At 37.9% G+C, this 72089-nt stretch overlaps 1 protein-coding gene across 1 annotated transcript; it reads left to right on the top strand.

Moving 5' to 3' along the window:
• Nucleotides 1-10838: 10838 nt before the first annotated feature.
• NAF1 (nuclear assembly factor 1 ribonucleoprotein) lies at nucleotides 10839-33325 on the top strand. Its single transcript, XM_061475623.1, has 8 exons — nucleotides 10839-11082; nucleotides 15835-15973; nucleotides 18998-19091; nucleotides 21484-21566; nucleotides 22579-22739; nucleotides 26568-26619; nucleotides 29554-29659; nucleotides 32549-33325. Exons 1-8 carry the CDS (start codon nucleotides 10853-10855, stop codon nucleotides 32956-32958), a joined length of 1275 nt encoding a protein of 424 aa, XP_061331607.1. The 5' UTR covers nucleotides 10839-10852; the 3' UTR covers nucleotides 32959-33325.
• The last annotated feature ends 38764 nt before the right edge of the window (nucleotides 33326-72089 follow it).

Here is a 72089-nt window from a genome sequence, read left to right on the forward strand (position 1 = left end):
ACTATATCCTCTCTGATGTGAGGGCTTGCTCATAGTATTCAAGATGCAGAAGCAGTCGATTTATTCTGCAGTATTAGATTTTTCTGGTTTGTTCTCTGTTTATTTTTTTCTCTTTTTCTTTCTCCTTCTGTCTTTGTCTGTTTTCTTTTTCCTTTTTTGGATTCTTACCAAGTCTTCAGTTAATAGACCTATTTGTTATAATCCTAAAGTGTCTTTCAAGATTTGTAGTGAATATGTCAATCTATTACAGTATTTATTATATCTATTATAGTCTAATATCTAATCTATTATAGTAAAATTTGGCTGGTTTGTCTAATACGTATGATTTTACAAATTTTGATTCTGAAATTTTCTTGCATTTTTATCACCCAGCCACTCAGTCTTTCAATGTTTTTCTGCAATTCTTCACAATCACCCGTATTTTTACTATCCTAATTAATGCAATAGCCAGCAAATTTTGCCACCTGGTAATTTACCAGATCACTTGTGATAATAGGTGAACTAAGGTTTTCACATATTGTCCATCTAAATGCTTCAGACTGTGAAGTGCCACAATCAGGTTAAGTTCAGTTCTTCCACATATTCAAAATTCACTTTTAAAAATGAATCAGCAAAAAGACGACAGATCAGAATTCAGAAGCTCTCACAAAGTTTCAGGACACATGGCTCAGGATGAAAATAATAATATGGGTTACACTATAGCTTTTACTAGCTTAAATAAGGGGAGACTCCATATTAGCACTGTTGATCCTATTTGCACAGAACCTCTCCCTTTGGTCAAAAGTGAGGCAATTTACATAACAAATGACCACTCAGTGCTATAGGAAGAGAGGTTTTGATAATTTCATAAAGTCTGCTTTACTTTCTTTCTGAGGCACTGTAGCAGCATTGTTTTTCATCTTACTGTACAGTTCATCATTTTCCATTTTGTGATATGGAGATTGGGTGTTTTTCTAGTCTCTCTGGACCAAACATGAATCACATGATTGTCTGAGATTGCAGGAGACTGGATATGAGGAGCCATGTGTCTTCCACACCTCTGTTCCTTGGTCCTCAAAGACCCTTGTATCTACAATAACAAATTACTACTTAAAAAATAAAAATAGATAGGATTAAGTTGAAAAAACAAGAAAGAAAAGGAAAGGAGCATGGCATGATAAAAGAAGAGAGGGCATATAAAACTACAATACTCCAAGTATAAAACTGCGAGTTAGAGAAAGCAGAGGCAAGGAATTTTAGGAATTCCTGTGTAATATACTCATACTAGTTTCTCTTTCCACTTTCTTTAGATCAAATTGGAACATGGGGTACAACTCATGTATGTCACATGAAATGTACTTGCTTTTTCTCTTTGTGATGAGAAATTATTTCAGAATAATCATTGACTAAGCAATCTCAACTGTGTTTGTTTCCATGTATGTCTTACTGGTGATGTTATGAGAAGACTACAAGATTTTCCATTTTGTCTGAAGACACTGAGCTCATAAGCACTGTAAATTCTCACACGAATTAATGCCATATTTCATCAAGTGGGTTTCCAAAAAGACTACTTTCTATAAACATAAGTTTAACTTGCAAAGATTGCAATTCACTTGCAGCTCTCACGAGGGGCAGTGTGATGCAGATCTTGCCTATCAATCAGTGAGAAATCAACAAGAGTTGAGCACTAAAACTATGTGCTTTCAATAGCCATTTTTGCTAGGCAGAAAAACTTCTGTTTCCTGAGATATTTTCATTTTTTGTAATGTTTTGGTGTTGGATTTTTTTTTGTTGTTGTTTATTTGTTTGGTTGATTTGTTGGTTTAGGTATGGACAATTATAATTGAGCCAAACATCAAATGTACATTGATTCCTCCTGGTTAAGTCTGAATGCAATGGAAAGATCATCATGTTCCAGCCAAACAAAGCAACAAAAAAAAATAGTGTATTTTGTAGAAGAAACTCCCCGAGTAATAAAAGAAATATGAAGTCCAAGTGAGCACACACAGAATTCTTGAGTACATAATGATTTCCCAAAAGTTGTTCAACCATGAGTCTAAGTTTGCAACTTTCTCACCTGCAGATCACCTGAACCTTCCTGTTATCTTAGGTTAGACTGCTTTCTTCAAAGACTACTTTTTATGGTTTTCCACAGAAGCCAGGTGTTTTTTTCAAAGGGACTTTTCAGAATTTTTCAGTCCTTTTGTTATTCTGTTTCTTAACATTGGTCTTTTGGAAAAAAAAAAACACCAAAACCCCACAAACAAACAACTAGTTCTTTCCCATCACTGGGAGGAGGTAAAACTTTTAGTGTAAGGAGCTTTATATTGTCCCTTAACTCTGAAATACCTTAGCTCTTGGGTCTTGTCATTTCATATCCCAAAGCTGATGCTAACGTTTGTACGGCTACACAGGAAAAAGTGGGATATGGGACTGATCTGGGTAAAAACTAACCAGGGGGAGGGTGGTAGTGGTTTAATTTTCAGTGAATTTCCCTGCCCTTACTCACTCATGCCTGCATGGACACTAGTCCTGGCACAAGGAATGGGACAGAAAATGAGAACTGGGGGAAGGTGAAAGATGGCTGTTTTGCTGGTAGTGTCAGTTTATGCTGGCACTGTTATGTTATGGAACTATGATGTAAGAAAGACAATCTGAGATGTCAGGTGTGAAGAAATCTACAGCAAAACATCTGAATACAGGGAGAAGTATCTTTTAGATTCAATTATTGCATAAGTGGATTAAAAATTACATTCTTTAATTTCTGCACGGATTTCATGCCTAATGCCTATTGTATATTGACATTTTAATGGGTTCCTGTCTAGCCAAAACATTATTGCAAGCACAGAAAGCAAGCTAGGCTGCACAGCAAAAATGAGACACATAGCCTGAGAGCATGTCTGAACCTTTCATTTTCCAGGTTCTGGAGACAGTTGGTAAAGTGTTCTGATAGCCACAGACACTTCAGAGAAGGTTGTGGGAGATATGTCTAATCCACAAGAATTTATGTTAAAGAGATAAACAACCAGTTTGCTAAAACCTTCTTCTTATATCAAGGTCATTATAGGGAAGCCACACTTGATTTTACAGAGCATATTAATCTCTCCAAATGTGACTCCTTACAAACTCCAACATGCTGATTTCAGCTATGCTGACATTTGAAATTTCTGAGGTATTTATACATACTGGAAAAAATCACATTTATAGATGCAGCCTGGATGCAGTTGGTTTGGCAACTAACCAAATTATGCTTATATTGATATAATTTAAAATATTGGACTGAAATAATAACTAGGAAAAGAATGTAACAGATGCCAATAAAAGAGTTGATAAATGAATTGTACAAATTCTTAGAATAACAGGAGGTGAACCAGTCCATCCATCAGTGAAGGGATTTGGATTGCTATTGATGCAATTGGCTATGGGCAGCTCAATCATCAGAAAATTATTGGCTACATTTGGAAGAATAAAGTAAGGGAAGAATACAGGACTATAACATAAGGTTTTGTATTCTTCCATATTTAAAAATACATTTTTTGGAAAAAGTCTTCTAGCCACAGAAGTCATATTGTTTCTTATCATCGATATATAAACTGCCCAACCCTTTATGCAAAGAAATAATAAGGAATTTGTGTGATTTAACTCTGTACAATAATTTGGAGCTTTGAAATGAGTAAAACAATCTGTACTGTAGATATTTTAATCTTGTTTCAGAACTAGATACCTCAGCTGTGCAAGCTACAGTATGGATTCATCCGGGTGGAATGAAGCATGACTAGCAATAGTGATACAGAAAATTCTGTTGATCTGATTTCCTCTCCCCCCACCACTGCTCCTGACCATGAATACCTTAGCCTCCAACAGTTCAGCTGATGAGTGAAAGAAAAGGCTCTGAGATAGGAGCAGTAGTTTCAAAACTGCTGCAAATTTAAGACCATGGCTACCCCTTAAAACCAGACTAAATATAAGGAACAAAATGAATGTATAATGGTATAGGGAAACCACAGTCCTTACCACCAAACACAATGGGTAGCCCACCTACCACAGAAGCATCCAAGCACCCTTGATCAGATTCTTCAGTACAAACTGGCACACAGCTATATTTATATGGACGTGTCACCAAGGATTGTCTAATGCAAGAGAAGTGCTGGTGATTGTAATATTTTCCTGACCTTGTTTAGTGAGAGATGTAGAAAGTCAGTGTCTTTCTGTTCTATTTCTATTCAATGGGTGGCATCGACATGTAGCTTAAGGTTACTTCACGTAACAGCAAAAAAAACTGGCTTTTCGGAGGGATTTTTTTGAGTCTGCAAAAGGAACAAACCATTCAAAAAAAGTTTTAAATTGTTTGTTCAATTCTCTGGAGTAATTATTCTCCAGTGTTAGAGTGACAATTCAGATGTCAGCACTATAACATCGCTGGTCATTTTAGAAGACATATTCAGCTCATGTACTTATCTATTTTTGTAGGTCAAAATGAAACCAATTTGGGGGACTGTAACAGAAGTTTTCTTTCCTTCATCAATTTAAAAAGTGAAGTATTGTGAGGAGTGATGTGAAGTGCCTTTTGCTCTGGGTCACTTGAGGCAGTTATATACTTGAAACCTGAAGCACAGCAAAGGCACATAGGGATTTGATTTTTTTTTGTATTGCTATGCTGGCAAAAAGACCTATTGTAATTGCAATTTATGGGTTTAAAATTATTTTTCTAGTGCCATTATTCCAGTACTCATAAATCCATACATTCTCTCTTTTTTGGTCTGTATTTATAGGAAAAAGGCTAGTGCAGACCTGAGCTGAAGAGTTGACCTGTATAACTACACCACATCATATGAAAGAGTAGTAAATGCTGTTCTGATCAGTGGTAATGAAAAGACTAAATGAACACTAACAGAACTCCCACCACTTCTTGGCCCAAAATAGGGACGAGTGTCATCAGAGGAAGAAATGATCTTCTGAAGACTTTCTCTGACCCCAGCACAGATATTAGACAAGAATAAAAAAAAAGCTTTTTTGTTAATCCATTCAGTACTGCACCTCTGAATGTGTAAACAGATTTCCCAGAAGTTTTATCAGTTCATGGTGCATGGAGACCACACTGAGAACTGTGAGGAGCAATTTGTCACCATGGACTGTCTGTAGCCTCAGTCAGCAATGCTACCATTGGATGAAAGCTAAATTGCACAGTAACAAGCAAGGGAAGAGGATATGGCAATTGAAACCATTAGGATAGTGTAACAACTCATTTTCAGATTCTACTTTTATACACATTTTATACACATTCTATACAATATCCCAGGGTGTTCCTTTTTCTTGCTTATTATTTCAGATTAAAAAGTAATTATTAACTGACACAAGAATCTAAAGGAATTACTAAATTGCTGATTATACTGATGAAACACTGAAATTGGTTACACAAAAAATACTGCGAAATTACACAAATAAATCAACCCGAATATTCTTGGAAGTGTATTTTTCAAATTTACTGTATTCCTTCTATTAATTAAAGTGCACTGTTCTTATACTACCTGTAATCTCTGATATCACTGTGCATTGTCCCTAGAATATGAAAGCATAAAATGTAAAAAATCATAAATGTCACAACAGTATTTGTTTCCATATTTCAAATATATCAGGAAACATCACTTCCTTTCTTATTCACGCTTTTCCCTATTAAGACATAAAAAGCAACAAACTGAAATCTCAAAGTGATTTTCCACCTTCAAGTTCAGGAGAGATATCAGGATGAAACTATGGTTTTCAACAGATTCCTCTGTTGCATCCAAAGACATTCAATAAAACATTGTAATAATAGTTTGAATGGTGTCATTTTAGCTTTAAAAGTATGATGGGAACAATTACACACACCTGTCTTAACAGGAATAGAAAAAATAAAATGTAGAAACAACACCTCCAGAGAGCTTCATCGAAGAAACTGCAGGCTGAAAACAAGCCTACAATCACTTTTAGCCCTGCCTTGACAGGTGACGTCAGATTCCAGTCCCAGCAGTGACACTTCTTAACTGCTCAGACCTTGAAAACAAGCGTTAGAACTGCTGTGATTCAAGTGTTCATCTATGAAATTACTCTTCTAGAACATCATCGTGCTTGCGCTGCTGCTTTGCAGATTACTTAAAAATGACCTTGCTGAATGGAGGGTGATGTTTACTATGCATCACGACTTTCACTACCCTCATTCTGAGAGAAATGCTGTCTTACGTGTTAAAGGCTAAACTGCAGTTTTCAGATGAAATAAAATATCTTCTTGTTTGAAAGATGCTGCCAGCTCTGCACAAACACAGAGGAAACTGTCAAAACACAATCTAGGTGCCAGAGTACAGCTACAGAACACTTACTAAAATCCTTTAAAAAGCAGGAAAGACATGATTCATAAGACATTTGAAGAATTTTACTTACATAAGTGCAAGACAGAAATCTGAATATGCTTTTACATTTATTAAAGGTTTATATTTAGCAGATAAAATTAATTTTTCTTTCCTCATCGTTCAACTAATTCAGTCCTACACTATAACATCAGTTGTTTTACCTGCTTTTAGAAAAATGATTTGGCCAATATAAGAGCTTTGTCTGCTTTGGGTAAATTATTACTTCCCAGTCACACTGATCAACTCTCTCACACAAACTCACAGATCTTATATTATGGTCCATTTCAGGTACATTTTAGGCCCCCAGTTGTGAAAAACAAGCAAATAAATTAAACCCCCCTCAAACTATTCATAAACCTCTCCTTGCTTAGTTTTAAAATGAAACCTGTTTTTGTAGGATTTGTTTTTGCAGGATTTAGTAGGATTCTGCCGCTACTTACTACGTAATTGGATAAATATCTAATTTCTATCATTTTGTAGGGATTAAAACATATTTTCCAGTGAGATTCAATATAAGTAATTGCTATGACTGTTCAGTATTTAGTCTCTGTTCAATTGACAAATAATTGCTGTTGACATTTAATTGCAGGAAATTCTAAAGAATACTTTCGTTGCAAAGCTTGCAGTACAGGGTAGTAATATTTGGCAATATTCACACACCCCATGTACCCTCACTGCAGAATCCCTGTGTTGTCACTGAAAAGATGATTCCTAACAGGTGTTCTGAGTAATGGTGCAGTGAGAAAGCTTATGTCTGCTGTCTACACTCACAGCATATACAGGCTCCTCACTTAAGACAGAGTAAAAAACACAAAATGTCCATAATGTGCCCCCTGGAAGGCATGCTAAGGCACATGAAAAACAACAAAGTGCTTGGTGACAGCCAGAATGGTTTCACTAAGGGCAAATCCTGCCTGACCAATTTGGCGGCCTTCTAGATGGGGCTACGGAACTGATGGATGGGGTAGAGCAGTTGATGTCATCTACCTGGACTTGTGCAAAGCGTTTGACACTGTCCCACATGACATCCTTGTCTCTAAATTGGAGAGACATCAATTTGATAGGTGGACCACTCAGTGGATAAAGAACTGGCTGGATGGCCACACACAAAGAGTTGTAGTCAATGGCTCAGCATCCAGCTGGAGACCAGTAACGAGTGGTGTCCCTCAGAGATCAGTGTTGGGACCGGTCTTGTTCAACATCTTTGTCAGTGACATGGACAGTGGGATTGAGTGTGCCCTCAGCAAGTTTGCTGATGACACCAAGCTGTGTGCTTCGGTTGATGTGCTGGAGGGAAGGAATGCCATCCAGAGGGACCTTGACATGCTTGTGAGGTGGGCTGACGCCAGCCTTATGAAGTTTAACCATGACAAGTGCAAGGTCCTACACCTGCGTCGGAGAAATCCCAGGAACAGCTACAGGCTGGGCAGAGAAGAGATTCAGAGCAGCCCTGTGGAGAAGGATTTGGGGAGGGGTTTGGGGATTGATGAGAAAATGAATATGAGCCAGCAGTGTGTGCTCACAGCCCAGAAAGCCAACTATATCCTGGGCTGCATCAAAAGGAGCATGACCAGCAGGTCGAAGGAGGTGATCCTGCCCCTCTACTCTGCTCTTGTGAGACCTCACTTGGAGTATTGTGTGCAGTTCTGGTGTCTTCAACATAAAAAGGACATGGAACTGTTGGAACAAGTCCAGAGGAGGGCCACGAGGATGATCAGGGGACTGGAGCATCTCCCGTATGAAGACAGGCTGAGAAAGTTGGGGCTGTTCAGCCTGGAGAAGAGAAGGCTGTGTGGAGACCTCATAGCAGTCTTCCAGTACCTGAAGGGGGCCTATAGGGATGCTGGAGAGGGACTCTTCTTTAGGGACTGTAGTGATTGGGCAAGGGGTCACGGGTTAAAACTTAAACAGGGGAAATTCAGACTGCATATAAGGAATAAGTTCTTTACTGTGAGGGTGGTGAGGCACTGGAATGGGTTGCCCAGGGAAGTTGTGAATGCTCCATCCCTGGCGGTGTTCAAGTCCAGGTTGGACAGAGCCTTGGGTGACATGGTTTAGTGTGAGGTGTCCCTGCCCATAGCAGGGGGGGCTGGAACTAGATGATCTTAAGGTCCTTTCCAACCCTAACTATTCTATGATTCTATGAATATATTCTGCTTGACCTATACATAATTTTAGATAAATGTAAAAAAAAAAAAAAAAAATACTGATGTTATATACATAGAATCATCGTGTTGGAAGGGACCTTCATGATCATCTGGTCCAATCTTTCCAGGCAAAGCATGACCTAATCTACATGTCCTAGCATCCTCTCCATCCTCTCCCCCAACAGACCACCCAGTGTTGGGGAATCCACCACTTCATTGAGATTAATCCAATGGCTGATAAGTTTCTACTGTAAAAATTCCAGTTGGAATCTCCCCAGGAGTAACCTCTGCCCATTACTCTTCATCTTTTCCATGTGAGTCCTTGTAAAAAGGGAGACTCCGTCTTCCTTGTAGTCACCCTCTAAATCCTGTAACCTGGTGACAGGATCTCCCCTGAACAAACCCAGTTCTCTCAGCCTATTTGTATACATTTCGTTTTCCTACTGAACTAATTCTGCTGGTTGCATCTGCTGTGTTGTCTTGCAAATGAAGAGTGGAACTACCAGCAAATGACATCTTCTCCTGTCAGATGCTTCCTTCACCTTGTGTGGGGTACCTTGGGGTACACACAATAGTGTGAAGCACCGTTGTGATGTTTTTTTCAACACAGCCCAGACATTCTAGAGAAGAATTAAATGTTTTGGGTGCTCTTTGAGATGTGAGCATGCAGTTGTCTCAGAACTGGAGGGGAAGTTTATTACATGGAAAATGTATCATCACCTCCTCTGCTCCCATCAGATATTCAAGTCCCAGACCTCTTTGGCACTCTCAGCATTCCCACAAGTAACTTTTCATGTATTTATTTATGGTGTTTCCCCTCAGATCTGTATAGTATGCTGTGCTCTTGCACCCTCTTGCCTGGAAGGGAAGGTAGCCTTAGCTCATCATTTGGAAGGCAGTTCAAAGGACAGCATGATGAAGCTCTATGATGGTCAGGAACACACAGTGCTGGCACAGGAGCACAGCTGTCAGGTTACAGTTTGGAGTATGGGTTAAAGAGGCTTGTTCGTAGGCTCACAGCCACAGTGATCTCCTGATCTGCTTGTCTTTTGCAAGTCTTTTTTTTTGTTTTCCCATGGATAAATTATGTTCAAGAGAAAACTTGTGTTTTTTCTTTTAACCTACTACCATAGGGAAGAGCTTTAAGTCCTCAAACAAATAGAGACTGAGGGACTGCAGGAGAATTCATAGAGTCACAGAATGGTTTGGGTTGGAAGGCACTTTAAAGATCATCTAGGTCCAATCCCCTGCCATGGGCAGGGACACCTTCCACTAGACCAGGTTGCTCAAAGCCCCATCCAACCTGGCCTTGAACACACCCAGGGATGGGGCAGCCACAGATTCTCTGGGCAGCTTGTGTCAGTGTCTCACCACCTTCCCCATAAAGAATTTCTTCCTAATGCCTAAATTTCCCTCTTTCATTTTAAAGCCATTCCCTCTTGTCCTGTCACTACACACCCTTGTAAAATGTCCCTCTGTGGATTTCTTGTAGGCCCCCTTTAGGCACTGGCAGCTGCTCTAAGGTCTCCCCAGAGGCTTCTCTTCTTCAGGCTGAACAAGCTCAGCTCTCTCAGTCTGTCTTCATAGGAGAGGTGCTCCAGCCCTTTGAGCATTTTTGTGGCCCTCCTTTGGCCTTGATTCAACAGCTCCACATCCCTCTTGTGTTGGGGGCCCCAGAGCTGAGTGCAGTACTCCAGGTAGGGCCTCATGATATTGGTCTCATGGCCATTTATGTTGTGGTGAGTGGTTTGGTGATCCTAATGATGCCCGTAAGTTTTGCAGCCAGGTATTATTATAGGCTTACCATGGCAGGACTAGGAATTACTATAGCAATTTGATATTTGGTAGCTTTCCTTAACTTTTGTTTTGTTTGTGTTTTTATTTACATGAATCTTCTGTGTGTTGCGTATTTACAAAATACCAAAACTAATCTATCCATTAGGTCCTCAGCAGGAGTAGCCACAACCTCTACAAAGCCGCATAAAAACCAAAACTTGTGCTCAATGTAATTTATTCATCAAATTTACCTAACATAGAGACTGAAGTAAACAAGACTTGAAAAATGATGAGCTCATTACTGTCACCCTACGTACGTTTTTAATAGAATGGATTAGCTCAGCCAAGAGCGGAGACTAAAGAAACACGAAAGGAGAACTCCCCACATCCGTCCTACCACCGCACCTCAACAACTTTTCCGGCCGCAGGACGCCGAGCCATCCCGCTGCGTCAGAATCCGACCCACCCCCCGCATGCGCTCTTCACCGGGCCCGGAAGACCCCCCCTCCGCTGGGGCGGGGGTGCACGGAGAAGCCGGAAGTAGCGTGTGGCCGTGGAGGCGGCATGGAGGCGCCGCTGGAGGTGGTCTCGCAGTTGGAGAGCCTGGCGTTTGAGCCCAGCACCGCCGAGCCGCGGCCGGACAGCGCCGGGGACGCGCCGAGCCCTCCTAGCCCCCGGGAGGGCGGTGGGGAAGACCAGGCTCCGCCGCCTCCAGCCGAGGGAGCGCGCTGCTCGCTGCCGCCTGCGAGCCCCATCGGGCCTTCCGCCGCCGTCCCCTCCTCAGACTCGGACAGGTGGGTTTAGAACGGGGGCGAGGCGGACGTATCGTTCTCTGCGGGCCTCTTTCTTCTGAAGCGGCCGCGTGTGGAGGCCCGGGGTAAGCCCGGTTCTGTGGCTCCGCGCTCCGCTTGCGAGCGGCCTGTTCGAATCAGCCCCCTTCCCCCGCCCCAACGTTTCACCCTCTGTGGCTTTCTCTTTACTATTAAAGATGGCATTTCCATTGGGGTTTTGTTGTGTTGAATTAATAAGCCTCCAAAACCAGTGACTGGAAGTGTATAGGATTATACGCAAACATGAGTTTGACGGTGGTGGCCTGTAGAGCATCATGATTGGCTGGACCAGCATGGCCATTTGAGTGTTCTGTTTGGCATGGTCCTTATAGAGTGCTCTTGCATCACCTGTGGCAAGAAACCTGTAGTGTTACTGCTGAAAAAGGAAAAAAAAATAATGTAGGAGTTAAGGTAAAGAGTCTGAAGATCTTAACTTGTGCACAGATTTGGCATCTCTTTAGGAAAAGTTTTTCTTAACCTGTATGTTTCTGAAACCTGTAAGTTTCCATCTTCTGCTTGTATTTGTACTTTTGTGTTCTGTGTAGTTGGTTAGGCGTTGACTGTTGGGTTCGTGTGGATGGGCTTTGGTAGCAGGGCAGTCTAGAGAGGCGACTTCTGTGAGAAGCTGCTTGAAGCTTCCCCTGTGTCCAATAAAGCCAGTGCTAGCCAGCTCCAAGACAGAGCTGTTGCTGGTCAATACTAAGCACATCAGGAGCAATGGGAGCACCTCTGGGGTAACATATTTAAGAAGAGGTAAAAGTTACTGGGCAGGAGCAGTTGCAGCATGAGAGGGAAGTGAGAATACGTGAGAGAAACAGCTCTGCAGACACCAAGGTCAGTGAAGAAGGAGGGGTGTTGAGTTGCCAGAGCAGAAATTCTCCTGCAGCCTGTGGTGAAGACCATGGTGAGGCAGGCTGTGCTCCTGCAGCCCATGGAGGTCCACAGTGGAGCAAATGTCCACCTCAGCCCGTGGAGGACCCCATGCTAAAGCAGGGGGATGTGCCCCAAAGGAGGTTGTGGCATTGTGGGAAGCCTGCGCTGGAGCAGGGTCCTGGCAGAATCTGTGATCCCATGGAGAGACGAGCACATGCTGCAGCAGGTTTGGTGGTGGGATTTGTGACCTCGTGGGAGGTGACATGCGGGAGCAGTTTGTGAAGAGCTGCAGCCTGTAGTAAGGACTCATGTTGGAGAAATTTGTGGAGGACTACCTCCCCTAGGAGGGACCCCATGTTGGCGCAGGAGAAACATAGGAGGAGTCCTCCCTCTGACGAGAAAGAAGCAGCAGCCACAATGTGTGATGAAGGGACCAAAACCTCTGTTCCCTGTTGCTTTGTGCTGCTAATGGGTTGGAGGTGGAGAATTTGAGAGTGAAGTTGAGCCCGGGAAGAAGAGAATGGTCTGGGGAAGTGTTTTTAGGATTTGGTTTTATTTCTCACTGTTGTATTCTAATTTGATTGGTAATTACACTAATTTGTCAAATTGAATCTGTTTGTCCATGATGGTAATTAGTGATCTCTCCCTGTCCTTGTCTTGACCCACGAACCCTTCTTTATTCTCTTCCTTGTCCAGCTGAGGAGCGAGTGATAGGGAGGCTTTGGTGGGCACCTGGAATCCACCCAGGGTCAACCCACCACAGTAACTTTGGTTAGGTGTGGCCTCTGTTTTGGTCTTGTAAGACTGCACAGTTTGCCAGTTGCAGTAAGTTCTGTGTTTTCTTTTTGGGCCATTGCAGAAAGATAGGTATGTGCTCTTTCTAATTAGTGGAAGTTGAAATGAAGTGTGAGGATTTCCTCTTAAAAAGAAGAGTCTGAGCTTCATTAACAATTCATGGGTTAAATCTTTACTATGGGAATACTTTTTTTGCTCAGCTCAAAGCTTTCCTAGAACATCATGAAGTGATAGTGAAATTCGTGACCTGTGGCAGGGGCTTCACCTGTAGTCTTTCTCGCTATCAAAATCTGTTGTGCCTAATGTTCAATTAATATTAAAGATGAAATTTTGATAGCTTTGACTTGCTTTGCTGTCTGCATGCATCTCAAACCTTTTTTTGTCCTTTTTTGTTTCTCCCTTCACTGATTGATCTCTGTTTGTCTGACTGTTTTTGTTTTTCTGTTATGTTGATTTTTTTTTTTTTTTTTTTTCCAAGCAATCTGTATTGGGCTTTTTTAACAGGTTTATTTGGAGAGGTGCTCTTATTTGTTATCTTTCCCCTCAACATTTGCTGGGGTTGAAAAATCAGCAGGTAGCTGAAGGTCATTCATTTTCTTGTTAAGGAGACAATGTAATACCAAAATATCTAGAAGGGAATATTTTATGTATTTTGTTATCAGTTTGTTTCTAAATGTTGGTTTGTTAATGACTGGAGCAGGTAAGGAAGAAACAATACAATTTTACAAAAGTCTCCTTGTGTTATGGTTTAAACCCAGCCGGTAACTCAAAACCACACAGCCACTCACTCACTTCCCTCCCTTCTTTCCCCCTGCTCCGGAGGGATGGGGAAGAGAATCGAAAGAATGTTAAGTCCCACAGGTTGAGACAAGAACAGTCCAGTAACTAAGGTATAACACAAACCACTACTGCTACCACCAAAAATAATAATAAGGGAAATAACAAGGGGAGAGAATATAAAACTAAAAGTAAACAATAAATGCAAATGTTGCATGATACAACACAATCTTGTTTTCCTCCTCACTGGCAGAGCATGAGAGACTGAAAAGTCCTTGGTCAAGGTAAGCACTATCCAGTGTTGTGTTATCAGCATTGTTCTCAGACTGAAGTTGAAAACACAGCACTGCACCAGCAACTAAGAAGGACAAAAATAAGGTACAGTTGAACCCAGGATACCTTGTCTCAGTGGATTTTTATGTACGGTTTGTAATGTGTATTTTCATAGAATCATAGAATAGTTAGGGTTGGAAAGGACCTTAAGATCATCTAGTTCCAACCCCCCTGCTGTGGGCAGGGACACCTTATGCTAAATCATATCACCCAAGGCCTCGTCCAGCCTGGTCTTGAACACTGCCAGGGATGGAGCATTCACAACCTCCCTGGGCAACCTATTCCAGTGCCTCACCACCCTAACAGGAAAGAATTTCCTTCTTATATCCAATCTAAACTTCCCCTGTTTAAGTTTTAACCCATTACCCCATGTCCTGTCACTACAGTCTCTAATGAAGAGTCCCTCCCCAGCATCCCTATAGGCCCCCTTCAGATACTGGAAGGCTGCTATGAGGTCTCCACGCAGCCTTCTCTTCTCCAGGCTGAACAGACCCAAATTCCTCAGCCTGTCTTCATACGGGAGGTTCCCCAGTCCCGTGATCATCCTCGTGGCCCTTCTCTGGCCTTGTTCCAACAGTTCCATGTCCTTTTTATGCTGAGGACACCAGAACTGCACACAATACTCCAGGTGAGGTCTCACAAAAGCAGAGTAGAGGGGCAGGATCACCTCCTTTGACCTGCTGGTCATGCTCCTTTTGATGCAGCCCAGGAGATGGTTGGCTTTCTGGGCTGCGAACGCACGCTGCTGGCTCATATTCATTTTCTCATCAACCAACACCCCCAAGTCCTTCTCTACAGGGCTGCTCTGAATCTTTTCTCTGCCCAGCCTGTAGCTGTGCCTGGGATCACTCAAATGCAGGTGTAGGACCTTGCTCTTGTCATGGTTAAACTTCTTTAAGGTTGGCATCAGCCCACCTCATAAGCATGTCAAGGTCCCTCTGGATGGCATTCCTTCCCTCCAGTGTATCAACCAAACCACACAGCTTGGTGTCATCAGCAAACTAAATCGCTCACCATGATCAGTTACTCCATGTGTTAACTTTTTTCCCCAACTTTTGAAGAAAAGTCTTGAAGACTTACTAAAAGAAACATGTTGACATGAGTAAGGACTGAGTTCTTACTGTGTTCTTTACTTGAACAATAAATATCTCTTATGCAAGTGCCAGTGAAAAATACTAAATTACTAATCTGTGTGAATATGGCCATGGTTAATTCAGGCAGGCCATGAATTACTAGACTGGTCTTTATGTGCCAAAGTTAGATTTTATTTTGGTTTTTTTAACCTACATAGTGCTAGGTGCCGTGCTTGGAATAAATATTTTCTTGAGTTTCTCCTGGCTTTGTACTACTGTTGGGATTGTACAAGAAGAATGACTAAGCTATAGAAGGTAGTTTAATGTATTTGAGATATTTTTTAGTGCTCAGTTATGTCAAGTGATATTCAATCCTGGGAATTTTAAATGGTTCATAAAATTGGAAATTTTGACAGTGTTTACCTAGGTTACTGTACTGAAGTGATCATCTTGTGACTCTAATGTCTCATTTCATTTGCAAACCAGTAAAATATACGTCCCAAACTGTGACTCTCATGTATGTCCGGCAGAGGATGCTGGTGCTGGATTCTTGCATGGGGCAGTCAGTTGGAGAAACTAGATTACGTGAACTTGGAGGTGACTGCTCTCATGCCCCATGCACCATTCAACGCTGGAACAGCAGGAACCCAAACAAGCCATTGCAATTGTTAGCTTCAGCAGTTCAGAGCAAATGCTACTACTTGTCTGAAGGTTTTTTGTTGTTTTTTTTTTTACAATCTTGTGCAGTGGCTTGTAGGTTCAGGAAAGATTGTTAACCAAAGGTATTTGAGTAATGTATGATCTGGCCACTCTTTATCTGTAATGGAGAAGTCTATATTCAAACTCCTGTGTTTGTTTTATTCAGTGATACGGATTCAGATAGTTCATCAACTACATCTTCTTCTTCGTTTTCACCTTCATCAGTGTCTGATGAAGATGATCATTCAAATGAGAAGGATAACAGATCTTACTGTATTAAAACAAAAGATGAGTTGCCTATTGATGTAAGTACAATGTGTTATTCTGATAACCCAACTTAAAATATTTGCTATATTTTTAAGACACTGTGATATCTAGTGGTTGCATGGACATTTTCATGCTGCTTCAGGTATAGCACAGATAACTTAAAATGTCTTATTTTTTAGTATATTAAGACCACTCTGTGGTTCACTGTGCTTCATTTAAGGTTCATATGTGTATATGGATGTTTTAGGACATGATTTGTTGTTTGCATATTGCAGGCTTTTACCCTTTCTGTGTGTGAGAGACTTGAAGGTCTGATGTGTCTTACAGATGTATTTCAAATATGTATAGCCTAGAGGTAAACATTTCAATTGTTGTATTAAGACTCCCACGGGTAAAAGTTGCATTGCCTCTACGAAGTTAAGCAAAAATACTGAAGTGGTCATAGAAGTAGTTAGTATTTATTTTATTCTGCAGTTTTTGTTACAGGACTGTTTTATGTATTGCAGATCAGAGCCTTAATTTGCATCAATATACAGTCTTTTTGGTTTTGGTTCTCATAAATAACATGCTGATTAAATATTGCTGCTGTTATTCCTCATTATCTCAAAATTAAGAGGCTTAAAGGAATGAGTTTTAGTAATAATCTGCTAAAATTATTAGCTATGCATCATTTCTAATGGCTTACAAATAAAGGCCATATTACAATATAACACTGTAATATCAATTTACATTAACAGTATATGTTTATCTGTTAATCTGTAGATCTCTCCCCATCATTAAAAATGCTTACTGGCATGAGAAATGAGTCCAGCGAAGGGTACAGAAAATGATTAGAAAGGTAGAGAAAAAAACTGAAGAGCAGAATCATTTGCATACTTATACCTTAGCTTCAGTGCTCTGGAAGAGTTTATAATGAAATCCTAGATAACTGTCTGGAAAGGCTGGAGCAGTTACTTAGTAGTAGCAACAACAGGAGATGGGGGTATGTTAATTCTTAAACTGTTGCTCTAGAAACACTTGGAGTAGAAAAAAAAACTCATAGGATATTCTTTTATTCCTGAAATTAATAAAAAATTGATTAAAAATACTCCTTCAGAACATGTTCTTGAAGGAGTAAAACATCAGAGCAATTCCTGCTTACATGTACTTTGTTTTGAAGTATGGTTAATATTAGAAATGTTATAAGTCCTTCTATGACAACTTTTTTTTCCAGTACTGAACATTTAAAAAAAAATCCTTGCTCAAATAGATGTATTTTTCAGCTTTTATTTTCATTTTATCTCAAATATTTATTTAAATGAAACTAATCTTAGTCTGAAAGTGATCTATTGATCTGCTCTTTTGTCTGATTAGCTTACTAGCTTGAAGTCCAAATGTTTACAAAACATCTGTCTTTCAAGTTCTGGCCTGATTCATTTCAGTAAAGCTATGGCTTTTTGCAGTGATAGTTAATAACCAAATTTCCAGCAGCCACATTATTTACTGTATCCTGTACTAAGCTGTTCTACAGTAATAGAATTGGTCTGTTCAAAAAGTTGTAGATTCTTACGTAAATTGGAAGGAATAAAATACAAAAATTAAAATGTATCTGTTAAAAATGAAACATTATGTTAAGTCTTTTACCCCAAAGTCCCCAATAATAGGTAAATTGCTAAAGCATGGGTCAAAGATAAAATAAAAGATTAAGGTATATAACTGGAATATGTACTTGGAGGGGTGGGGAAAGCTGCATGTGTGAAGGAGAGTTAATGGAACTATTTTAGAAACCTGCCTTGAAGTGTAGGATTGGGAGGTACTGTATATAGTATGACAGATGGTACAGTTTATGAGTTTGAGATTTCTGATCAAAATGTTAGCTTTCTCCATTCTAGCCTTTGGCCTTTGAATTGCTCTGGCGTCCGTGACTTGGTTGTCTTAGCATTGAAGTTTGGTTTAATATTGAAAAACTTGCTGTCTTGCAGAAGTGTGGTGTTTCTGTCTGAATTTACATCTTGACTTTAATGCTTTTTGATCTGGGAAAGTCTTGTCCTCTGGTCTCTAAGTTGCTCTAGAAGCCTTTAACAAGCACTTTTGTTAAGGGTGAAGATTATCAGGTGATGTTTTGATAAAGCAGGATAAGATTCATCTATTGGAGAGGGATTTTTTTTTCTGGAGGTGGCCTTTAAAAGTGCAGTTCAGTCTTAAGATTTGGACAGTACCTCCAAATTCAGAAGACGTTGAATTTGAAGATAACTCTTACTCTAGTTGTCCTTACCTTTGTATTCTATTTTGAACTCACAGCAGTATATATACAGAGAAATTGTAGTTTATAGGTAAACCGGAGGTAGATGATGAGTTCAGTGTTAATCAGCCTTTGATAGCACATTTTGATGCTAAAATTTCAGGAAAAAGATTAAATTGATATTGTTTGTATACCAGGGTATTGTTTGGATATTTGAACTTTGGGGTTTTTTGTTTTGTTGTTCTCTGATTATCCTTTTATACCAAAATACAACTTTTAGCTAAAAGTAGGGTTTTTTCTTTGTGTGGGTTCATATGATCTTTACATCATAAGGTCTGAGTCATGGCATAAATGGACAGACACCATTTTGTCAAATCGTATGATACATTTGACGTGTCTTGTACTATTTTTATCTCTTGCTGTGTATGCTTTCCTTCTTTCATACGTTGAGTATGGTTACAAGTTGTCTGGTTTTTTTTAATTGCTGATTTACTATTGTGTTGTACATTGAAATTGATTTATCTATCTTGGAAGGTCAAAAAAAATGAACAGAATGTCTATCAGTTTTTGGTTTTCTCCAGTTGAAGTTGGCTTCTATCTTTAGTTGCAGTGGAGTTATGTAAAGTAGCATCTCAATAGAAAAGGTGTCGTCAAAAGTGACTTTCCCCCAAGATGAATTCATTTGGAATTATTCTGAAAGAGACAAATCAAAGTAGATGTTTTTATTAAATCTTCAAAGTGCTAGGAGATTTTTCTGATTGTCAAATTTATGCAGTGCCAAAGCGATGAATGTCTTAGCGTGATGAGATTATATTCTGAACATTGATTTAATATTTTTCAGGACCTGCCTCCTGTTGAAGACTTAACAATAATTCTGCCTGATGATGTTGAACTGAAGCTCTTTGGGACGGTTTCCAGCATCATTGAGCAGCTAGGTAGACGATATAAGTTAGCTCTGGTTTTAATTAAAAATATTTCTTTATATCTCTGCATGTGTTGTGTACTTAACTGTTCCCTCATAGTGTCATTCTGTTTTGGGGGGTAGCAGGTTGCTGAAGTGACAACTCACGCTACTAAATGACATTTGCATTGAATTCACTATTAGCTGGCTTACGTCTTCTAAAAATTAAAGATACTGTTATTATGCATGTGCTTGTATGTGATTTTGATGTTCTCTTTTTTTTCATAAAAAAGACTTTTTTGACCTATTATGATCTTTGTAATAATTCTGACAACAGTAAGATTGAACATTTGCTGTTACAAGAAAATCTTGCTGTGGCACATGTATATTTGAAGGAGGTGTATAACTGAATGCATGTGCCAAGTGTTTGCTTGTTAATATACGAGGACAGGAAAAAGACTTGTTTGTTTAGCAGTGCAGGTGGTTCTTTATTTATTTTATATATATATATTCAACCCACTATTGGCACCTTGACCAAATGCAAGCTGCCAGTGTCAGCAGTCATAGGACAGCATGACTAACATGATTGAGATTGAGAGATACAATGGATATAAGCTTAGCTGCAGGTGATATGCATTTAGGGATCTTTTCACATCTACCCAGGACCTCAGGTTTTGATATAGGGAATCAAAGTTTTGCTGAAGCTGAAAATCTTGCATAGTATGTTTGTATTTAAGCTTATTTCACGTGTTCTGTTTTGCTTGAACTGCTTTCAAAGTAACTGTCTAAAAAAAACCCTGCAAGATACCTGTGTTATTTTTCTATTTTTACTGTCTTGCTTTATGTCTTGCTCTTTCTATGTGTTTTCCTTTATTTTCAGTTATTCTGGAAACAGTTATCTGAATGTCCTCAATAGATTTGTGGCTGTATTGGGGACTCTGCCAGTTAACTGTGGGTTGTTTTTTCATTTTTGAACTAAATTGATACCTGTGTATACCATGTTTGTATTTAGTATGAGGGGAGTTGAGATCTCATTAGGAAACCACAGATACTGTTTTAGCACAGCGATCAGCATTCCGAACACTTTCCGTCCCTTTAACTTATTGGAAATCTCTGCTGTTCTCTGTAGCAAGCTTCCAAGTTCATCATACTGCAGCATGTGATACCTGTAAGTTGGGTATTGATACTATGAGGTGAATTTAAGGCTGGGACAGTGTAGGTTCATGTTTGCTTCCCACTAGTTAAAACCAAGATGATAACACTTTTCTGTGATCTTCTCAATGTATCAGAATTTGACAGAACTTTGCTATGTTTTGCTTCAGGGTACTTAGAGAAGTGGGGTAAAAAAAAAAATCACTGTGTGGGTTGTAGTCTAGACAGTAAGCAGCTTTGGTGTATATGAGAAACCTGCCCTGGGACTGAATTTTGTGCCCTGGAAGAGCAGAATCTGAGGATTTTGGATGAGTTGAGGTAGGAGAATTCAGATAGGCTGTAGGTGATAATGCTTCTCCTGAGTTTCATGTGACTGGCATGACATTTTTCGGAAGATTTTGGTTTGGAGTGTTGTGTTTTGGTTTGGTGGTAGTGGTGGTGTTTTTGTTGTTGTTGTGTTCTGGTTTGGGTCTTCTGTGGTTTCGGTTTTTATGTTTGCTTTTTTTTTGCCTTTTTTTTTTTTTCGAAGGTTTTTTCATGAAGGTTGAGCAGCGCATTGGGTTCTTTGACTACGTTTTATCTTATAGGTAGACACAAAATAAACTGATTTCCCTAATCTTTTAATATTCAGTGAGCTATTAAGCCTGTGGCATTGTCACAGGCTTGGTTGGCATGTCAAGTTCTTTGCAGACTTAAATAGTAGCAAAGTTTGAGTTTTAGCTTGAAGTGTTTGTTGCTTTAAATCCTGTTATGTAAGTTTAGCAATGATAATCTTGTTAGGTTTTTTGGTGTCTGAGTGACACTAAGTGCTTGGGTGACTTTATTTGCTGATGGAGAGGCACTGAGAATGCTTAATTGAGCATTCTGTTGTTTTTAGATGTAGAAAAGATTACCTTCGGAGTTGGAATTGTTGAGTGCAATGCTGCTAGGCCACTGTATTGACAGCTTTAAATATAATTCCTGTTGAATTTAAAGTTCCAGTATTTCTGTAGACTAAAGCAAGAAATGTGAACTACTACCAAAGAAGAGTAAAATACTCTAAAAATTTCAGTGAAGAATAAGCTCTTTTTGTGTCTGAATCTGGAAAACCTAAAACCGAAGTAGCCTGTATGTCAAATCATGTATTTAATGGAGGAGAAACATGGTTCTGTGTCCTTTTAGGATCTCTATGAACTTTAGTAGACAAATAATGGCATGATGTATGTTTCTTTGCAATTAACTACATGCTGCTGTTGAAACAAACTTCTAATTGGATTTTTTTTTTTCCATCTTAGTAATAATTGAATCGCTGAGAGGCCTACCTCCTGTAAATGAGGAAAGCATAATATTTAAAGAAGATCGGCAAGTAGCAGGAAAGGTGTGTGTAAAGCAAAAAATCTGTTATTCTAATATAAAATTAAAGGTATTTTTTAATGTTCCAACAAGTAGTGATGAAGTCAACTAAATTAAAGATGTTTTCTTGATATGTCATTTTTTCTTTGTGCTTTTGACTCTTGCTATAATCATCTGTTTTTTTTTTAATCTCAAGAAAAAATTCTATCCTTATGGATATCCATATGGATATATGTGATGAGTTTCAGCTCATGAGAGTGCTTTTGGAGGAGAGGTTGCTTTCAGCTGTATTATGGCTGAACTCTTTTATTGCCAGGACATGGGAGCAAAGATTGGAGAAATTAGAGTCAAGTTTCAGGAAAGATGGGGAATATTTATGTATCTAAGCTCTGCTGCTTCAGTTTAAGGCCACTGTTTTATGCAAGTATGATGAAGATGTTTGCTGAGAGGGATGTTTCATTGAGTTTTGTATGTTTATTGGGAGAGAAAGCTGTCATCAAAATGGTTACTATTATAATATCTTTGAATGCTAGATGTGAGTGAAACAGAAACTCAGCCTGAAATTACAGATATTCTGTACAAAATCTCAGAATTCTCTATTCTCTGCAGAATTGGGGAACAGAGAAGGAAACTGACATAAAGGCATCTTGTAAAGATGAACTTTGAAGAATAAATGATCAGGAGATTGTTCTCAGTGTAAGAGATTTGAAAGCACAATAGAGAAAAAGTTTTGACAAAAGGAAAGATTACTACAGTAGAGGAAGTAGACAGCGAAAGCAGTGCAATTGGGTGGGTAAAGGTAACGTCAGCATGTAAGAACTTTTCCGCATTATAACTTTAAACAACTGGGAAAATACACTGTCAAACAAAATATGATAATAAAACTAAAGCATGAAAGTAACTTCATTTGCTGCATTTTGCAAATATATTACACTTCTTAAAGCAAAGCATCTTAAAGCTTCATGGGTATCTACAGTGAAATTAACTATCTACTCTTGGTGGTTTATTTAAACACTTTACTTTTGTTTGTGTTTCAGATATTTGAGATATTTGGTCCTGTTTTACATCCTTTTTATGTGTTAAGATTTAACACCTCTGAGCATATCAAAGCAAAAGGTATTAATGTGCAAGATAGCATGTATTTTGCTCCATCAGTAGAGGACTTCACCCAGTATATATTTGCAGAGAAACTTAAACAGTGAGTATGACTTCTAATATGTAATGCATTTTGGATATAGTTAAAATACTGGATTAAAGTTTAGCCTTGAGTGAGGAACTGTAGGACTAGGCTTGACGCTAAAACTTTCTTTTAAATACTCAGTTGTGTTGTAATAACAACTTCGTACTGGTTTGTCTTTCAGAATAGTTCAGGGTAGCTGTAAATTACAAGCTTTTAAAGTGTTATAATTGCTAAATTTAGTAGATTCTTATTCAATTCAATATCTTAAGTGTTCTTTCTTTTCATGTTGCTGTGTTACCTAAAATATCATTGATAAATCCCTCCCCCATGGTCACACATACATAAAAACATGATGGTTTTGCAAGCTGTGTTGTGCTTCAGATTCTTGTTTAGTTTCATAACTTAAATAAACTTGTTTAAATTCTGAACAAGTTTGTATTTATTTACTATTTTTATTTCATGTTACAAGGCCAGAACTGAAATTTAATTATAAATAAATGTATTGTACAGTTGTAATATAACAATTCTATAGGAAAATTACCTGCTGTAAATGAGGGATGGGGGAAAGAAGATTGAAGTGGCAATGTAGTAAGATACTCAGGAACTTCCCAGCAGTGCGTCTCCCAGTCTGCCTGAGGAAGGTAGCATGTATGAATAGGACTTGTTGCTGTTTAAAAGGAAATGTATTCAAAGATACAGATTAAGAAATAAAGCATAATAAATGTTAGATGTTAGTATTCTAATTATTAATAAATAATGCTCTGAAATACCCATAGGTTAAAAAACTTCAGTCATACAAATGACTTATTCTGTTTTATTAGGATTAGTTCTCATTTGACTTGCAAATTTTTTTCTGACTATAGCAAATAATATTGGTGTTTGCATTAACTGCAACTCTGTCAGTACTCATACTGAGTAAGTTTTTCTTTAGTTATGCCTGTGTGGCCAAGCCTGCAGGAGTTTTTTGTTGCTTTGTTGTTTGGGGATTTTGTGTGTGGGTTTTTTTTTGTTTTGTTGTTTTTTTGTTTTTTTTTTTTTTGCTTTCTGCAGGGGGGAATGTTCCTTTCCAATTTCTGTGGAAGCAGAAGTCTTCCTTTCAGTCAAGACCAAAATAGATCGGTTTCTCACTCTGCTGCTTGTTTGTTTTTCTGTAGCATTTTGATGCCAGCTGGTCTTTGATTGGTGCCATTAAACTTTGTTGCTTAGCACAGTAACTGCAGAGACTAATCATCTGCTTGCTACAGCATAACTGTCATACTCAGCATCTGAGATGCCAGATTCATGTTTTAGTTCTTTTATGTGCTTTGCAAGTAGTTTTGGGAACTACTTGTCTTTTGGTAGTACTTCACTATCGTAAGTGGTACAAAATTAAACACTAGGTAAGACGTTGCAAACTTGGATGACTTAATCAGCACAGTTGAACAGTGCATCAGGCATTGTTTCTTGTCCTGAGTTAAAATGAGCAGTGTGAATACATGTGAAATCTGATGTAAACCATAATTTCTGAATAATTTGGCTTGTTACATTTCACAGAAACAGTATTTAATTTCTGAGTTTTGTCAGTAGAGTTTATTAAGGTTTTGTGAGGCAATGGTGCTATTTCTCGAAGATGCCTTTTCACAGAGTAGGTGTCACTGGAAAAGAGTAAAGAATTTTGATTTCTGACCTGTGCTGTAGTGTCAATATAAAGAAACCAAAATGCCATGGATAGTAGAAAAATCAAGCTTTGGTCAGCGCTTCACAAGAAGGCTTTTGGACCTAAGCATATTGCAAATTCGATGACCAGTGGTTTTTATTCTCTGCTTTTTATTAGTTTGGCTCTGTGCAGACCAGATTGTGATGGTACTTCAAAAAAGAAAGGAATCAGGATTAAGATCTGAAAGAAACCTTAACTTTGAAGCATTTTCTGAAATCTGGAATGCAGTCTGCTTGCATTGTACAAAGTTGCAGTGCTCTAAGTCTTACACTCTGTAACAAAATAAATGGTAATGTAGTGTAAAACTTGAATGCAAAATAATTTTTTGAAAAAAAATAGTTTTGTGTTGTATTGCCAGAAACACAAAGTAATTCTAAAGAAGCTGATCTGTTTTCATGATTCCTCTAAGGCACCTTTTGTTAGACTTCCGGATTTTATAGTATATAGTATATAGAAATCAAAAAATTACTATTTTGTGCTTTGCAAAAGATTATGAAGTATCTCGCAGCATGAAAGGTGTTTTGTATTTTGCTGAAGTGGGGAAGGCTGCCTTGGGAGAGTGAGATAAGCTGCCCGAAGAACTTACAAGGTTTAAATTTTTAGTCAGTAGTACTGTATATTGCCTAATGACCACAGGTCTCAAGAGTTCCTTACATGTTGTGGTATTTCTGGCAGGCGTGTATTGCACCAAAATAACAAGATGGGAGGGACAAACAAAGAATTTGGTTTAAAATAATGATGATAAAAAAAGGTGTTACAGTGTTATTTTCCATCTTTGCATAGGTAGAGGGTTTTCTGCAGCTGAGAAATTACTGGTACAGAGACCTTGTCTTCCTTGCCTCTCTGTAATGTTTTCCTCTAATTGAGCTTTAAAATGGCTTTCTTGCTAATATGATTTGCACATAATTGCAACGGTGGTGTGTCTTTATGGTTTTCTAGTGATATGTGGAGATAGAGCTTCAGTTTTTTGGCTGGATTGAGGCACTCCAGATCACTTGCCAGCATTCCCATGGGCAGCCTTTGGACCAGGCTACTTAAAGCTGATGGTTCTGTACTTTAGTGTAGCTATTGCTGCTTGATTGTTGCTGACTTGATGAATACATAAAAAAACCCTTGGTTGTTAGAGCACTGATTGATGACATTTCACACTGAACATGATGTCTTAAACTCTATGGTTCAATTGCAAGTAAGAATTTTTAGTATTGCTTTATTTTATATAGTTTGTTTGCATAGGTAAGGATTCTGTCTTAATGTTTCAGACCAAAACATATGAAATTTGCAAGTGGTGTGGAAAAACCTTCCACAAAACTTTAAAAGCATAATTTAAATTTGTTTGATGAATTCATGCTAAAAAATTTACTTGATTTTTAGCAAAATTCTTAGTGATGGGTCAAATAATAAAACTACTTTGAATTAATTTTGGTGCTTGTAAGGCAAGGTAATTGAGTTTTTTCTTCCTTATATGTCTTTTTACCTTTCTTTTTAATTTTATATTTGCAACAGAAGATGAAACCTATTTATCTAGCTAATACTGTCCTAATTGTAAGACAAGCTTAGAGATTTTTTGATTCTGAATTAATTTGCTATAGTTATACTTAATGCCTGTGTCCTGCTAGACTATTTCATTGTCCTTTTTAACTGAAGATGTGTTCTGAAACCAGAAGAATAAGAAAGCTTGTGACTGTAGTCAGCAGTTAGTGTAAGAAAGTTGCAGTGAACAACCTCAGTTCAGGTTCAAAGCAATTTATATTCGATAGGCTGTGTTGAGAGAATATTGACTTAAGCTTAATATAAGCTGTATGAAATGTTCAGTCTTCACTGAACATTTTTCATTGAATTTTTCCTTTCACTGACCATTGAAGTTTTTTCAAGTGACATACATAGTGAAGTCTTAAGTTGATACATACATTAGTACTCAGAAATGATGCTAAAAACAAAAGTCCCTTAGAAACAGGCAGGTCCTGGTGTAGGAGATCTGATACCTTGAAGGTGGCATTACCCTATTTGCTGCAGTACAGTTCTTGCAAGTTAGCAATACTCCAAGTTATTTCTACAACATGACTCAAAGACATGTTCTGTAGCCTCCTTACACCATGTCCATTCCTCTTGATTGTCTAATTTGTGGTTTGTTTTTTTTTTTTTTTCTTTAGGGAAAAAGGTTCAGATGCGTCCTGGAAGAATGACCAAGAGCCACCACCTGAGGTAACTATAGGATTGGGGGTTTTGTTGTTTATTATTTTTGATTACACAAGATATATGTAGAAAAATTCCTGTGCAGAGTAACTAATTAGTAAGGTTATTTTTCTTATGCAGGCAAGAGTTGAACGTACCTCTTAATTGAAAAGATGGTCATGCATTTCTTGGAGATCTCACAATCAGTAGAGAGAGTACTACCTGCCTTTTTCTACTTGCTTTTTGCAATTGGGAAAATGTATATCCTTATTGTCAGTTCCTCTGGTCCTTTGAGGACATGTTTGGCAACCTGAATGTTCAGCTTTGAAGGGCTTCTTTATCTTGCCTAATACTTTTGCTTCTGCTAGTGAAATTTTGTCCTTGATATTCTTTTGACTGCAGCTTTGTCTTTTATCTCGCACAAGCAATTGTTTGCCTTCAAAGGCCTGCTACTACTCTGCAGATGGTATTACTTGGGTGTTTAAGCTGTCTGCTCTGTTAGATTGACTTGACAACTTCTCTTGCATTCTTTGAATGGCTTCTGAGTATGGTTTCCTAGGGCAGCTTCTTCCATACAAAGGCAGTAATACAGGATCATGTAGAAGTGAGAGCTTCTGATGACCACTGAGATCATTTCTCTAGGATCTGTAAAGATTTCTTCAGTGAAATCCAGGCTTCCTGACCAGTGCTCTTCAACTCCACTCTTAACTATGCTTTTCATAACTATTCTTCAATAAAAATGACAAGGCTGGTAGTTGTATTGAAGTGTTTTCATGAGGTTTGTTTTCTGACTCAACAATTGAGCCACTTTTCCTTGCAGTTTCTACTTTAAGCCTATCTTACCCAAAATAGCTGAGGTTTCTGGAAGCCTTGTGTTTACCATAGTCTCCTAAAGAGATCTGTCTGTGTGGCTTTTTTTGGTGTTTGGTTTCTGTTTTATGTTTTGTGTGGGTTTTTTGGATTGGTTTGGGTTTTGTTGTTTTTTTTTTATGTGTGTTTGGGTTTTTTGGGGGGGTTTGGGGTGGTGTTTTTTTTTTGTGCTCTGAACAAATATTTAGGATAGACTAGACTATTTCAGTTGAAAGGTACCCACAGCAGTCATTTAGTCCAACTTTGCTGTAGGGCTGAAGGAAGCTTAAACAAAATTGGTGATGACAGGGATTGGTAAACCTGATTGCTGTTTGACACTTTTGTTTCTGTGTCTGCTGTTTGTGATACATCTGTACTCTGTTCTGGAAAAAACACGGCATTTAACAACTTGTGATCCTTAATTAGAATAATCTTTGGATAGTTCTAGCAGTTAAGGGTTTATGCTAAGATATCTAAACTGTGACAGCTGGTGAGCTGATACAAAGTAGCTTTTGCTGTGAAGGTAATAGTTGTTGACAAGGGTGCAGATGAAATTTTATGCTACTGATGCTTGAAATTGTCTCTTACAGCCAGGCTTTTTTTAATGCCCTCAGCTGGCAGCTGCTTCTATAACTTTTCTGGCCAGCTCGGATGATAAACTGCATGCAGTTGGAATCAGTTCTTTTTTGTGATATTGTGAAGCTTTATTAGTTTGTGAATGTTAAATCAATCTGTGCTAGGCCTTTTATTCTTATCCTTTAAGGTAGATGGCAAGTGTTTAATATCTGACAGGCTTGAAATTAGCCTAGTTTAACTGGAGACTCGGTGATATGATTTCTCCTGCCCTTGTCTTTGGAGTCACGGGATGTGATCTGTGTGTTGAAAGGCTACCAGGAGCAGATAACCGCAATTTCTCTGTGAAGTGGCTTTTATGGAAAGTTATGTAGAAATTAGCTAGCAACAGAATATACCTGTTGATTTTATTTCTGCTCTACTGGAGGATGGCTTATTGTGAAGTCCTTAGAAAAAGCAGGAGTTAGTGAAATGTTTTACTTTATGGCATGTATCATCTTGTATTCCTTGTGGATTTTTTTTTTTTTTAGTAAAATCATAATTCAGTTATATAGAAGAGGAAGTGTTTCAGAATTAACTGTGGCTGTTGTGGTTTAAGCCCAGCAGGCAACCCAGAACCACGCAGCCGCTCGCTCTTTTTTAGCGCTGCTTTAGTGCGGTGGTTTTGAGATTCTTGCTCTGTATATACTGTAGAGATACATCAGTAAGCAGAAAACCCCTTCCTTTCAGAATTGGGAAAGGTAGGGTGACCCCTTTAAGTCATATGAGCAAGCTATTTTTCAGGGGCCTAATTAATGCTGACAGATCTATTTCCTTTTACTAACAACTTTCCTCATTGTAAATGTAAGCTAGGACTCAAAAGGTAGCAAAACCTTGTGTAACAGTAACAAAATGTTGCAGTGACGTTAAATCTATTGTGAGTAACAACATTCTCCAAAGCTGAAAATACATTTGGTGTACCATTGCTATTGCTTGTTTAATAGGAACAGTGTTATTAAATATACTAGAGGAATTTCCAATGTAGTGACAATTTTAGACTAGAGATTTTTTTAATGCAGTTTCACCGTTCTAAGAATTGGTTAAAAAATTATTTTTAACTTATTCTAAACTCCATGTTTTAATTCATCTGCTCTGCAGTTCGGCCTTCAAAAGTTTTTTCTTGGCAATAACTAGCTAGCTCCCTCAGATGTCCAATTTTTTTCTTACTAACATATAGTCAATCAGAAATTTGTGTTTGGTACTTGAACATTGCAGTTTTTTTTTTAAATTAGAAGGAATAACTGAGTATTGTGTAATTATGAAAAATTTGCGGAGCGTTAATACATGTATTGTGTTGAGAAGTCAGCTGAATGCACTTTGGCTCTTTGAATGCAAAGTAGGAAAGTGCAGCTTTAATATTTCTTCCTGTAAGTTCACTGCAGCGTAGATTGTTTTCTAAATAATGATTTTTTGCTAGAGCTGAAGTCTCTGCAGTCTTTATATGGCTTTGTTTCACCACCCGTCCCTTTCTTCCCCTTTCTCCAATTTTTCTTTTTTAATCAGGCCTTGGATTTCAGTGATGATGAAAAAGAAAGAGAGGCAAAGCAGAAAAAAAAGAAGCCTCAGAGTCAAGGGAGGAAGAAACTCAGATCGGAAACAAATGCATCAAGTGAGTGAATACTATGTGAGAATTTTTATCTGTTAAACTGAGCTTGAAATACACTGTAATACTTATCTTAGTGATTGAGCTTTCATCAGTTAATCAGTATTTCTGTGTTTTTCAAACTAATATTCATAAATTTGTGACTACATTCCTTTTTTGTTACAGGAAAATGTTTGGGTTTGGGTTTTGGGGTGGTTCTTTTTTGTCTGTTTTTTGGTTTTTTTTTTTTGTTTGTTTTTTTGGGGGGTTGTTTTTTTCCATTAATCTGTGAAAGGGAAGTAGTATAGGAGCAGGATACTTAGAGATTCAGCATATTGGCTGACACAGGGGGGAAAACAGATGCCATATTTTGAAATTTAGAGTTTGCTTATTGCAGGGGTTATGGGGGCCCAAGTTCAGATTAATCCTTTGAGTGCAGGGAGATGATAGACGTAAGCCATGTGCAATATTTGGAAACCTTTTGATTTGTTTCAGTTAGGGAGAAGACACAAGTCTTACAGAATTCGTTCCTCTGAAAATGAAGTTCTTCCTCACCCATGGCATATAAATGCTTCTTTAAAATGACTGTTACTTGTGTAGCCTACTGAGAGCCTCTGTTCACCTAACACAATTGTTAGATAATCCTGCAGTAGTTTATTAAACTACATGTAGTTTTTCATAATATACATAGTTATCTTCACCTTCCTTTTTCCTGCTCTTGACAGATCTGTTCCAGGTATATGCTCGCAGCTATTCTGTTTGCAGTAATCAGTTTTCCTATCTGTCTCCTCTCTTGTATCTCTCTACTGACAAAATATTTTCTTTTCTTTTTGGTTGCTATTTTAATTTAAATCACATCCCTCTTTCTCTGTTCTCACTGGTCTGCTCCTGTTGGATGCTTTTCCTGCCACACCCTTTAAATACTGCTGACTCCCGTACCCTCTTCCTCTTCTTCTAATGGTCACATATCAGGTTTCTTCAACTGTCTGTAGTACAGTGCTTCCTCCCACTGAATTTCTTGGACGGACTCCTGTGAGTTTCCTGCTCTTCCGTTGTAAAGCTGCTAGACATGCCCTGCTAAACCCCTTTTCTCATCATCTGTTAAGTCAGTTAACCCTTTTACTCTGTCTACTGTACATTCCTCCCTTGTACCCTCTAAAGAAAGCTGTGATCTTTCTTGGGCTGGCTTTTGTACTGTAGTTTTGACAGTTTTTCTTTCAGGGAAAGATCTGAGTTGTGCCATACTTTACCTTCATTGTTGATGGTTATTTTCTCTCCTGGTTTCTGCTTACCTAGCATATGGCACATTTGCTACTGTATCCTCATTCTGCCGGCTTATTGTAGACTTGCCTTTGCCTGGGGCTTGGTGAGGCTGTTGCCAAGCTATGTTTCATAACTGAGAACACAGTGAGAAGAACTTTCTCAATCTGTCAGAGGAGTATGGATTATGATTTGCTGTAATTTTCTGAAATAACAAGGTATAAATTGACATTGTATTCAGTTTAGTTTGGCTATGCAATTCAACAACAAGGATGTCTGGCAAATTGAGGCACAAACAGCCTCAGATGGAGTTTTGCTTGCTTGCATCTTCATAAAACTCTTGAGTACATTAAAATCGACTTGTTAGTCTTTTTGATAGAAGAAGGAAGAAAAAAATATTCACTCAGAGGGCTCTTAAATCCTAACCCACCATAAAAATGAGTAGGAATTCCAGCATCCAGCCAACTTTCCAGCCTTAGCTTTTTAAAGGTGCAGATATTTCTGTGTTGTATAGTGCCAAGGTTTAGGTCCATGCAGATTCCAAAAATTTGTTGATTTTTAAGTGGTGTTATGTTCTTAAGTATCTTTTTACTTCTAGCCCTAAAATCCTTTAGAGAACATAGAATCATAGAACAGTTAGGGCTGGAAAGGACCTTAAGATCATCTATTTCCAACCCCCCTGCCACTGACAGGTATGCCTCACACTAGACCATGTCACCAAAGGAACTGTCCAACCTGGCCCTGGACACTGCCAGGGATGGAGCATTCACCACTTCTCTGGGCAACCCATTCCAGTGCCTCACCACCCTTATAGTAAAGAACTTCTTCCCTATATCTAACCTGAACTTCCTGTGTTTAAACCCATTACCCCTTGTCCTATTGCTACTCGTTTCAGTTTAAATTCTACAGCCTTTTGAATATCTTACCAGCTTTTTGGAATATTTTTAATACTTTGGTGCTCTTAGTTTTATAGCACTTATCCCATTAATATTCTTACAGTACTTGTGTAAAGTGCCAGTACATTTGTTACAAACCTTAAAATATATGCTTATAGTGAGTGACCTGTACAGGGAAAAATTCATGTTAGAAAGATAAATGCTGAAAGCTGATTGGCTAAAAGTACAGGCTGCCTTTTTTCTGATAGAGTAAGTTAATTTTATTAATTTGAATTTGAATAATTTCTTGTGTCCTGTGTCTGTGCTGTAATACCAACTCAGGTTTGAAAGCTATATACCACTTTAGTGCAATGCAGTGTTGATTTATCTTTGGTTTTAAAATGTCTTGCTTTTAAATCTTGCTTTAAACCAAAGCTTCCAAAATACTCAACAGTTTGGCTTCTAAAATACAGTTTGAGTGTTCCTGTAATTCATTAATATAAATAAAAATGCCTGGAGGGGAAGAAAGTGAAATTTCTTTTTTAGTGACTGAATTTGCAACCCTCAAGATCATCCTTTCTATAACTCAAATAAATAAAGATGAGTTCCTAAACAGTAGAGTTGCCATCATTATTTGGTTGTTTATGTATTATTTGCCACTATTATTTAAGATTACTTGGCAAATTTCCTGGACTTCAGCTTGAAAGATTTGTAAGGACTAAACCTTTACAAAGTAATACTAAATATGTGTGTGTGTGTTTTGTTTTGTTTTGTTTTTAAGGTGAGAATAAAGGACTTCATCAACCAATGCAACAGCCTGCTTCAAGTTATTCAAGGGGGTATCGTGGCAGAGGGTTCTCCAGGGATCCATTTCCTCCTCCATCAGGCCATCCAGGATTTTTGAGACCACAAGTGAGAGTGACACAGTCGTACTCTTCAGACAGCAGAATACCTCGGGCATCTCCAGTGTTTCCTCACGGAAAAGAAAATCCAACGATGCGACCGTATCCCTTTCCTCCTCCAGTTTTTGGTTCTGTTAATGATATGCATCAATTCCACCTTCCACCTTCAAATCCAAATATGATTTGGACAGGCCCAAATATGTATAACTCATCATACCCATTTTTACCACCTCCACCGCCACCACCTCCACCTCCACCAGATAGCCATCCTCAGTTCAGGCCTTACTAAGTTTCTGTAAATGTCCATACAGAGCACTGCAGCCTAAAGGGAGGAAGAGCAGGTTGCGAAAACTATATTCCCTTATGTTGGAGATGCTTCGTTTTTCTGCAACAGAGAAATGCAGCGTTTGATACTTTGTGAGACATCAATAGAAACTTACTTTTTTATATATATATATGTTTTCTGTTTCAAAAAAGAAAACTATGATAAAATTACTGAATATTAAATAATGGTTTATTTTTCTAAGATCTGCAAGTTTGAGATGATAAATAAAAATTTTTGGAGACTGGTATGTAGTGGTGGAAATCTTACTTTGTAAAAAAAATTAGGAGTTTATGTAGGTGAGGATATGTCACATGACTGGTACTTAAATATTTTGAGAGTGGTTGTATATTGCTATGCTGAAGTATTTTTCTGTTTTTGCAAATTTTGCAGTGTACTTGCATGGAAACTGAAAACTTGGGACCTAAATTTTAAGCTAGGTGTGCCACTATTTATATAAGCTATAAGTTCCTGTTACCCAACTTTGGTTTTTCATTAATTTCATATTAACTAAAACACTGGGGCTGGATAGTTTTGGTTTGTTTGTTGTTTTTATTTGTTTGGTTTAGGTTTTGTTTTGGTTTGTTTGTTGTTTGTTTGTTTTTTTTTTAAGTAGGTGGGGTAGCTAGATCAGAATTTGGTCCAGCAGCTGAATTACTCTATCAGATTTAGTGTCCTACAATAGCTCTAGAAGTTCAACTTATTGATTATATGTTTTGCAATTAATTTATGATATAAAGCTGTACGTTATGGGGAAATTGAAGCCAGTGTAACTTCTCTAGCTTGTCTTTGCTGCTGCTGCAGAAATGCCCATAGATATGTAAAGTATGCAGTCAGCCTTTCTAGGAAGAAGTTATCAGACGTGTTGGGGGAGAAGATCTGCCATTTCAGAACTCCCTTGGTTAAATTTACATCCTGAATGCAGGTAGGACTACATTGCTATTTGATTGTCTTTGCATTCAAAACTGTCCCTTGTGAAATTAGGAGGTTGTCAACCAAAGATGACCTGCTACAACCTCCACCTATCCAAAGGGGCAGTCCTGCAACTGCATTTCTCTAGCATTTGTGGAAGTGGCTCTGATTAACTACAATGGAAACCCTTACACTGCATGAAGATTTTAAAAAGGTGTGCAAGTGAGAGGGTTGTATAGATTTTTGTTTTTTATGGCAAACAAGTGCTGTACACAAGTTTCAAACTGGTGCTGTTCAGTGGTCCAAGATGAATCAGACTGGAGGAAAAATGGCAGGATTTACAAAGTAACGGGAGGTTAGAACTTTAGAGTAGTTTGCTTTCATTTAATGAGATGCAGTTTAGAAGCCTGTAAAAAGCTTCAAGAGAGCGTTTCTTATTTTGTTATCCTTTCCTCTTAAAGGTGAGTAAAGTAATGTCACCATCAGGAAAACTTTGAATCCAGGACAGAATCTTCAGAGGTGACTCCCACCAGGTCTGTGTTTGTGCCAAAAGTAGCAGGGATTGCTAGGCTCTGGACTGCGATGGGTCAGATGCGAGTCTTCAGTGTAGTATTTTCTTGTAGGCCAGTATTTCTCTGACTCGTATGATGTCTATTTTCAGATTCAGCCTGAAGAGCTGTAATAAAGTCCTGTCAGTTCTGTAACATTTTTAGTTATTCCCCCATGGGATTTAGCATTTCTTCATGGGCTGCTTTCCAGAGAAAGCTTAAGGCATAGAATGAGTGAAAAGACAGAGAGAGAGTAGAGACTCCAGGAAAAGCAGAGGCTTAGGGGAAAGGTTGGCTATAATTTCTCAAAAGGCTGAGGTTTATAAATAGAAGTATGGATGCAATAAACTATTGGACTGTATAAATGAGTGTAACTATGGTAACATGGGAAAATGAAAATTGTAATCACATACTTGATAACATTCCTGTTAAATTTATAAACAAATTTAAATACCAGCATTGGTACTTTTGCTGGCTTTAAGCTCCAGTTTGGGCAAGAGTCAGCAGTGAGAAGAGGCTGAACTTTTCCTGAAGATAACAGCAAAAGGGCTAACAAGTCGATTAAAGAAAAATTCTGACAAGTGCTGTGGGGAGAGGGGGGGAGCTTACACTGCCACAGGTTGCTCGGAGAAATGGTAGAATACAGTCCACAGAAGCTGGCTTTGGACAAGGGCTTGTGTGATGTAATATCCAATTTAGTCTTGTTTGAATAGAGGTGGACCAGGCAGTCTGAAAGCCATCCCAACCTTAATTATTCTTGGCATTGCTATTGTTCTTCTGGAGTTCTCTCTTCCTACCGGAGAGGTTTTGTCTCTAGATGCTAAAAAGTATGAATATCCTAGCCTGAATTACTGGTGTTCAGGAAGCCTAGCTTTTCTTTTGTGCTATTGTGGTTTTTCATTATCCTACAGATTTTTATATATAAGTTATCTATGCTGTGCTAAAAGTTGGACTTGCTGTGGAAGATAATGACTGCTTCCGTTTCACTGGGTGAAAGAAGATTTAAGAATTGTCCCTTTATTATTTGTTTGGGGACTAATGCCAGTGAAATTCTCAGTTACTGTCATTTTCCCTGGAGGAGTAAAACATTTTGTCTTGTAAAATTTTATTTTGAGAATAATGCCCCCCCCCCCCAAAAAAAAAAAAAGAAAAAAGCCCTGAGAATTATTTTTAACAAATGCTCTCTAAAGAAGGGATTTTTGCCTTTGTGGTGACCTTTTGAATCACTCTGGGCACTCATGCCAGGATGCAAATTAGTGCCACACAGAGGAAAACCAGAAATAAGCAGGGGGTTTGTAGGTTATATTTAGCTATTTCAAGGTTCAATTTTCTATTTCTTTGCAAGTTAAAGATACAGTTATTCTTCTATAGTGAACTGAGTGATACATGTACTCTGGACTTAAAGGACTGCTGAATCTGCACAGAATCCTTAGTAATAGAATTTGCTATGGTGATAAGTGAAAATATAGGATAGAATAGTTAGGGTTGGAAAGGACCTTAAGATCATCAAGTTCCAACCCCCCTGCCATGGGCAGGGACACCTCACACTAAACCATGTCACCCAAGGCTCTGTCCAACCTGGACTTGAACACAGCCAGGGATGAAGCATTCACAACCTCCCTGGGCAACCCATTCCAGTGCCTCACCACCCTAACAGGAAAGAATTTCCTTCTTATATCCAATCTAAACTTCCCCTGTTTAAGTTTTAACCCATTACCCCTTGTCCTATCACTACAGTCCCTAATGAAGAGTCCCTCCCCACCATCCCTATAGGCCCCCTTCAGATACTGGAAGGCTGCTATGAGGTCTCCACGCAGCCTTCTCTTCTCCAGGCTGAACAGCCCCAACTTTCTCAGCCTATCTTCATACGGGAGGTGCTCCAGTCCCCTGATCATCCTCATGGCCCTTCTCTGGACTTGTTCCAACAGTTCCATGTCCTTTTGATGTTGAGGACACCAGAACTGCACACAATACTCTGAGTGAGGTCTCACGAGAGCAGAGTAGAGGAGCAGGATCACCTCCTTCTACCTGCTGGTCATGCTCCTTTTGATGCAGCCCAGGATACGGTTGGCTTTCTGGGCTGCAAGCACACACTGGTGGCTCATGTTCATTTTCTCATCAACCAACACCCTCAAGTTCTTCTCCACAGGGCTGTTCTGAATATCTTTGCCCAACCTGTAGCCGTGCCTGGGATTGCTCCGACCCAGGTGTAGGATCTTGCACTTGTCATGGTTAAACCTCATGAGGTTGGCATCAGCCCACCTCACAAGCATGTCAAGGTCCCTCTGGATGGCATTCCTTCCCTCCAGCGTATCAACTGAACCACACAGCTTGGTGTCATCAGCAAACTTGCTGAGGGCGCACTCAATCCCACTGTCCATGTCAGCGACAAAGATGTTGAACAAGACCGGTCCCAACACCGATCCCTGAGGGACACCACTCGTTACTGGTCTCCAGCCGGACATTGAGCCATTGACCACAACTCTTTGTGTGTGCAGCCATCCAGCCAGTTCTTTATCCACCAAGTGGTCCATCCATCAAATTGATGTCTCTCCAATTTAGAGACAAGGATGTCGTGTGGGACAGTGTCGAATGCTTTGCACAAGTCCAGGTAGATGACATCAACTGCTCTACCCCTGTCCATCAGTTCTGTAGCCCCATCATAGAAGGCCACCAAATTGGTCAGGCAGGATTTGGCCTTAGTGAAGCCATGCTGGTTGTCACCAAGCACCTTGTTGATTTTCATGTGCCTTAGCATGCCTTCCAGGAGAATCTGCTCCAAGATCTTGCCAGACACAGAGGTGAGACTGACTGGTCTGTAATTCCCTGGGTCATCCATTTTCCCCTTCTTGAAAATGGGGGTTATATTTCCCTTTCTCCAGTCATCAGGAACTTCACCTGACTGCCATGATTTTTCAGATATGATGGGCAGTGTCTTAGCAACTTCATTCACCAGCTCCTTCAGGACCCATGGATGGATTTCATCAGGTCCCATGGACTTGTGTATGTTCAGGTTCTTAAGATGGTCTTGATCTGGACCGTCTCCTACAGTGGGCCCAAGGTCTTCATTCTTACAGTCCCTGCATCTGCCTTCCAAGACTTGGGTGGTTTGGTCAGAGCCTTTGCCAGTGAAGACCGAGGCGAAGTCATTCAGAACCTCAGCCTTCTCCAAATCCTGTGTAGTCAGTTCTGATAGCTTCGGAGGAGGGCCACGTTGTACCTAGTCTGTCTTTTATTTGCAATGCAATTACAGATTCCCTTCCTGTTATCCTTAATATCCCTAGCCAACTTTAATTTTAACTTGGCCTTAGCTTTCCTAACCTGGTCCCTAGCTTCCTGGACAACATCCCTGTATTCTTCCCAGGCTGCCTGTCCTTGCTTCCACCTTTTATAAGCCACCTTTTTTCTGTCGAATTTTCCTGAGCAGCTCCTTATCCATCCAAGGATGTCTCCTGGCTCTCCTGCTGCACTTCCTTCTAGCTCGGATGCAACACTCCTGAGCTTGTAGCAGGGTTTCCTTGAATATCAACTAAGAGTCTTGGGCCCCTTGCCCTCTAGGGCTATTTCCCACGGAACCTTACTAAGCAGGTTCCTGAAGAGGCCAAAGTCTGCTCTCTTGAAGTCCAGGGCAGTGAGCTTGCTGCACGCTCTTCTCACTGTCCTGAGGTTCTCAAATTCGACCGTCTCGTGATCGCTACAACCAAGGCTGCCCTGGAGCATCATGTTTCCAACCAGCCCTTCCCTGTTGGTGAGCACGATGTCAAGCATGGCACTTCTTGTCGGCTCCTCTATTCCTTGCAGAAGGAAGTTGTCTTCCACACAATTGAGGAGCCTCCTGCATTGCTTGTGCCGGGCCGTACCGTCCTTCCAATAAAATCAAGATGGTTGAAGCTCCCGGTGAGGACAAGGACCTGCGAGCATGAGGCTGTTTCTATGTCTACAGAGTGCTTCATCCACAGGTTTCTCTTGATCAGGGGTCTGTAACAGATCCCCACAATAATGTCTCCCATCGCTGTTTTCCCTTTAACCCTGACCCACAAGCTCGCTGTTGACCCCTCACCTGTCCCCAGACAGAGTTCCATACTCTCCAGCCTGTCCCGAACATAAAGGGCAACTCCCTCTCCCCGCCTGCTGGGCCTGTCTTTTCTAAAGAGCCTGTAACTTTCCATTCCAACACTCCAGTCTCAGGAGTCATCCGACCATGTTTCTGTGATGCCTATTATATCATACCCCCATAGACATGCACACATCTCTAATTCCTCTTGTTTGTTCTCCATGTTACGGGCGTTTGTATAGAGCCGTCTGACCCGAGCTCCGGGTGAAGCCCGTTCATTGGCTGGAGCAGCTGGAATATCTCTACATTGCTCCAACCATTTATTATAGGTGCTGGCACCTGACTGGGTGTGTTGGGATGGAATGATGCCCCCCTCCACCAACACAGCTAGTTTAAAGCTTCCTTGACCAGTCTGGCAAGCAGCCTCCCACTCCACCAGCCCCCAGTAGACCTGGCCTACCAAATTGAGTCCCATGTTCTAAACACCCAAACCCCTGACTATGGCACCGCTGTTCTAACCATTTATTAACCACCTGGCTAATCCTCCTAGCCTTTTTAAGGTCCTCGCGTTTAACCTGGAGAATTGACAAAAAGACTGACTGAGCTCCAGAGTCCCTAACCACCTCTCCCAGGGCTCTTGAAAACATTGTCAAGAATGAGAAGGGAAATAAAATGCATTATGATAGACATAGCACCAGGCTTTTACAGACCAGCTTACCTTTCAGGGCAAATACATAATTTTGGAAAGTATGAGGAATGTTCTTTCTTTCTCAATCACTTGAATTATTCAGTGTTATTGAATGTGGGGTAGTCTTCGATTCATAATGTGAATTCAGAATTATTCACACTTATTCAGCGTTATTGAATGTGGGGTAGTCTTCGATTGCTGTAGATAAAACCTGTGGTAGCTATGGAAGAATATTATTGTTGGTTTTCATGTGAATCTGGTGCTCTTAGTTTTTTAGGTAATGATTTGCAAAAACACTATATTAGAATTTTCTGTATGACTTCTGAGGCCTAAAATAGATAGAAATTGTGTATAATGCCTGCAATTTATTTGCATGAAGCCAGTAACCTATAGGCAGAGCTGAGCAACTGTTACATGCTCTACCTTTGAACTTGGAATATGAGATTTTCTCTGACACCTGAGTAGTGTGTGTATACATGTATAAAATAACTTGCTTCACCAAGTGCTGAAACTAATAGGGGAGTGTTGATGGTTGTGAAGCATCTAAATTTATTCGTATTGAGTCTCAAAGACTATTATTTGCATTATGTTCTAAACAGGAAAAATTCAGTCTGCAGTTTTCTTACTGTGAAAAGTAGGAAACGGTCATCAAGAATGAATCTTAGACTAATTTGTCATGGAGGTCTGTCTTGTGAAGAAGTGATACAGGTAAGATTTTCTTTAAAGAGAATAAAAAATGTCATTACCTATATTCACTTAATAACCTTTACTCAATTTTTAATATTAGGTGATCTTAAGCCTGCTTTGTGAGGTTTGCATGTGCATGAGGTCTGAAAAATGCATTTTCTTCAAAAAAGAACCAAAGAAAAGAGTGTATTTTGTGAGTTTTCAGTTGAATCCTTTATTTGCCTGTTTGATGAAAAGTAGACTTTCTACAGTATTCAGTTTACAAGTGAATAGTATACCTAGACTATGAAGACCTCTTTAACCTTTATATTGAATTTGCACACCCTTGATTCCACATTTCCTAAGTTGTCTTGTTTAACAGTATGCCCACTTATATCCGAGAAAACTTTACTAAAGTTTCAAAAATGAGGCATTTTTGTGACCATATTTCTCAGAAGTTCTGGCCAGCATTTAGATTCTTGGTTGCACTCTTCACCATGATGCATTCATTTCACAGATAGCTGTACATCTATTTATTGTACCTTGCAGACCTCAGTAACCACAGTTTTAATTTGCCACATAGCGATGTACTTGATCTTTAGTTTTGGTCAACACATCCTGCAAGTTAGAGAGCGCATGGATATGTTGCATTTTTCTCCTCTGTGCTGGCACTCCATAGTGCTCGTCTCTTCCTCTGTCAAAAAGTGGTGCAGTACTACTTGCACTGATATTCTGCTTTTGGTGATGGCTGTGTTTTCCCTTGCAGTGTATCTGGTCTATACCCATTGTGTTCTCTTCCTATTGACAGTATATATTTTTACTCTCACTAAAGTTCTGACCCTGAAAATGCTCAGGCATTAAAGATTTCCATCCCTCCACCATCAGGTAAGGAAGTGGTGATACTGGATTTAGAGGTAGAAACAATTACTGTACTGTAGAGGAAAATACAGCCTTGGGTAAGTTACATGGGTTACATGATGCTCTTTGTCTGTGAGTAGAGAATCCTATTTGCTATTTGTTTTACTATTCCAATATAGTGAAAAAAAGAAGGACTTTGTGACCTTAGCAGGAAAGGGATTATCATCCCTCAAAATTGAGATGTCTGTGTGTGACAGTAAGGACATTCAGATCATTATATTGTCACCCTCAATCACTTAAGCAAATCAACTGTTTTTTCAACTGGAGAAGCAGAGTTGGGGGGAAACAGCAGAAAGCTATGGCATTTATCAAGGTCTGGATTCCAAGGAAAAATATTTCTTATTAAGTTCAAACTCATTTTGGTGTAATATAATAACACATTGGAAGATGACTTTGTTATAACCAAGGGTAGAGAAAATGTCCTTTTATAGAAGAGATGGTTCTAGTTTGTCACAATTTAGGTCAATGTCTCTCGTACCCTGTAACCAGTTCAGAGATTCCACTGAAAAGGCAATTTCTGTCAGAATCAGGCTCACTAGTATGGACAACTGGAAAACATTAAACACTGGATCCTGAAGGGAATTCAGTTTGTATTTGAGAGAGAATTTGGGATTAAATACTAGATTTCTCTTGCCCTAAATGAGTTAGAAAATTTTAAGGATCGATCTTTATGTATTTGTGAGATATAAGGATAGTGTAGAAGCAAGTGTAAAGTTCTCTTACTTAGCCTTTTTCATTGTTGTTATTTCTGCACATCATTTGGATAGTAAAGTACAATTTTGAAAAATATTTACTTTTAATTTATAGCAATATAAATGTAAATGAAAACTATACAGTGTCAGTAAGAAAAAATATTTTTGTTCCATTTACAGTAGCTACAGACAAATAGGAAGAATCACAGAATTGTAGAATAGTTAGGGTTGGAAAGGACCATAAGATCACAGAGTTCCAATCCACTTGCAGTGGGCAGAGACACCTTGCCCTAGGCCACGTAGCCCAAGGCTCTGTCCAGCCTGGCTTTGATGCCCGGTTGGAGCCTGGCAAATGTCAGGGATGGAGCATTTACCACTTCTCTGGGCAGCCTGTTCCATTGCCTCACCACCCTCACAGTGAAGATCTTCTTCCTTATATTTAACCTGAACTTCCCCTGTTTAATTTAAACCCTTTTCCTATTGCTACAGTCCCTGATGAAGAGTCCCTCTCCAGCATTCTTGTAGATCCTCTCCAGATATTGTAAGGCTCCCATGATGCCTCCACGCAGCCTTCTCTTTTCCAAGCTGAACAGCCTGAACTTTCTTACCCTGTCTTCATACAGGTGAGGCAACGGACTACAAGGTAGAAATTGAAATACTGTTGATACCTTCTTGACACCTGCTATATCTCAGGCCTGAGAAAAGCAAATTAGCTCAGCATTTTTAAAGTATAAGGGATTTAGATTTATATCTTCTTGAAATGTTAATGGGAAATGTGTCCAAATTCCATGATTTTTTTTTTCCCTTTCATCTGTAGAAATATTAATCTAAAACTGCTTTGAGAAAGAAGATTGACCTAAAAATAATTTAAAATGCTAGAAAATCCAATGTTTTCCTACTTATTTTTGGGAGTAAAATAATTTTATTTGCATTGAAGGCTGTGGCAAATAAGACTTCAACATATAGGACTTGTTGACATGCAGAATATTGGTTTGACTTTTCAGGGGATTAATTCCTTTTTGAAACTTGCAGACTAAACTGATTTGCCTTTTTATCAAGATTCTGATACTGGATGTTTTGTTGATAACTCAATCTTTGCGTAGATCCTATATTGCTGCTCAACAGTACTGCCGTTTGAAGATCTTATGAGGAGGACTCTGGGTCTTTAATCCAAAAGCTGCTTAAAACCCATCTTATTTCTTATCTGCAGATGAAAAAGTGTATATCTAAAAATATTTTTAATCTTGACATTCCTGAATTTTGAATGTTTCACTGTCCAGTGATGATGATACTCTTTAAAGGTGATTTTTTTCATCATTTGTGATTAAAACCAAGTAAATCTAAAGATAAAAATATTGCAAATGCATCTAATAAGGCACAGAGGGATTTGAAAACAATAACTGTAACCTGTTTTTTGGAGGAAAAAGCCTAAGCAAACTCTTTTAACAGGCATCTAAGGATTTTGGGGTGGAATAATTGGAGTTTTAAACCTTGGGAAAAGGCAGTTTTGGAAACATCAGCATTAGATGTTTACTTGTGGATGTGCAGATGTCTTTTTCAAACTGTTACCCAACTTTGTAGCCATACCAGAAAGAATTATGTATTTCTCTGTCAAATTTCTGGCCTATCCAAACTCATTTTTTTTGTTTTTAGTCTCGAACTTTTTCCTTTAAAGCCCAAAACCTGCAAAAGTGGCTGAGTTCCTACAAGCAGTCAATTGCTAATCCATTTAAGTTGTGATGTTCTGTTGCAGTCTCAGAGTAGGGAACATAAGTGAGTAAACAATGAATAATCATGACTGACTCTAAACTAGCTTATAATGTAATGAAAAAGGAGACATAGAAAAATCATTGAAGCCATGTTTTACGTCTTGTTTAGACTCTAATTTTCAGAAGTAATCTTGGGAAATGAGTCTTTTTTTCAAGGAAGTTTGGGGTTTGTGGGTTTGTGGGTTTTTTTTGTTGTTTTTTTTTGTTTGTGTTGTTTTTTTTTTAATAGGATTGGTCTTAAGTATCAGCTAATGTTTTATTTCCAATAAATAGTTTTAGTATCGATATAAAGAAATGTGTGCATATATACATATAGTATGATAATCTATAATTAAATTATCATTAGTAATTATATATGTGAGTATATGTGTGTAAGTGGTTTTTAAGTATCCTGAACTAAATATAACATATCCTGTATCATGCTAAGCTTCCGCAGCAGACAGAAATTGCAAATTACTGAGTTACTACTTAACCATTTACTGCAAGACTCCTTATTCAAAGCAGCTGGGCAAGTTAATACTCTTATTCCATTGCATTGTATCAAGTAAAATGTAAATTGAAGTTATCCTTGAGACAAAGAAAGCACTTATTTTAGGGGAGAATCTATTGGCGTTTTCCTCATTTTACCCATTGTTGCTAGGATGGCTGTGCCCTCTTTTCCCTGTGCAAATGACTGAATGGAGGGATACACACTCCTCTCAAGTCACTGTCTGTGGTGGTTCACCATTCCACTCCACGTGGTACATTAGCAGTTCAGGGCTTTGCTGTCATGTAGCAGCTGTACGTGGCTGCCTCTAAATTATCTTTTAGTTTTGAGGGTGTAGTTTCATGACCAGTTCAGTGGATGTAAAAATGCACTGAAAAGGTGGACATGTCCTTTCCACTATGCTTCTGTCTCTTTCTGCTGAGAATAACAGTGGTCATTTTCCAGTGGGATTATTTTTCTGACTCAGTTGAAGAGCAAACCTAATAGTAAGACAGAAGATCTTGATGCGATCTGAATGATAATGTAGCTTAACGCACTGTCTTGAAAGACATGGACCTTTTGGAATGAGTCCAGAGGAGGGCCATGAAGATGATCCGAGGGCTGAAGCACTGTTCTTATGAAGACAGGCTGAGAGAGTTGTGGTTGTTCAGCCTTCCAGTACCTAAAAGGGGCTTATAAGAAAGATGGGGAGAGACTTTTTAGTAGGGCCTGTAGCAATAGGACAAGGGGTCAATGATTTTAAACTAAAAGGAGGTAGATTCAGACTAAACACAAAAATAAATCTTTTTTTTCTTTTCTTTTTTTTTTTTTCTTTTTTAATAAGGGGTGCAGTGAAATACTGGAACAGTGTTGCCCAGAGAAGTTGTGGAAACATTCAAGGTCATGCTGGATGGGGCTTTGAGCAACCTGGTCTAATGGAAGGTGGCCCTTCCCATGGGAGGGGGGTCGGACCTAGGTGATCTTAAAGGTCCCTTCTAACCGAAACCATTCTATGTTTCTATGAAAGAGGACGGTCTTCTGTATTGTTTCAGAAGTTTTCAACATCCATTTGTCTTTATGATGAAACTACAATTTCATTGTAGTAGTGTATTTTTTTCAGATTATTAGCACTGTCAAACAGTCAATGATTAAAATATTAATCTGGAGTTTTAACTTTAGTACTCTGCTTTTAAAGTGATTAATTTAATTTCCTTATCATAACTTGTTTCCTATACTTAATTCTGTTGGCATGTATTATTACATTTCAAATTCCATTAAAATTGTGATTATAAAAGAGGGTAGGTTTTTTATACTCAAGAGGCAATTTAATAACTTCCAGATGTAATTACAGTACCTCTTGATGATCAAGTAATCCTGATGATTAAAACCATGACTTGACAAGTATTTTCTTGTTCTCACTTACAACATCAGGCAGAAGCAAAAGACAGCAAGTAAAACATAAATTTTGTAACATGAAAGTAGATGCACTTAAAAATTTCAACATGGAAAGAGAACTATTTTTATTCGCAGACAAAGAAACGTTTTTCTCAATGTTGTTCATTACTTAGGATGAAAATTTGCATCTCTTAATATTTAATAGAATTTGCTTTGTATGCGGCAGAAACAGGATCAAACTTGATTATTTTTTTCTTTTAAAGAAGTCCTTCCCTTGCCCATGGCAGGGATTGGAACTGGGTGATCTTTGAGTTCCCTTCCAACCCAAACCATTCTGTGATTCTGTGTTTCCTCTGGCACAGAAATAATTTTCTAAAACAATAGTATATGAGGAACAAACACAAAAGAGAGGTCTCTATTTGCATCCTATCAAAAGAATTAACAGAATTTTGTATACAGGTTTTCTGAACAAGGCTTAAGGAATCTGGATATCAGTTATCAGATACTCATACTGTTTTGAATATAATAACGAAAAACAAGCAACAAAACTTACCTCTGAGTAGTACCTCCTGAATTCTTATTTGTATGGGCTAATAAATAGTGCTACACTTCAAATGTTTTGTGTGCAGATGTCTTCATGTTGAGTACAGAAGCCAAGAAAATGGAAATGGGCTTTGAATAGAGTACATAAGCGAGCTAGTTAGTCACAGTCAACACTGAGGTTTTAAAGTCTGTGTTTATACTTACAAATTGTCCAAGTATACAATGGGATCTAGGTTTTAAGACTCTAATCCTGAGCAATTTGGTATGTCTCTAAACAGAAAGCACTGTGGTATGTTAGAGCATAATGATGGACAAATACTTTTATAGCCTTTAAATAGTGGCTACAGATCAGTTCATCTCTCATGGGTGAAAGTTAGAACCATCGTTTTATGATCATTATGAATAAATGCTTCAGAATACACTTGAGCTGAAAAATGGTGCATAAAATATCAGTCACATGGTTTATTAAAAAAGATGCCCTTCCATTTTTCATATATTACAAGCTCTGTATTGCTAGAAAACCATCTCATTTATGTTTGCCTCATCTCCATTTGCTTTTAAGTAGGCAGAATAATTAGGATGACATGCCTTTCAGTACACAATTGTAAGTAATAACCCACTGGAAAGGGAAAAACCTGCATAGGCTCACCAGACTAATGCAGTGTGCTGAAAAAAATACTTGCAACTGCAGTCCAGTTTAAAAGTTGTGGCAGCTCAGTGTGGACCACTGTTTTCCTATAATCAAAATACTATCAAGTTGAAATAATATCTAAGCTGGGTTTTCAGTAAGTAGACACTACTAGGCAGGTGTTTGTTTTTAGATTGGTAAGCTCAGTAATCAGTTTTACTACTTAGTACTCATATGGATAAACAAACAGGTCAAGAGTACAGACCAGGACCATAGGGATGAGCAAGATCACCTCTTGATGGCAAAATGTCATAAGCTTCCTAGAAGATTTCACCCTTGTTCATATTTAGCAATATTGATGTCAATGCAGATTTCCCTGAATAAAGATTTGGACACGTAGTGTTAGAAAAATTTGTATCCTTAATTGTCTTTGTCTGAAGTCCAAATGGATTTGCCAATCTCCTTTCATTCCTGCCTTTCTAGTATCCTATTTTCTGCCTTCAAATTAGAGCATACCACCAGCACTGATATAATACTAGTACTGTCTGAGATAGGTAATTTAAAATGCCAGGATTTAAGTATGTTGTGCTCATTTTGGAGTATGAACGAGGTGAAACAGGATGTTATTAATGGGTCTTCTCAGTTAGTTGAATCATGGGTGGTTGTTAAAATACATTGAAGCTCTGGTGGTAGGTTTTTAAGAGGGCAGGAGATTTCTTGCTGCCCCTCTCTACCTTTTGCCAAATTTATTCCTTCATTTTCCTGCTCCCAAAATCTAGGTTATTGATTACTCATAACAAGTATGTAAGAACAAGTACATAAACAGAAACTGCTGAAAACTTGCAGTACATTACCAGTTTGTGAATATCAGAACACCAAGAAGTGCTCGTGTAGATCCAGCTGTTTTCAACGCTGTACTTTGAAAGAGCAGAGTGAAATTACTCTTTACAGACTATAATGAAGGAGCACAGTTTTTCCAGCGCAGTGAGTCATCAGTAGAGATTTAGCCTTTAGTGCAGATCCTCAAAAACTTATGCACAGGTGTAAGTCTGTAATCACATGAGAATTTGAAAGCATCCTTTAATATTTGCATAACTGTATCTCCTCAAAAATAGAAGTGGTTTAATGTCTTGGATATCACCATCTCAGACAAATTGTAAAGTGGGGGAGAGAAGATCATGGAAGGAAATGGGGTGCTGATGCATGGCTCCTAAGATCAGAGGAGATTGTACAACGATGTGATTTGTGGTTTCCAAGGAGGGATATGAAGTCCCTAGTGTATGCAGTAACCTTGGCTAGCAGAATTCAGTGTGTGCAGTCTTGCAGCTTCAAATGATTTATTCCTAGTAACATTTCACCATTCATCTCTCGTATACTTGAGATGTACTTTACCTTTATATTTGAAAATTGTGGCCTGGTTGTCACCCAAGAATGTTTGAAGGCCTGACTTCTGACTAGGAGATTTATGTTAGACAGTACTTAGTCATGTTCACATGCATATGTGTACACACACACATAACAAGGTGTGCAATAAGATTTGAAAGGATGCCAAAGTTTGGTTTTGGATAAAGGAAACATCTGTTGATCTTATTTAGATTTGGTTTTTTTAATATGTATAAAACCTTAAAGTGGAAATTAAAGCTGGAGATTACTGTTGTGCATCTGAAAATATCAGTCTGACAAAACGGAAACATCCCTTGAACAAGTATCAGTGGCAAAATTCCTGGGACGATATTCTGAAAGGGAGCTTGGAAGCTTTGGAAACAATATTTGCTCCTCTAAATCTATTGTGTGGCCAAAGACAGGGCAGGAGATGGCAGGCACTAAGGCAGCTGCATGACAAAGGTGTGTGGCTTCATTGGAGGTCCCCTGGAAGTTTATGCAAAGATTTTTAATATTGGTTATTTGGAAAATTCTTAAGGAAAGAAGACTGGAATCTTCCCTTAAGAAGGTTAAGGGAATCATTGGAATTTTTCTGAAATGTTCTGCCTATTAGTTTGATGTGCTTTGTGTGTGCTGGATTTGTACTCTGTTTCCCCTGTGTGGGGCTGCTATCCTCTTTCTCGCCTGCAGTTACATGGAAAGAAGAGTTCTTCCACACTGCAAAAGGCTTTAGCAGCACAGTCACTGAGGCCAGACTAATTTGGAGGTGGTATGCACTCCCTGCTTGTGTTGAGATTAAGTTAAATTGTATGCTGTCCTGGTTTTGGCTGGAATAGAGTTAATTTTCTTCCTAGTAGCTGGTGCACTGTTGTATTTTGGCTTTAGGGTGAGAACAATGCTGATAAAAAGCCCAATGTTTTTGTTGTTGCTCAGTAGCACTTGCCCTGATCAAGGACTTTTCAGTCTCTCATGCTCTGCCAGTGAGGAGGGGCACAAGAAGCTGGAAGCAGAGACAGGACACCTGACCCAAAGAAGCCAAAAGGGTATTCCATACCACAGCACATCATGCCCAGTATATAAACTGAGCAGAGTTAGCTGGAAGGCCCAGATTGTTTCTTGGGTCGGGTTGGGTATTGATCTGAAGGTAGTCAGCAATTGTGTTGCGCATCACTGGTGTTTATTTTTTTTTTTTTCTTTTCCCCTTTGGTTTTATATTCTTGACCCTTATTTCAATTATCATTGTTAGTAGTAGTATTGTATGTCAGTTATTAAACTGTTCTTACCTCAGCCTGCGGGTTTACATTCTTTTGATTTTCCTACCTATCCTGCCTGGGACAAGGCAGGATGGAGGAGTGAGCCTGTGACTGTGTGGTGCTGAGTTACTGTCTTGGTTTAAGACCATTCTCAGAAGTGGATGATAGTTACTTGGGTTAGCTTTGTAACAAATGCCCATTTCTTCCTAGGTGGAAGATGCAGAATGTGTAAATGTGAGATTACCTGAACAGCAGATACCCAAGCTCCTGCTGGAGCTCCACCAGTTTGTGGTTGAAGGTCTGGTTTGGTGCTGCAGAGCAATGTGATGCTTAGTTCTGTTCTGAAAATTATTAATATATGGTTTATTTTAATCCTGAAATAATTAAAGAGGAAGAACACTGATAAGAAAAGGTATTAAACTGTAAGAGAAAAAGCAGATAATTACAAGTGGATGACTTAGTAAGGTTGAGGATTATCCCATTCTGGTCATCACACCTGGGCATGTCTTATGTGTATTCACAAGTAAATAATTTCTATGTACTTCTGAACTTTGTATATCCTGCTTTTTGGAGTCTCTTGGCATCTGGTAGAAGTTGCTGAACAAGTGACCCAGAGAAAGAGTTACAGCGCTAGCAGTTGAAGCAGGCTCTGTGAAAGTAGAGGTAATCCATGTGCAGATGAGCACAGACAAGATTTTGGTCTAAATAGAAGCAAGTTAAAAACTAGTTAAAAGCAAACAAATGGTACCAAATAAAACCGTACCAAAAGAACCCAAAATCAAAAAACAACCCCCAAAACCCCCAACAGTCCCCAAACAAAATGTCTGAAAACCTAAGCAGAAAAACTACTCACCTTGAGCAATCTTCTAGGATGAAATTGGGCCCATTGCTTCTTAGGTCTTCTTAAATACCAGTTTAATCAAGCTAACTATTTTCTGCTTCTAGCTCTCTTACTCAACTTCTGGAGTGCCTCAGTTCAAGTCATGCATAAGTGTATGAATGTTTGTGCTGGCCTAGTGTGAAGTGAGGGGTAAAGCAAGAAAGCATTAATGCATGTGAACTTAGCCAAAGAATGGCCAAAGAAGCCACAAAGAACCATGAGAGTCAGGTACAGAGGTAAGAAGTAGTTGAAACAGGCCAGATTTTTTTGTTTTGATATATGGCTCTCTGGAGTGACAGCTTTGTGGATTTCTCAACACAGAAACTACATCTGATTGTAGATATTTCCCTTCTGGGAAATAAGATTTCATGCATTGTTATTATTATTATTCCTCAGTGTGGAAGAAATATTATGTTATTATTTTTATTATTATCTTGTTTAGAAATAAGATTATATTAAGTAATATGCCTGACTCAATATGTAATTTTGCTTTCTACTGCAAAGGAGCTGTGTTTGCATATTAGCTCCGTGCTTCAACTATGGGGAGTAATATAGAAGAAAATATACTAGGTGTACTACAGAAAGTGTTTACTGCTGTATATAGAAAAGAATAGGAACTATAACTTCAAATGGTAGGAAGAGGAGACAAACTGGATTAAAGAAAAATAAATTTTCCAAAATATGTATTGAAATGTAATGTTCATATTGTATTCAGCAATTAAATACAAAAGCAAGTAGCTTTGAGGGAGAACCTAACCATCAGACAGAGATGTGGATATTGATGTCTAGTGGAAAACAATGAAAATAAGCTACTTTTTCTAGCTATCTTAGATACATTTTGAGTTTTTGTGCAATATTGAAGACTTAGACTTGATATCTCACTATCTTATGATAATCCTCTAAGAAGCAGTATGCACTGTATGTCAGCATCCTTTCCTAAAAAAGCATTTCTGCTGCTTCTTTGTTTCTTCTACTGTTACTTACTCTTTGGGAAGGCAAATGGTAGTTAACTATGAGCGCAGTCAACACTTCTCTGGCATGACTGCAAGACATGCCAGTTTGGGGTTTGTTAAGAATGGTCGGTACTCTGATGCTTTGAAAAATGTATCAAGACTTTACTCAAAGTTTGTTAGACAAAATCAGCATATTTTGGATTTATTTACCTTTGTAAATGAAGTGAAAGTAAAGGAATAATATCTTGCTAAGTCAGTTTGCGCATGGTGTCATTTACAGCAGCAAGACTCATAGATTAATCTTTGTCAGGTGAAGCTAAATCAAAGTTGAGGAAAAACCCTCAACAATAAAGTGCTCCTGTCCACAGAAGGTATCTGTAGATGTAAAATGAGCAAAAGATCAAAGGGACAACGCACAGCAGAAAGAAAAGAAATAAAGGCCTTAAGTGAGAAGACAGGGATATATCTGAAAAGCAGAGATTGTTGTGCTGTAGTTAACAGAAGAACAGTAAAAAGGAAGTAAAATGATTTTGGCACCTTGCACAGCTGCAAAGAGATGCTAGAATAATCAAGAAAATAAAATAAGGAGAAGCTAGCAGACATTAAACAAGCCACTCCTGGCTAATAAGTGGAAGAGGAGCTGCACGCTATGCAAGCATATGATGGAGCTGTACAGCTAACATCTAAACATAATCCTATGTATAGTAATCTCAGTTACTTTCCAGAGGACAATGATGCCTTGAGAAGTTATTGGAGAAATAATTTTAAAGACTAACTGTAAATATTGTAGATTTCTATGGTTTAGGATACCTGTAAAATGGCTCTCATTGCACTGATAAAGTCTTGGGACTTTCTCAGAGCAGGTGGATTTCTGATTAAATGGTTTAAAAAACAAATTTTATGCTAATAAGACGTTTAAACCACAAAGAGTTTGAAAAAAATATACTTTTCCAAGAAAAGTTTTTAATCCTACTGAAGTAACTTCTCCCTCCCTCCTCTTAGCAGTCCCAATTCAATTATGTTAGCTTTTGTTCTCTCAGCTTCTTAATTCGTGGTTTCTGTGTCTTTTTTTTTTTAATCTTGTTTGCCATGCTAATAACACCTTGCTATGAAAGCTCATCTATAAGTTTAACTGAATCTTTGTGCATATCAGTTTTACTGTGCTGCCTTCAATAGCCTAAGTAGATGGTCATTGTGGTGTGTTTGGGTGTACTGTTGCAGAAAGATCAGCAGTTATTTGATGGTGCCCTGTTGCTGAAAAAAATCTCCTCTGTCTCTCCATTTATTCTGATGAATAATTTTAAGGAAGATATGAACCCTGATTTCCTTGGTTTAGTGTTAGGTATTAGTGTAGAAGTCTGTAATACTATCGCTAGGTACTAGCCTCACTTAAAAGTGAGTGAAATACTGCTTTTTTAACCCTGAAAACTATTTTATGCTGGCAAACTGGATAACTGAATGCAGTAACTCTTACTGTCGTGAATAAGAAATTTTAAGCATTGAGGTATGGGGGTCACGATGACTGCTTCACTGCTGTGAAAATGCAAGAGGGAGGAAATGAAATGAAATGAAATGACATGAAGTACTTGTGAAGAGCTGGGTGCAGACATCCACTTATGTGAATTATTCCAGAACCTTATTCTTTTTAATTTATTTAATTTATGCCAAATATACTGTTGCTTTTCTGCTCCTTTGGACTGTAACTGCCTTGTAGCATGTTGTGCTTATTTTCCAAAATAAGTAGTTCAGTTTTCTTTTCTCAGTGTCTTTACCATAGAGAAGACAAGATTTAGGCATGAGAAACAGTCCATTAATGACTGCCATGTAGGCCATGAAGAAGATCTAGCAAAAGAAGTATCCAGTACAAAATTAGTTTCTCATAGATGACTGTGAAGAAAATCTGTGGAATAATAGTGTGTTTTTTCTCTTCCTGAGCTAATTGTGGATTCACAAGGATGATAATGCAGGAATACAAGTCTGTCTAGTACCTGTTTGAGCTGAATTATGCTGCAGCCTTGCATGGCCTCAAGACGTAGCTGTAGTGATGGAGGGTTAGTTAACTAAATGCTTTTTAAATATTTCTGCTTGCTTCCATGTGGTGCTATTGCCATGACTTTTATCATGCTCCTGAAGCTGCTGCCTTCTGTGCTTGGTCAATAGCCTGTGTATTTGTTAAGATGCTATCGCTTATATGAATTAAACTTGTTCTAAGAGTGCCTGGATTGTTTGTTCAGTGCTGGAAGCTGAAACTGTCAACTTTTGATGGCCTTTACCTGGTTTTACAGAGATCAGTTTACTACCTGTTCAGAGACTGAGGTGTTTCCAGATAGCTTTTGTTGCCAAGCTTCAGTGTTTGGATTTGGTTGTTTGTTGAGGGTTTTTTGTTTGTTTGTTTGTGTTTGTTTTTTTTTTTTATTTTTTTTTTTTTTTTTTTTTTGGGGGGTAGGTTTTTCTTGTTTGGGTTTTTTTTTTGTATTTTTTTTTTAATTCTCTGTTTTTCTTCTCTAATTCAGAATGAACTACCTCATTTTGGAATGTGCATTTTGAAATGTGCTGTCATCCTGTTTTACAGCAAAGAGGCTCATCTGTGGTGGTTAGATTTGTGAGTCTTTTCATGGTTTCTATTTTATTAGGCAATTTCTCTTTTATATCACCTGGACTCCAAAACGGAAAGAAGACAGTGTTTATAACGCTGCAAAAACAACTCCAAACCCCTCAAACTTTCTAAAGATAGGGTAGATACAGTACACTTGCAGTTGTTGTTAGATGCAATGCAGTGGCAGCATTTGGGTACCTAGCAGCAGGTGACTTGCTGTGTGTTGCAAGCACAGATTCAGTCTGAGAGAGAGGTTCACCGCCCAGAGATGAGAAGTAGGTGTATTATTCAGGGTCACACAGCAGGTCAGAGGCAGAGCAAGAACTCAGGGCAAGATGTGAGAAGCAGCCTGATACTGCTGGAAAGATACTGCTGAGCCTTTGAACAATTTATTTCCCTGGAGGCATGCTACTCTGTTCTTTGATTTTCAGTGAGCTATCAGTTCAACAGGGCTATGAGCTTAACCCATCTTTTTTACAAAAGAAGCATTATGATGTAGTTCTGGAGTGTCTGTCACAGTGATATTTTGGATCCCATGTAGTTGATTCACTGGGATTTGATCTTTTTTAGGAGTGGCAATAACATTACTCATACTCTGCTTGGTCATAAGCTCTAAATTCACAAAGGACGCTTTCTTTAAATGGTACCAGCAAGAGTACCAGTTACCAAATTCCAAAGTATCTGTGAATTAAATTATTCTGGCTGGTGGCTTTCTGATGATGACACCAGAGGCTCCAGCTCTGTCGTGAATCTCAGCCCTTTCCAAGAAAGAGCTATTCCTTCCATTGTTTTTACGCTTGGGAGGGTAGCTGCAGAGAAAAAGCAGAGGTTTCCAGTCATGAATTGGAGAGGGGTTTGTGCTGGTTGGAGATCAGTGCAAAAAAAATGACCGGTGTGGTTCCTCTCTCTCCTCTGCCCCTCTAGGTTTTTTTCCCATTCTCTCTCAGGGATACCTGGTCTGGAAAAGTGCATAAAGGAGCTATGCTTTAAACAGGTGAAGTTCCATCAGGCACCCTTCTCTCACTCTCAGCAAAAGTATTCAAAATGGTGTTGCTAGGAATCTGTAGACTAAAAAGATATTGTTAAAATAGGTGTAATGAAAGCAAGTGCAAGTTGTCGTCATAAAGTTAAATTTAAGGATTTCTGAACATATCATCTTCATGCATGTAACTGTATAATTGCATGTTGCAAGGTATTTTTAATGTCGTTCAAAATTCAGCAATAAAATTCATTGCACAATATTATTTTTAACATTGTTTGGTAAGTATGGTCTCTAGACTCTCTGCATCTTCCTAACCACTTGGAAGAGCTTATAAAAACCAAGAGCTTATAAAAGACAAGAACTATTGCTACAGTTCACTGTATTTAAAAATGGTGATGTATTATAGCTAATTTGCTATAAAGCAACCTATTTGTAAATTGTCTCAAATTTGTAAGTGTTATCAGTCAGCCTTCTGCTTTCTTTTAAATTTTGGGGGATAGTATAAGCAAATGGGCTTGGAAATTAACTTTTAAAATCAAGCTGTTTTCTCACAGCTTCTTTGAGTGAGAGCTATTGTGTGATTTTTATGTTTGTTTTTATTTTTGTCATTCTACCGAGATGCCAGTGTTTCAAGGAAATAAGGAGTTGAAGCCCACCCTGTACTAACACTATACTTCAGGAGTACAATAGGGGAGAAATTAATCTCTCCTGGGGTCTTCTAGGTAGCAGGTGTTCAGTGCTAACCTGCAAATCTAAGTAATCTTAAAAACAAACAAAAAATATCATTTTTAAAGTTCTGTTCTACTTTCAGTTGTTCTGAAGCTTTTTATTACATTTCTAAGTTGATCAGTGACTGTAGGTGTTGTACTATCACTTTTAGCAGTAACATCGCTTACCAAACGTCCTCTCCTTGAGGAATTAAATGGATGGAATTTTAAACATTACTTGTAACACTGTTACCAAGCTACCTGACTTCTCTGCCCTTGCTGACTGGAGCCTCCAGTGCCAGTATTTCACCTCCTGTGGTTGCTGTGCAGGTTGCGATTCAGAGCAGAGCTTAGCGTTTAAAAGATATAGCACAAAACCAGGATGATTTGTTTTGTTTGTTTGTTTGTTTGTTTGTTCTTAAAAGCTCACTTAGGATTTTACAAGCATTTTCTTGGTGGGCAGAAAATGGAATTTTCTGGCTTTGCAGATGCGTTGTTCATCACCCTTTACTAATCTCTGGCAAATATGGCAGTGATTTGTTTTACATTTTACATTATCAGAATTTTGTCTTTTTTTTCATGAGGAATGTATGTGATTTCTTAGTCATTACTACTAATCAAAGCAGTTGAAATTGTCTTAATACAGTTTAGTCATTGAACCCCACCTCTACTTAGTCACATGTCAACTTTTACTACTTGTCTTGTAAACTGTCATCTTCATGGGAACTGGCATTTATTTGGTATTTATTCAGCATATAGAACAGTGGATCACAATTTACATGATATTGTGAATGGCACTAAATCCAAGTGAGTAGGAACAATAATTCTAATACACTGTTATATGTGGAGACAGATGAAAAAAAGCTGCTTAAGACACTTGATCTTTTATCTACAGCATAATTAAGTCAAACTGCAATGGGTTCAGACACTAAATTCTTGGACAAGAATTTGCTCGTGGAAGTTGTCTGCAAGATTCGGTTTTACTGTTCTTTTTCTCTTGCAGGTGAACTTGTTTGTAAAGGTTGCTCTGAATGTTTTCTTAACCCTGTGATTTCACAGGACCAAAAAGTAAATAGTGAAAAACAAGCCCTTTTTTTTTTGGAGCCCAAAGTTTCCTGTTTATTCCTGAAATGTAGAAGACAAATGCTTGCAAGATTTACAAAAAGATCTCAATTTTCTATGTACATTGCTTCAATATTCTAAGCTTGCTACTCATAAAACTCACACTGGGTTATTTTTGACAGTTTGAGATCTAGCAAGAGTGAACATGATTTTGTGAGAAGTCAGAAATAGGTCATGAGTCATGATATAAAATTTTCCTACACGTTTTACCTCTGATTCAGCTGCAGAGGGCAGTTAAACACTATTAAATAAATACATAACAGTTAAGCTATTTATAATTTAAGAGCAATTGGAGAAATCATATAGAAGATGAAATTCTTTCCATAGGGAAAGATGTGAGTAATTCTGTTTTCATGGATTATTTCGTAGCCTTTCCTAAGGATCCATTTTGTGTTCTGAGGCAACTACAGACAAGAAAGATTGAAGATGATTGCTGTGAGAGGCTTAAATTCTAGCAAAACTTACTCTATTTTTGAAGGAGTGGACCTGAGCTCCCTCAACATAAGGGCATTACTGGGAGCATGGAAGGTTCAGAAGCACATCTGAAATGCTTATACAACAATGCATGCAGTGTGAGAAAGAAACAGGATGAGCTGGAAGAATTGGTCAGTTCCCAGAGCTATTACATCATTGCTTTTAGAGATGCTTGGTGGAATGAATCCCACAATGGGAGTGCTGGGATGGAGGGCTACAGGTTGGGGAAGCAAGGTGGATAAGTGTCACTGTAAGGGAGAGGTTTGCTTATACAACTCTTTCAGTTAATGATGATGTGGCTGATTGACTTGCTTATATGCTTACTGAAGTCGTCATGAAACTCAGCCCAAAAAAGTTCATTCTTTTTGTGGCCCAGAGTCTTGAAACAGAACAAAAGTGATATGGTTGCATGCAAGCCTGGTGTTTGCCATAGGAGGACAATATCTTCTGTCATGATCCAGGTTTTCAAAATCCACTGCAGTGTGTATTGGCAGCTACACTGGCAGTTTCACCAAGACTGGTGAAGGATTGTAACATCTTTGTGCTTGGAAGATATTTCGGTAGTAAAATAATGGGCTGCTGAGAGAGTGAGCCCATCCCAAGATCTCTTTCCTTCTGTTCTTTTTAAGACCCTGCATGGTGCTCAGCTGACACCTTGTTCTTCATAAGCCTTTTCCGAACATTAGACTGAAAAGAAATCAGTTGCTTGTGAATATAGGGTGCCTTCAGGAAGAATCATAATTTCACACTTAAAAAAAATTATTTAATTTGCTAAAGCTAAATTCCTAGTGAAATAATTGCAGCAGCTGGAGATCCTGTTGTAATGTCTCTTTGGAACTTGTGGTTAGGATCAGTGATGGACATGGCCATCTCCATAGTCTGTACCTTGATGAAAGCAAAACCATAATAATTTTAAAATGTTAACTGAAACTGAGGTGATTCTGGTCCTCATGGAACTAAAATGAGAAACTTCTTAAAAAGGACACACTATTCAGAGCCTCAGCACATGCCTAAATTATAGGCCTGATCTAAAGCTATTTAAGATCAACATAAGTAGCTTTTTCTCTTTAAAGGATCATACAAAAATCCATACACTGAGAAATGCTGATTTAAATACCAAATTTTATTGTTATATGTAGAAGAGTATTAGTATGTCTTTAACCTGAGCTTCTAAGTAACCTAACCCAGGAGTATTTTAGTATAACCCAGCTGTTTTAAATAAACTGAAAAGAAGTTTGTTATAGCAAAATAAGTGGCTTGTTGATAAACTTGAATTTAATGTTTGTAGTCATTCTAAGTAGCACAAGTCCTTTATTAATTGAATTGTACCTATAGAAGAAAATCGCTGTCATGAAATAAAAGATATGCAGAAATAATTTCTCTATAGAAAGGAAGCAGAGGAGTTTCTTGGTACCATGGGTCATTTAATTTGGTATTCTGTAAGTTTCTTAAACAAACAAAAAATATCTCTTGTGACAAAGTTGTTTGGTTTGGGTATTTGGTTTTTTTTTTTCTTGATTGTGTCCTGGGTTCAGCAGTAGCAGTCATTTTTCTCCTCCTTGGTAGCTGATGCAGTGCTGTGTTTTGACTTTCAGCCTGGGAACAGAGCTGATAACAAGGATGTTTTGGTTTGGCCAAGGACTTTGTGAGCCTCATGCTCTGCCAGGGAGGAGGGGAAGCTGGGAGGAAGCAGAGACAGGACATCTGACCCAAGCTAGCCAAAGAGGTATTCCATACCACAGCACGTCATGCCCAGGAGGTAACTGGGAGTTACCCGGAAGGGGTGGGACTGCAGGGTTGGAGGAGGCATTGGTGAGAGCTTGGTTGGGCTGGGGGGGGCGAGTTATTGGGCAGCTGGTGGTGAGATGTTGTATTCTCTTCCCTTGTCATTTCCTTTATCATTATTATTATTGTTGGTAGCAGTAGTGATTTGTGTTATACCTTAGTTATTAAACTGTTCTTATCTCAATCCGTGGGAGTTGCATTCTTTTCGATTCTCCTCTCTGTCCCTCCGGGAGTAGGGGGAGAGCAAGAAGGGAGGGGAATGAGTGAACAAGCCCTCTGCCTGGTTTGAAACCACAACAGGTTGTTTTTGGTTTTGTGGAGTAACTGTCTTATTAACAGCTAAATAAGATTTTGGGTTGCATTATTAAATCAAGGTGCTTTAATGTCTGAAATGCCTATTCTTCTGTTATAATTTATGCTATCAAACAGAGCAGGGCAATTTTCAAGGTATTTCCACATAGACTTACAATGGCTATATACTATGGAACAGCCATTAAAAATATCTGGGTTTGATGCAAAAATGTCAAGAAATGAAGAATTGGCTACCACCAACAGTTGTTGTAGTGCCAAATTACCTTAATTTAAATATGTGTTTCCTCCTTTCAATCCAAATAGGTTTTGGTGGGTTTTTTTTGATCAACAGATTTTGTCAAAAGTAGGTGTGTGTTGGTTGTTTTTATTGGTTGGTTTTGATTTGGGTTTTATTGTTTTTTTTTAAACTGTGATGGAAAAATAATCATTATGTAGGTTTCTGTGAGAGCTGTATGCAAGCTTTCACGTCAAACTGTGGCCAGGAAAATGTAAAAATACTCTGATGCACAAGGGTGGGCTCTGTGGCAGATGTTACTTTCAGCTGGTGCCCTCACTTTATCCATCTACTGATTGCCCAGCCATAGAGCCTTGACATAACCTGTGACTTCTTGTCCAGGCTTCCCACATGAGGAATCTGTTGTGCATGGGAGAATTTGTTTTGGCACGTCTTGTCCTGATATGCTGTTCAGAAATAGCAACAGTGAAACCTAGACCTGAGAACTGAGAAATGTTATCAGGTTCCCTTCTCAGCTGTGCCTGTGGCTGTTATAGTACAGTGCTCTGGTCTGACTGAGAATTTCCTAAACGGAACAGTACTCTTTGTCCTCAGAAAAATCTGACAAAGACGTTTCATATTCTATAGCTACCCAACAAATCAAATAAAAATTTACATACATTTTTACTGTTGCAGAAAATGGTAACATCAGGCAGTGCTCAGCTCAAGGGACATGGTCTAACATTGTCGTGGTTTAAGCCCATGAGCAGAAAAAAAGAGGAGGTGCTTTTTGTCACCAGGTGTAGGGTTTAGCAGTTTTACCTCTCTGAGTGTCAGATACCAGATTAAAGCTGAGTGCAGGAAGCAGTAAAAAGTTCTTTCATACTGTTTCCTCTTGTTCTGCTTTTACTGCATCTATAAACTGATGAACAGTTGCTAAGGCTTGGGAAGACCAAAGGTGCTGTTCAGGAATAAAGGCTTCTTTTTATTGACTGTTTCTTGGCATCAAGGAAAAACATGTTAAGATTACAGAGGAAAAAAACTAAGTGATAAAAAGCGATCCTTCATCAGGTGTCTTTGTATAATATAACTTAGTTTTACTTTGCAATTGAGCTGTCAACTTAGTAATTTCTTTTTTTCTTTTTTTTTCCTATTCCCTTTCAAGCTACTGTTACAATATCAGGCTGGGGAAACTGGAATATTGTAGAATGGCAGCACCTACTAACTCTGATCAATAGAGTCTGCTTAAGCCTCTATTCTACTTTTAAAATGCTCCATGACCTATTTTGTTGGAATTTTCCTTGTAGAGTTGGGGTAGTCTTGGGAAACTGTTTGTGCTATGCTTTTTCACTACCATAAATGCCTGTTTATTAGATTCTTGGATGAAGACTGTAAATTAATGTTTATCATTGCATGCAACTGTGAATATGCAATTATACCACAACTTGCATAGTTTAGTGCCTAAAGCAACACTTGACTGACTTTCAAACTTTTTTTTTTTTTTTACAGTTTACCATGAATAGATGAAGGTGACTGCAGGATTCCAGGCAGCGTTATTCAGAAAGGTTCTCAAGTTGCACTTCCAGTTTTAAAGGATGTATTTTAACTACTGGAAAAGAGAAGGCAAATGCATATGTCCAGTGCTCTTCCATCAGGGTGCAGCATGGGTTGCATATTAGTCCTTGGAGTAGTTTTGTTATTGTGTAGATAATTTATGTTTCAGGAGCCTGGAGAATGAATCAGATATTTGAGTGAGTGAAGCAGCACTAAGAATCTGAAGTATGCTATGCATGCTACGTTTGGGTTTTTTTTGCCAAATTGCATAACTAGCTAAAAAGTTTAGACACACAGATTTTCTGCATTGCAGCGCAGACCAAGCAGCATAACAGTTTTCTTACCATGGTGAGATAAACAGTTGGTTAGCCCATTCAACCTTAAAGGTTTAAATGAATGAATGATAATGGTATAGATTCTTATTTTATTTTACTTATAATAACAGTTGGGTTATAGAAAAGCATTTACAGAAACCAAATAATAAATTAGGCAACATAGATGCAAAGTAAGTGGAATGGTCTAACAAGTTTAGAAATCTTTCAGGTAACTTGCAAGACTAGAAAATGCAAACCCATGATTTCATCTGACTTAACATGTCAGAGAAAAAGTGTTCTTTTTATGTAATAATGTTTTGCCACTTAGAAATCCAAGCTTAGTGCTGAGCACCTGTGAAAAAATAAAGGGGTTAAAATAAGAATGGTCAAATGCTTTCTTTACATGGCTAAAAGAGCACCGTAACTGAAAAGCACTGAATTTTCACAGTGGAATTAAAATCAGCAAAGAGAAAGTTATCTACCCCTGTATTTTCCAGTAGAATTTGCAATTGTTATAATACACCTGTCTTCCCAAGAGGAAGACTGGAAAGAAAGCAATAATTATGGAAACTTCAGTGCTTTTTCCTTGAGATGTCTGCTCAGCAAAGCCAGGTAAACCCAATTTTCTCCAGACATTTAGGGCTTAAAAGAGATAGTAGAAAATGCATCTAAATCTGTACAGGCGAGTGGTAATATCAAGAAAGAAGCAACAAATTAAGCTGCCTCCATGGGAAGAAGAAACGTCGGTGTGCCAGAACTTCTTCAGCCTATTTGCTAAAGGAGTAGCTCTCGCCATGATTTGTTTATGAGGGCTTTGTCACTTGAAGTCAGAAAGTACTTGAATGTCTTAAACTTTTTCTGGACTGTTTGCAAGGGTGATAAGTCTCCTTATATTTTTCTAATAAGGCGTTGCCTATAATGATGTTCTGGTGACGTTTAATGAAAACTGCTCTCACAAAATGGAAGTGCTAATAGAAGGAGATATGAGAACTGCTTGTCTCATTTCCCCTCCATTCAGTTTGTGTTGGTATGAAAAAGTGATAATAGTTTTGTGAAAATTCTCCTGAAGTGTGTCACTGCAACACAAACCTGGTAGTCTGGATGTGTAATCTCGCTAGAAAGCCATGTTTTAAATTGCAAAAGTTTGCAGTCCAAAGTCTTGGCAGGAGGAAGTTGAGGAGGAGAGTAGCTGGCAACCTGCAGTGCTGATGAAGAGGCAGCCATTGCAGTTCTGAGAGATTCACCCAGGACTCAGTCTCCCCCGTGGCAATCCTCTCAAGCCATCCGGGTAAATGTTAGGACAAACTTAAAGAGATCAGAGATTCTTTAAGAAGAGATTGATCTCTACTGCCAAGACAGCTAGTGTTCTCTTTCATTTCAGGGGCCTGGTCTGCACTGCATTCATGCTTTCTCATTCTTCTGGAGTAAACCAAATACTTTTTTTGACAGGAAGCTGCAGTAGCTTGTCTTGACAAGAAAGTTTACTGGAAGTTCTGTCCCAAACAGTGTATAGCATCATTTCTTCGGACCATTAAATCTTCCTATTTGCCATGTAACATGATAATTTCCTCCAGCATCCTCCCAATCATACAGTGCTTCCTCAGAACTGTGATAGTAAATGCAGCGCTCTCTGGATATTATTTTAGATACTTTTGAGAAAAAGGAATAGAAATCTTCCTCTTCTGTCTTGGGGCTGTAATGACATTATACAAAATCTTCAGGAGACCAGGCAAAGTGCTATGCATTGCTTTCACATTAGTCATCTCCACACGTTACTGATTCTGAGCAGTGGGAACATCGTAGACAAGCAGGTCTGTAGCCTAGGTTTCTCTCCACAAGGCAGTTTGCATATAGCCCTCAAGCTACATGTAGCAAGTGGTAAGAAAATCCAGGAGGTCAAAATAAGCTGCTGAATTTCATTGATATCAACTGGAACTTGTCACATCAAAAAGTTCTGGGGAAAAGGATTTCGGGCTGAGCTACTGGTAAACAGCTTCAGCATACTGGAGATTGACTGGGTCTGGACTCACCTGTGATGGTCAGAATGACAAACTATTATTGTTGAATATACTATAAAATAAAATCTCAACCCAAGTAATTTGAAGCCAGAGAAACAATTCTGTTGCCCAGTGCTGATATATACTTTACTAAAATATCTACCATGACAGGTTTGGATATGGACAGAAATATCCTAAGTGCATCACTGAAATGTCACATTTTCACAAACAATATCAGTTTGATCACTGAGTAATTTTGTTTTAATATCTACCATATTTCAATGTATTTGTAGAAAGGCTGTTACCAGGATGGCAACAGCTGAAGGAAGATTTGGGCAAATTGACCAGATATAAATTGTCAGTTTTCATACATAAATTCTGGTATAGTGCAGATGATTAAACATAGAAAACTCATTATCAGAGGAACAGCTATATATAAATGCTATGTAGTTCCAGAGATAGCAAAATCTGAGCCAGGAATCAAATCCTGAATACAATAAGAAAGAAATTAGGCTGAGAGCAGTTTTAAAATTAACCTTAACTAGAATCAAACATTTTGATTTAGCTACAATTTGACAAACTTCTATTTTTCTGCTAATCACCATGGGCCCTTCTGTTTACTCATATGGCTTGTTGAATCCTGAGCAGAATGCAGCACCAGAGAAACCGTACCCCTCGTGCAGTGATTTTCTGAGCAATTCTTACAAGACTAGTAGTCAGATGTAATACTTGCTGTCACTGTTATCCTTATCCTATTTTACAATCTCTATTCCTTATAATTAAGGCACTACTTTTGTCTCATGAGAGTGCAAAGACCAAGCATAGGATCATGCCTCATATAAGCACAATTATTTGAGTGGGGTAACGATAGCTGTTACAGAAATGCATGTTCTGGCTCATCCTGCATAAAATGTATTTGGACTCTTCATTCTTGGACAAGGTACTGTCAGTGCAACTTGCAGCAATTAAAAAAGCTGTAATATATTAACAAACAATGATGCATGTAAACAGTTGTCTCTTAAGCCTCAATTTAGCGTTTGAACACAAAATTCATGTCAGCATAAACTGTATCATATTTCAAAATCTAATATAAATTAATGATGGCACAGATGGAATGCAAATGCTACAGGAAGAAAAATCCATTAAATAGGTGTAAATATTCCAAGATGATTAATGATTAGTGAAAGAAAAAAAATCTTCAAAATTACAGAACTGATACTAACACACCAAATAGGAGCCCTGTGTGGCTGGGAGGCAAGAAGGATTATAAAAAACAATATAAGTAAAAGTAATTTAAATTTAAAGTCAGTATAGTTTGAGGAAGTGGTTTGGGGATTTAAATATTGAAGACTGGAGCATGTGCTTTTTCATGATAATCAGAGAATGTAGTAAGCTAATTTAAGTTCTGTTGTCGTGCTATGCTGAAAAAAGCAAGCACCAGCAAACAAACTTTTTGTAAGCTCTAGAGTAAGTAATTAAAAGATACATTTGACCTCTCCAGTGCCCCTTAAAAGTAAAGACATACTATTGAATTCAATAACTCCAAGATTAAATCTGTTGGAGAGAAATAGCTATGTATTTAAGAGGCTTTCCTGTCAATTAAGAGAATTACTTTATTTTTTTTACCATCCCCTTTTCTAGTAATGCTACTCCAGATGCTGCTTATAAATGGAAATCTGCTTAGCTTTTCCCTATATTCCTAATCAGAACAGTGCGTGCTGCACCTTGCTCATCCTGTCATTTATGCATATATTATTAGGGAAATTTGGCATATTATCATTCATAACAATTAATTTTGTTATTTCAACTCTTTTTATACACAGCTCTGTGCAGTCTGTGGCCAAATTCTCCATTATTTTCCCTTTTGATAAATTTAAAAAATATTAATATTTCTTTATGAGATGTTTACTTGAGATTCATTTAGATTTTTAACTCATTCAAAAATCTTTGCTTTGGTGGACTTTACATGGTTACATAAAAGGTAAAGATTTATAGTATTTTTTTGTGTGAGTTTGTTAGATTATTGCTACAGGGGTCTTATATCAATTGCAAAGTTCCATATTTTTGTTTCTTTTCAGTTTAGTATTAAATTATTTAGCTTGCTAATAGTTGATCTGTTTTCATTATCTGAATTCAACTCCTTGGGTATAAAGAATCCCAAACCATATATACATCTAGGCTCTACTTGCTGGACTCACGCCTTACATGTTTATATGAATCATTTATCAATCTCTTAGCACTTTTGATAGCAACCTTTAACCCAACTCCTGTTTTTCATTGCTATCCTGTGAACTGAGAGTTGTGGGGATATGCATTTGGAGTTGCATTGTAGCTCATTACTGAAGATTAAGAGACACTGATAAACAAACTTCTCCAAAGACTTGAGAGAATAGCAATATAGCATTGTTTCAAGCTCTGATGAAATAACAGTCATATTTAAGCTTGTGAAGAATGTTAAAATAATGTAAACCTTCAAAACATTGAAATGAAATCTATGGATAATAGTAATCCCCAGGTGCATTCTAAAATTGGTATCCAATGTTTGGTATCATTTAGTGTTGCAAAGTTTAGGAAAAATAGAAATACAACAGCAGCTATACCTAATAAAGCCAGTTCATTATGTCTGACTGCAATAGATAGCTGCCCACTGCTGTGGTCATTATAGAAATGGAAAGCTCACAGAAAAGATTTGTTTTCCTCCACATTTTAAAAGTCTTTTGCAGAACAATACAAATTTATCTTTCTTGTAGATAGGGAAGTGATGATTTTAATTTCTGCATTTATTGTAATGACAGCCTATTAAAAAAATAACAAACCGACTTAGTAACACTGAGTTTTATATATACTAATCTCCCAGCATAACTTTTTCTGTAAGATTTTGCTCAAAATATATCTCTCTGGAATTTTCTCATTCTTGCTTTGATCACCACTTCAGATTAGAAATATACATTCTTCCTAGCAAAAGAAAAATGTTAAAATTGGTTGTCCAGTGCTTTGAGTCTGATGGATTCTATTTCAGATATGCTATTCAAATAATTTTCTTTATGTTATGCTTTTTCTTCCATGTAGTAAATTCCATATTTATAAAAATCTTTAAGCCGCCTCATTGAGGATGTGAAATAAAAGCTTCCTTCGTCTGTTGGCATAGTTCTCTTCACGAGGAAAGATTTTAAGACTTTTGTATATTCTTGTTTTTTAGGATATTTCTTTGTGTGAGTATTGTAAGGCAAAATGAAATAAACCTTCATTGTTCTACCCCTCATCTGCAGAATGCAGTTCATTACATCTATGTAGGGTATCAATTGCAGATCTGTAGATGAGACTTTTATGCATTCTGGTATATCTTAAAAAAATCCCACCTAACTGGCTTGGTGCTTAACTGACTTTTTATTTTGTCTTCTTGCTATCAGTAAAGTGTTAAAATTGTGATGCTAAGTGTCTGTATCAGTCTTCATGTGCTGGGGTCAATTTTAGCAGCACCATCAGTGTGTACTTATGCTTCAGGAAATTTAGAAAATGAGTATGCTTACAGAGCTATAAAATACTCAGATCTGCTTAGTTTCACTTTGCTTTGACCCTAAAATGCAGATTTTCTGCCAGAGTTCCAAGACTGCAAAGTTAAATTCCAATTAAAAGATATGCTCATATAGAAATTCAGTTAAGCAGATCTTCAAACTTAAATTAAGAAGTGAAAATATAGTACTTTTTCAATATATCAAACATCTTACTGGCAACAGTTCTCTGTTTCTAGAGTACAGGATGATATTTCTTTGTCTAGGTGTATTATTTTTCTCAATTTTCAGGTATATTTATCTCCAACTGGTAATGCTCCTTTGATACTTCAAAAGAAAGTTTTAAAGAACTGTCAGAAATTTACGTAGTATATGATCAGTAAATATAGACAGTTCTTTTCTGAATGACATGAATAACAGTTGTGCTTTGGATAAACCAAGCCTCCAGTGTCATGCTGGAAGCCTCATAGTGCAAACATAAAGCACAGAAGCTGTCACACACTCTAGAAATCCTAGAGACTTCATTCTTCTTATTGATTTTTTTTTCCAGCTATCACCTGTTATATAAAGGGATGCTTTCCATAGTTGAGATACTAGTCTAAAGAGACTAAAAGAAGGAGGTCAGATCTCTACTGTTCTTGTTTAAAAAGTAGGAAAAGATAGTCAATTAATGGGTAAACAAAGATGATTTTGATAAGAAATAGGGAGGGACGAAGGTACTTAAGCCACATTTCTCATGGGTACTTAAATATTTAGTTCTCACTAAAATTATGCGAGTGCTAGGCATCAATATAGAAACCCAAGAGCATATGCACAATATTCTTCAAATCAGTGAGCTTCTTTTATATTCTTTCTTCCTAAAACCTAACTTTAGAAAGTAACCCTTTTTAATTGCATACTTCAGTCTGTAGCACCCGGAAGACTATATTTTATCATACCTTAATATGCTTCTGAGCAAAAAACAACTGAAAAAAATTGTGCCCTGATTTCTTGTTTCAGCTAGAAATTTGTAACTTAGTATAGGTTTTGCAGCTACAGAACAATATTCACCCACATTGAGTATTTTTATAGGAGGATGATAACAGCTGGTACAGGTGAATACATGTAAATGAGGTAAATTATTTTCTTTGATCTGTTTTTTCACTTTCCTCTTTATCTGTTTTATTTTTTTAAAAGTTAAAGTTTTTTTTTAAGGGAGGGAAAGAATGGATTGCAATGATGCATCTTCTCAAAATAGAATGAAAAATTGCAGTTAAAGTCACATTGAGCTTCTGGAAAGAAGTGATGCTGAAATCCATTTATGGCAGGTTTATGGTATGGTTTTTTCTTGAACCTCCATTGTTTTTGGAATATTCTGGGAACAGAAGAATAATACTGTAACAGATTGAGAGCCTGTAATCAACAGGTCAGTTAGGCATCTGTAATAAGATTTAGTTTTGATGTAGTTTTGATAAAATTTTGTTTTATCTGTTTAGCAAGGAGACAACTTACAAAGAGGTAAGTTTAGAGTTTTTTATGTTTCACTGCACATAGGGTTTTGAAATTTTTAAAAGCTGAAAGAAACAGTTGTGTTTTTTTTATACATAATGGACTTCCTATAATAAGCAAATTACTTATAACAAATTTCACTAATTCCACCTTACTGTTATTTTGAACAGTAAAAGATAGTGTGTAAAGCAGACAGCTGTTATTGGTGCTTTTCTTGATTTTCACCATATTCTTCTGTTTCTGTGTATTTCAGACTTGATTGCAGCAAAGAGTAGAATTACCAATCATCAGTAGAAGGTTGTTCTGGATGGTCACCTTTCTATAGCAACTTGCTGTAGTTGAATACAGGAATAGAAGAATCTGTAAGGTAGCTTTATTTTTTTTCATTTGCCTCATAAAATATTAACTGTATTTGGGTGGGCTGCTCACTTTCATAGCAGAATGAGCAATGAATGTGAGAGTTCTTAGTACAAATGAAACAGAAATTATGGGGCCATGGAACTTCCATTCATGAAAATCGCATCAAAAGATGTAATTACTCGTCACATCACATTGCACAGGATGAAAATTGACGGATACCAGAAGACCTTTCTTATATTCACTACTGCCTCAACAAACAGATAGTTTCTCTGCATATGCAGAAGCTTTCCTTGCATTTTGTGGCCAAAGAGCAGAAAAGGGGCAATTAGTGAAACAAACTCAATACTTATCACAGCTGCTATGGGGTATTGAGAAGGGCATTTAGGAGGATCTTCTGAATTCTCAATAATGTTTTGAGCCTGTTAATTTGCCCGTTCTCACACATCCATATTCACTATTTATACTGAGAATTCACTGTCTGATGTGACTGAATTTTTAATGAACCTTTTGCCAGTTGTCCATCGCTACTTGTCGTTAGGAAGGCTTCTTGAAGCTGCTTGCAGTTAGAACATATTGATTCATTTAGCATGACTCCTAACTGTGCTTATGCATGAGAAATGAATGTCTCATCCTTAATTCTATGAATACATTTCTATGTAGTGTTGAGTTATAGTACACATTTAATGATAAAATAACATTGGGTCTAGTTTATTTGCAATACCAAAGCAGTTATGGCAGTTATAATTCTTAGAAAAGAATCAATTTATTGTACTGTGTTTATTCTGTCTGTGCCTGAGAGAGCCAATAAAGTCAAGCCCACATAAAAGACCTCAGGCACAGCCTCCATCATTTGGAAATTGTTGTTATTTCTTCTAATGCTTTACAATGAGTGATGAAATGGTTGGAAATAGCAAAAAAGTGAGAATGTGGATTGTCTAAAACTGTCTGCTGCATCTTGAGACTTAGTATATAAAATTACCTCTTGCATTATCGCAGGCATTAAATGTGATGCAAATGCATTTCATGTTCCTAACATTTCTCCTAAAGAAAATGTTAGAAATAAAACGGGGATGGCTTTGTAACTTTGGGAGCTTGAAGGATTAGGGAGAGGAGAATTTCTTACAATATATATCACGTATGAAGCTGAGGAGGAAATCTGACTCCACAAGAAGGAATTACATACATTATTTGTAAATAGGAGTAAAAAAGTGTTTTCGGAATGAAATGTCGATGCTCCTCAAAAGTTTATTTCTAATGTAAAGAGTATGCCTTTAGGAATCTGTTTTCTTTTTGCCCTAATGTGACTGAATTACATCTTTGAGAATTTTCTTCCTATTCCACTAATTTCTCAGGGTCTTCAATTGCTGAGTAGAATTACTACTATGTGGTGTGAAGAAATGGGCATGTTAAATTTTCAGACTGTTAATTTGCAAGTAAGATCATGAAAGAAATGTTTTCAGCACCATGCTCTTCAAAATATGACTCCTTTACTGTGCTTTTCATGTGCAATTGAGCTTGTAAACCTCTCATTTACTCTGTTGCATCCCAGTTTCTTCTACAAGATTTGCCAAAGTTTCTATAACATGTGTCAGAATTAATATGGGGCTCTCACGTTATGCGGCTTCTCAGCAGGGAATCATTATTTTGTTTAAAACTGTGTGAAGCCAAGCAGACTGCAGTTCAGCTGAATCCTGAAATCAGAGGAATGCAGGTAGTATGCATACAGATGAACAAAAGCAAAACAATAGTAAAAAACAAGGCTAAACTTCTGTGGATGCTTTCTTGTACATAGCGCTCATTAACAGGTAAAGTTTCTTCAGATATGCTAGTTAATTTTAGATAGTGGAAAAAAGATTAATCAGTTTTGTCTGTTTATTTTGCTGACTCTGAATACTATCACTAATATATGCCTGCATCACAACAAAATGGGTTGCAACCAAAGTGGATGCAAGCATTTGCTTGCTATACATTGGCAAACACCCCTCTTCACCCTCAAGGTTAAAAAAAAACCAAAAACATGCAAAAAGAAAGCATTAAGATTTTGATCTTGGTATTATGCTTCCTGTACCTTCCCACATTTTGTCAGTTTTGTTTCCTGAGTTAATACATTATACATGAAATAAGAAATGATTCAGGGTGACTCATATCTTCATATTTCATTGAAATTATTGGTTTTGTCCAGTTTTATCTGGTGTTTTTCCTGGGTAATAGATAACTTGGGTGGGTTTATTATTATTTATTTTCATTTTAGTCAATTTTCATCATTTCTGTTGATGGGACAGGGCATTGAAGACTGGGTTCTAATTTCAGCAGCAGTCATAAAAATGATGTCAAAAAATAGCAATAAAGCATGTAAGTTTGAAGAATCTAAGTTTAAGGTGTGATATGGTATAATAAAAAGTGCAATAGCATATCTCATATGGTGTTTCTTCCCCCCCCCCCTTTTTTTTTATGTTACCACCTCTCAAAAAATTGCATTTGGTACTGAGCTTAGGAAATAGTGTAGTTTCACTATTGTTTTTCTTCTGTTAATTTTTACTTGAGTAATTTATTTTTGCTGGTCTAACAACAGCTACTGATAAAAGTTTGTGTGTTTTTGGATGCCGATACAACCCGCTGAGAAACCTGTATGATAATATTTACCCTGAAAACTTGGTTCCTGAAGAACCACAGGACTGCAAAATACCTTGTGTACTCAGGTGTCATGTATTTCCTATATTTAGAACATGATTTCCTGGATTTAAAAATAATTGCTGACAGATCTGTGGGGAAATCTGCTTTGTCAAGGCATTTAATGCACAGCAGTCACCAGTTTGCTTACTATCGTAGTTAGTACATGTAATACATATACATTTGCATGTATACATGTAAATATATTTTATGGCAAGGAAAATAACTCTCTAGTTAAGAAATTACATGAGAATACCTGTGTTTTAACTGAGGCAGGCAACTGTTTTGAAGTGTCTATAACACTATTCTTCTGAATTCTTTTGAATTTTTTTCAAACAATTCAGAAAAATGGACAGTTACAAAATAAGTTTGGGTTGTATTTGAAACAAGATATCTTCCATCTAGGATGACACCATGATTTTCTGTACATTCAAAGCAAGGATTTTAAGTCAATTACAAGAAATTTTGTCTATTTTTTTTTTCTCTGCTGCTCTTTGCTTACCATTGCAGGCTTCTTTAAATGGTTTTTATTCAGTAGGAATTCATAGTAAACTTTGGTGTTTGAGTATATGACTTGGAAGAAGCACCTTTTGTAAGATATTAATGCAACTGTAAACACATATGTGGATCCATGGAAACATGAACAATTACCAGAATTTCCACCATGATGAAATACCAAAGTGTGATTATATGCAGTGCCATATGTATACTGGTTTTGTATTTTAGTCAGACAGTATTTCAGGATGCTTGTCCTTGCCATCATCTATATATTTCTCTGTACAATTTTGTTAGTAATTTTATTAAGATAGAATAATCTTCATTTCTCACTTAGCAATGCTGTTCAGGAAAACTTTCAGACTGACAAATATTTAAATGACTTTATAACTTAATTATCTATTTAAATGCTAAGCTTATTTTCCCCCACATCTCAGGCTATTGAGTTAAATAAGTTTGTAAGATTTAGACAAACCTTGGAGAATTCTAAGGCTGCAAATTATCTGTGAAAATGTGTGCAGTTTAATTATTGCTTAATTAAATTATAGTTAATTAATAGGAGGAAATTATTAATGATTTCTCAGAGGCCTGGAAAACTGCTTCAGCCAAATATTCTGAATTTATCCATGACAGGTAGTGTCAGAGTAAAAATTAGTGCTCCTAAATGGCTTTCCAGTGATCGGGAAAAATTTCTTTTCAGCACCGGAAAGCTGTAATTATAATTTTATATTATTAATGCAACATATATATGTGACTTACAAGCTGGTA

This window comes from Pezoporus flaviventris, unplaced genomic scaffold, assembly GCF_033815535.1.
Source record: "Pezoporus flaviventris isolate CSIRO_AGI_PZ_B2104156 unplaced genomic scaffold, CSIRO_AGI_Pfla_v1 ptg000002l, whole genome shotgun sequence".
NCBI classification, from domain to species: domain Eukaryota; kingdom Metazoa; phylum Chordata; class Aves; order Psittaciformes; family Psittacidae; genus Pezoporus; species Pezoporus flaviventris.

Bases quoted from the DNA above. Each gene is read 5' to 3' on its own strand.
- NAF1 (XM_061475623.1), top strand. From the start codon at position 10,853: ATGGAGGCGCCGCTGGAGGTGGTCTCGCAGTTGGAGAGCCTGGCGTTT. The intron at 21,567-22,578 runs GTGTGTGTAAAG...TTTGTGTTTCAG, and splicing joins ATCGGCAAGTAGCAGGAAAG to ATATTTGAGATATTTGGTCC. The intron at 26,620-29,553 runs GTAACTATAGGA...TTTTTTAATCAG, and splicing joins ACCAAGAGCCACCACCTGAG to GCCTTGGATTTCAGTGATGA.